Here is a 72,089-nt window from a genome sequence, read left to right as displayed (position 1 = left end):
AAAAACACACACAGGGATATGTGTGAGCTGTCAACCATGGGTATCGAAACCTGGTTTCCGCTGGTGTAAATCCATAAGCATACTGCTGTACCGTTGGAAGGCTGAGCAAACGAAAATCAGACATCGAAATGAAAAAAAATCAAATGTAGCACGAATCTTGTGGTTTTAATCACTCACCAAACTAAGATAATTGTACGTGTTTCTGACATTATTTGAAACATGGATTTAGCTATGAATTGATACTTACACTTAATGTCCTTATTTAAATATTTTGTGAATTACAAATTATTACTTAACGGCACCAAACCTAACTCATCGTAACGTTCGTCTTGGTGACGTTAGGCTTGGCTAATTGACAGTACTAAATTTAGACTTATGTATCATGGTATCATATCTAAAAAATAGGACTGAATGGCAGCAAACCTAGCTGCACGTGACGTTAGACTTGTGTGGAGTACTAAACATGGGTTTGTTTATATTAGTTCCTGATACTACATGTTAGAAGTTAAAACTGAATGGTAGAAGACCTAGCTGGACGTGATATTAGACTTGTGGGAAGTACTAAACATGGGTTTGTTTATATTAGTTCCTGATACTAGATGCTAGAAATTAGGATTGAATAGTAGCAAATGCAGTTCAACACGACTTCAAGCTATTGGAAAGTAGTAAACTTGGTTGTTTTTTTATTAGTTCGTGAGGTTACACATTAAAATTAAGACTGAAGAGCAGCAACCTAGTTCGTCATGACGTTAGGCTAGTGGAGAGTGCTAAATGTTGACATACTTGTATTAATTAGTGGATTAACCCGTTATAAATTAAAATTGAAGGAGAGAAAGCCTAACTCGAGTGATATTAGTTTAGTGTAGTATCACATTTCACGTTGAACGATCCAAGCTGGTCACTGGTATTAAATATATCTTCTTTACCGATTCCAGCATGACATAAGAAATGTCGTCTGGAAATCATTGATTTAAGATTCTCCGTTGTGTTTCTTTCAGAAGGGACAGAAGAAGTTACTTCAATTTCTTTCAGCCGAAAACGTCGAAGATATAGAAAACAAAATAAAACAAACCATTAAATGATTTTTTTCTTTGTTCTCAATGATCGATTTTCTCAAAGTAAACTTTACTGATACTTTATTTCTGTATGTTTAAATTACGAGCACCGCCATGTTACTTCGCGTGAGTTGCTCACTTGTTTCGTAATGAGGGTAATTTCAAACAACAAAGTAAGTTTTGTTATTCTTGAGAAAAATTCAAGAAATGGAGCATAGCAAGGAAGTAGATTTAACTCAACAACTAAAACAAAAATATTTAAAACTTGATCATTGATTATGTAATTAAGTACATCAAAGGCTAAAAAGTTTTCCCCCCATGGTTGTTTAACGATGCTAATATAAGTGTCTTTATGTGATATTATTTAAAAAACAAAAGAAACATCGAAGGTACAAATTAAAACACTACAGTAATATGTTCTGTGTTGGAAATGAAGAGCGAACCTCTGTGACTCGTTGTGAATCATCTAGTTTAACTCAACTTAGTGGATATATGTTTCAAAATATATTAGTGTGTTTAGGCAAAGGATTTGCATACATAATGTAACTCTGATTAAGAGGAATACCCTATATTATTTACCTGCATTATATTACTACTTTTTTTCTAATTCTTTGTTTCCTGTTTAAAATGTTTTCTTTTATACCATGCTATTGGGAATTCTATCAACCCCGGTTTAACAGGTTTCTATAGATTCTGTAATTTAAATAGAAGAAAGTTTATGTGTAATACTAAAAGCAAACTAATATCATTAACAAAAAAAGGGAAAAATAAACTTTTGCTTGATTTTAACTTGTTTTTTCTGTCGATATTAAAACACACAAAAAAAGTTCACAGTGTATTTAATTATGTGTTTAGCAACATAATCTTTGTGTTTGTAAACAGCAACAACAACAAAACACGTAGTTTAGAACTTCAGCATTTAACGCGTCAGAGAAAGCGCTTCTACGTTTTTCTATACTTTTACTAAAAAGAACATAAATAGACCGTGAAGACACATAAAGCAAAGATGTTGTGCCTCTTCTATAGTTTGATACTGAAAGCAAAAGTGGAACAGATCTGAAGAACGAATATTTGTCGTTACGGTTTTTGATATATCTTTATAAGGTATACTTCTTATTCACTGTTTAGATTTTCTTTGTCATATCAGTGACTTGTTGAACGTGTTAAAGTTTTGACTTTCCATGAAGTTCCCGCTTAAAATATACTCTTCAAAAAAATAAACGCAAAAGGCAAAATATGAGACAAATTGTTAACAAGTTTATTCCGGGTAGTTCTGTATGACATGTGTGAAACTTTGCACATTCACTGCTGAACATCCAAAGTCTGCAAAGGCGAAGTCCACGCTCACTAGGTGAAGTTTAACGTCACTCAACATCAGTAACGAGTATGACCCCCGTGAGCATCAATAACTGCTTGGCATCTCCTGCCCATGGAAGCGATGAGATGACGAATCACATCCTGTGGAATGGCTGTCCACTCAGCCTGCAAAGCTGCTGCAAGCTGAGTTAGAGTCTGCGGTTGAGGTTGTCGCCGTCGCAGAGGTCGGTCCAACTCGTCCCAAAGATGTTCGATGGGGTTTAAATCTGGCGATCTGGAGGGCCAGGGAAGAACGTTGATGTTGTGGTGTCTCAAGAAGACAGTGGTGAGTCGGGCTTTGTGAGGATGGGCGTTGTCATGTTGAAAAACGTCGTTGACGTTCACCATGATGGGTTGCACATGGGGCTTAAGAATCTCGTCGACGTATCGTTGAGCCGTAGGATTCCCTCGAATGTGCAAAAGGTCTGTTTTGGCATTGTAGGCGATGGCAGCCCACATCATGACGCTGTCACCACCATATCTGTCAACATCCTGCACACAGTTTGCTGCAAAACGTTCATCTCGGCGACGGTAAACACGGGTCCTTCCATCCTGCCTACGAAGCATAAAACGTGATTCATCGCTGAACCAAACATGCCTCCATCGTCGATGAGGCCATACCCGATGTACCCGAGTCCACTGAAACCGTGCTTGACGATGTTGCTGGGTGAGAATGACGCCTCTGACTGGACGTCGAGGTCGGATTCCTGCATCTCGTAGACGGTTGCGTACGGTCTGATCGGAAATCCTACGCAGCCCTGGTATGGTTGAGGCAGTAGACGTTGCAGTGGTGGTCCTATTCCGAAGGTGACGTAACCGGATGTTGCGATCTTGTGCGGGCGTGGTCACACGAGGTCTCCCAGATCGTGGACGGTCACGAGTTGATCCATGTTGTTGGTGACGATTCCATAGCCTTGTGATGGTGCTTGAGTGGACAATCACAGCTCTGGCAACATCTGATTGAGATTCGCCTGCTTCCAAGCGACCAATGGCGTTGTTGCGTTGTGCTTCAGTCAGTTTTGGCGTAACTGTATTGCGTGTTGGTGGCTTAACACTGAGCTATGGAAACCGAGAACCCGTCACTTTCATAGGGATTTTGCACATGTTGCACTTGCATAGCATGCAGATGTCTCAAACAAATTTATTGGACACGCATGCGTTTTGGCGAAATATCCGATGTTTTCCTCCGTTTTCAAAGTGCACAACTTTTATTGTCATTTTGGTCTGACAATCAGTGCCTTAACACGTGTAACATCACATGCTCTGAGCTTGTAACGTTATTACATATATTTCTTTTTAAACTAACAAAATTATTCCTTTTGCGTTTCTTGTTTTGAAGAGTATATGTTATCTTACGTTCTACCACTGTTACAGAAGGATAAATATATTAGTAGTATTGTTACATTACACTTTACAACTGCCCAAAAAAATAAATATATTGATATTATTGTTACCTTACACTTTACAACTGTCCAAGAAACATAAATATATTGGTATTATTGTTACCTTACACTTTACAACTGTCCAAGAAACATAAATATATTGGTATTGTTGTTACCTTACACTTTACAACTGTCCAAGAAACATAAATATATTGGTATTGTTGTTACATTACACTTTACAACTGTCCAAGAAACATAAATATATTGGCATTATTGTTACCTTACACTTTACAACTGTCCAAGAAACATAAATATATTGGCATTATTGTTACCTTACACTTTACAACTGTCCAAGAAACATAAATATATTGGTATTGTTGTTACATTACACTTTACAACTGTCCAAGAAACATAAATATATTGGCATTATTGTTACCTTACACTTTACAACTGTCCAAGAAACATAAATATATTGGCATTATTGTTACCTTACACTTTACAACTGTCCAAGAAACATAAATATATTGGCATTATTGTTACCTTACACTTTAAAACTGTCCAAGAAATATAAATATATTGGTATTATTATTTCATTACATTTTACAACTGTCAAAGAAACATAAATATATTGGTATTGTTGTTACATTACACTTTACAACTGTCCAAGAAACATAAATATATTGGCATTATTGTTACCTTACACTTTACAACTGTCCAAGAAACATAAATATATTGGCATTATTGTTACCTTACACTTTACAACTGTCCAAGAAACATAAATATATTGGCATTATTGTTACCTTACACTTTAAAACTGTCCAAGAAATATAAATATATTGGTATTATTATTTCATTACATTTTACAACTGTCAAAGAAACACAAATATATTAGTATTATTGTTATTTTACAGTTTACAGTTGTCCCAGAAACATAAAATATGACGGTATTATTGCTAACTTACGTTTTGCAACTATTCCAAAATACAAATATGTCACTAACAAATCCCGCATACTGTAAAATAATTGTACAGTAACTTGAAATAAACATTCTTATCCATGATTTGAAAACTTAATGTTGGTGTTAGTCTTATAATTTTTATTTCCAGATCTCACATTCATTTTCAAAATCTATAATATTTACAAAAGTAAGATAAATATCGTACTAATTTAAATACGAACGTAGAAATATAGAAACAGAAAACAACAAATGTAAATAGACTATAATATATCATTTGAAGACTTTTAAAGTTTATCTAAGTTTAAAAACACATCATATAGGTTAAAATAAACACCTTGAAACTCCTTATGGCTTTTTTATGTAAGGAAAATTATATAGTCCCATTAGCTAAAGCAATTAATACCGAATATTCTCGAGAGTCGATAAGAAGACGTTCCCTAAATGAATTAGAGATTTGATAAAACTAGTATATAATTATTATTAATATTTTTTGTTAATTTTCAAGAATCCAGATAATCCTTTTGGTGTTGCTGCACCCTAGAATAAATGCCAAGCTTGTTTGGCGTTACTTCAATGGTTGGTACTCAAGAAAGTGTTTAATCATAGGGGTGTTCTTATGTTTCCAACTTACCCCGCCCACTCCATTACGTAATTGCAGTCCTAACTAAAAACATTAACTGTTCCCTCAGTTTCCCATTAATCTTAACTTTGCTATTATGTGAATAATGGGGAGCATTTTATATCTTAGATAACAATAAAAGCAGGAAGGTACAGAATACAGCATAAGTAAATGTTCTCCGTCACATCGAGCTGAAGATTTTTATTCATTGAGGAACAAGAAATTAACATTAAGGTAATGTTTATGTGGTCGAAATTTTGGAAGCTCATACTGAAGAGAGTTTAAAAATATAAATGAATATGTGATATTAACTGTTCTTCTTTAGTTATTCTCTTCTCCAGTGGCTTATTTTGATAAATATAAATATATCTAATATATCGTACGTCATTCAGACATTCAATATGTAAGCAATTTTTGGTTTTATAAAGACATCGAGTTAAATAAATAAAGGTGGAATATAATTAAAATATGTTATGGAAAAATACGTCATAGATTTAAGATACTATGAACAATAAAATAATAACATTCCACAAAATGGTAGTTCAGTCAAAACGTTTAGTGCTCTTTCTATTGGATAGACTTATTCTCGAATTAGTTTTCCAAACTCATTCATGAAATTATTCAGAAAGACTCTTCTCTAGATATCTTTAATTAATGTAAGAAAAAAACTTTACTTGTCTTGGTCGTTTAGCTGATCAGCTGGATCCAGATCTCCTGTAGCTTTGCAGACTAACGTTTGTTAAAGTAGGCTTAACTCCCTGCGTTATTGTAATCGAATGAGAGCAAAAACTTTAGCATAATTTCTTGAAAGTTAATGATCCTGTGACTTCGCTGGCTGGCAATGATGAGTTTTGTAATGATTTATTGCTTTCAGATACCATCCCTTTTTGTTCTTGTGCCTAACGCTACAGACATGAATTCGCCACAAATATATCATCTCAAGCAGATACAGTCTGTTCCAAAATGTCCTTTTCCCTTAATCAACATAAGATATGTTGTGAACGTGGAGTATAAAGAAATGGCGCATTCCTAACCATCGCTGTTCATATTGCTATAGGACCGGCATGGCCATTTTAACCACTCGACTCGTAATCTGAATATCGTGGGTTCGAATCCCCGTCATACCAAACATGCTCGCCCTTTTAGTCTTGGGGCGTTATAAAGTGTCATTCAATTCCAATATTCGTTGGTAAAAGAGTAGCCCAAGAGTTGGCGGAGAGTGGTAATGACTAGCTGCCTTCCTACTAGTCTTACACTGGTAAATTAGGGACGGCTAGCGTATATAGCACTCGTGTAGCGTTGTGCTAAATCAAAACAAACCATATTGCTATACACATTTAACAGGAAGCTAACAAAATTTACTATTAGTTTATTTTAATCCACGTAAAGTTTAAAATAATTTTGTTATTCAACCTTCCAACAACAACAATAAAAAAACGTTCACAATTTTTAACATAAAAATATCATCCTTCATGTACAGTTTATTCTTTTAATATCCAAACCAAATTTACATCTTAACGGATTATTTGTTCTATGTGTTGTTTTTTCCCCTTATGTTGTTTACTATTCCGACAGTATTAGCAGTCCTATTTTTAGTAATATTTTACTTTTATAACTTCTACGTGTTTATTGGCCCTATGCATTTATTAACTATACACTTTTATTAGTCTTACAATTCCGTTAATCTTGCATTATCGTTAACACTTTTATTATCTTGCACTGCCATTATTACTTTTATTATTCTTATACTACCGTTAATCTTGCACTGTCGTTAACACATTTATTATCTTATACTACTGTTATTCTTGCACTGTCATTAACACTTTTATTATCTTATACTACTCTTGCACTGTCCTTAACCCTTTTATTAGTCTTATACTATCGTTAATCTTGCACTGTCGTTAACACTTTTATTACTCTTATACTACAGTTAATCTTGTACTGCCATTATCACTTTTATTATTCTTATACTACTGTTAATCTTGCACTGTCGTTAACACTTTTATTATCTTATACTACTCTTGCACTGTCCTTAACCCTTTTATTAGTCTTATACTATCGTTAATCTTGCACTGTCGTTAACACTTTTATTACTCTTATACTACAGTTAATCTTGTACTGCCATTAACACTTTTATTATTCTTATACTACTGTTACTCTTGCACTGTAGTTAACACTTTTATTAGTGTTATACTACCGTTAATCTTGCACTGTCGTTAACACTTTTATTAGTTTTATAATTCCATTAATCTTGCACTGTCTTTAACACTTTTATTAGTCTTATACTATCGTTAATCTTGCACTGTCGTTAACACTTTTATTTTTCTTATACTACCATTAATCTTGCAATGTTAACACTTTTATGAGTTTTATACTACCCTTAATATTATACTGTTACTCTTGCACTGTCATTAACATTTTTATCAGTTTTATATTACCGTTAATATTACACTGTTACTCTTACACTGTCATTAACACTTTTATTGTTCTTATACTACTGATCATCTTGCCTTGTCGTTAACACTTTCATTAGTCTTAAGCTAAAAATGATATATTTCAATCGATATTGTAGCCTCTTATTTTCGTTCCTTCCTGCTCTAAAAAGAAAAAAATTATGACGGTTCTTAAAGTGTGTCTGCATGTTTCATTAAACCCCTTTAAAATGATCCTACCCTTTCCATCATTGATTATTGACTGCAACATTTTATTTTGCATAATAGAACGATAAAAAAGGCATATTGAAAAGAACGTATAGAAAGATCGATAATATTTTAAAGTATTAAACGCTGCTGTTTCGAGGACATTCGTGTTTTTACTGAGTATCTGAAGGGCATATTGAACAGAATGACTGCAGAGTGTGAATGATAAAATAAGCTATTTTAGAGAGCTTTAGCATTTTAATTTTAATCTTATCTTCTGTACCTGACAGCTTAGGGAAAATAAAATGAACGATATTAAATTAAGTTCCCCAAAATATTTAGGGCTACATAAAGAACTGACAGATCTGAGCTATGCAGCTCCACCTTGTTACAGGACGGAAAAGAATGGTAACAATGTTTTAAAAAAACATGACGAATCTTTTAATTATGAAGTACCTTAACTCTGTTCAGTGAATATTTTTTGTCTATAACATACCTGAATGGAAATCTAAAGGCTATTTTTGAGACGTATATACCTTGGCACATTTCCAGTTTTTATCGGTTATAAATAATTTAATCGATGGCTCTTAATCTTGTCTCTACTGGATTTTGCTTTTCAGAAGAATAGGAAATAAAATACACCCAACGATGGACCAGATAGCGAGAAGATAAATTTCAATTGAATAAAGATTGAATTAATATATTTAGAAGAATAAAACTTTGTATAACTTTTTTATAAACTTTGGTTGAACACTATGTATTTGAATCACACATTAATTTAGTGACATATCTCATCAATATGCACTCTCAGGTAGCTTTTCCAAATAGAAACATGTCCTTTAAGAATTTTTATTGCCTAAAAATTACTGTATCGCATTGGGAATTTAAGGGTCCATGGTTCGAGACGTATTCTACCAAACGCTCTTCAAAGTGTTAACGATGGGCAAGTCATAAGTACGATTATTAATCCTGCTATTCAGTTAATGGTAGTCGCTTCATGGACGTGTGATTCAAACCAGTTGCCTTTATCGAGGCATAAAGCTGAAAGAAACCCTAACATGTAAAATAGAAACTTTTTGAAATGACAAAACTATAACATAAGAACTTTATACAATATTTTAACACTAGCGCAAGAATTATTTCATTCGAAACAAAATACTTCTGTATGAATACAAATGCTACTGCGTAACTTTCATAAAATGACTAGAAAACATCCTTTAAAATTACAGAAGTTCAAAAGTTAAATTGTACATTAAACTTACGATACTTCTCTTCTGAACAACACATTAATAAATAGATATCTGACGTATTGTAATACTTCTGTTTGGTAATTAATCAAGAAAACTACTATTTATTTCCAAACAGCATCTTATTGGTTTTCAAAAGTGCATGCCATTTTATACAATATGTCCCAGAGTGGTACAACGCTACAAACCGGATTTCGACACCCGTGGTGGACAGATAGTCCATTGTGTAGCTTTTTGCTTAATTACATATAAGCAAAATTTTATAAGTAAGTGTAGACACATTTATTAATTTGTATTGGTTGAATTTTAGAAAACATGTCGTTTTCTCATAGTTTTTGTATACTAAAACAAACATTATCATAGAACAGTAACACAGATGATCAAAACGTTACAGATTCGGAGTTAATGTGTACTAAGCTAGGTGTATCGCTAGGACAACGTTACTGTGAATTTTATATATAGCATGACTTATCACTACTGACTCTTGATTTCTCAGTTCGATTGGCAGCATTTTGATCACCAAAGTTTCTCCAGTGGATCACGATGTTTAGATAATTGTTGATCCCTACTGTATGATATTACACGTTTTGCATGTCAGCAGATCATAATAAAGTGTAGTTACTAAATATTAGTGTTGCATGCATTTTTATGTTTATGGCATTTCATAAGAAAATCCGTGGAACATTAACTGCATCCCTTGTTGAGTAAGTAATTTGTGTGTTTGTATGTGTGTTTTTCTTATAGCAAACCCACATTGGCTATCTGTTGAGCCCACAGAGGGAAATCGAACCCCTGATTTTAGCGTTGTAAATTCGTAGACTTACCACTGTACCAGCGGTGGGCTGTAAGTAATTTACAATATGTCTATTTCTAAAAGTTATTGATATCAAATGATTTGCCCAGAAATGCGTGCGCATTTCTGATTTTATAAACACGATAACACAATGTATGAGAGGGATTACTGGCCAGGTGGTGAGGACACTCAGCTCGTAATCTGGGTTCGAATCTCCGTCACACCAAACACGCTCATCCTCGCAGTCGTGAGGGCGTTGTAATTTACGATCAATCCCACTATTCTTTGGTAAAAAAGTAGCCCAAGAATTGGCGATGAATGGTGATGACTAGCTGACTTCCCTCTTGTCTTACACTGGTAAATTAGTGAAGTTTAATGCAAATAGCCCTTGTGTATGTTTGCAAGAAACAAAATAAACAAACCAACAATGTACGAGAGTGCTATTCCCATTTTTTCTTAGGTAAAACTAGTCTGAATCTTGTAATGTTAAAATAGAGATCTATGAAGTATTTGTTTGTTGTTGTTGCTATTACAAATCTGATTAGGTTAAACCTCGCACTACATACTACTGTAAAATATTTTCTTCAAAACTATGAAACAATAAGAAAAAAAAGAAAAAATAAACAATATTTTGTCAATGTCTATGTTAGCATAATGTGGTCCTATTGATTAAGCCTAAATTTTATGAAATTTTACAGTAAAAGTTTTGTATACGATTCTTTACACATAAAAATGTCGAGTTGTTGTTATAGAACAATAGTCTGCACAAAGTCACTTGAACTCAAAAAACACTAACTCAATACGAAAATAATAAAATCAGTGATTATTTATTGTATTATTACTGACAATTTGTTTGTTTGTTTCAAAGCAAAGTCACATTGGGCTGCGATGTTGTATTGATATCAAAGAAAATTAAGCATTTCCGAAAAAGGAAACGATTACAACAGTGAAGTAAGTAATAAGAGTAATTCAAGTGATGCGTCTACTTTTAGGCTCAAACTTTAAACAAAAAAGAAAATTAAATTTATTACCTTATTATATTTTTTTAGAATTTTTTCATCTACATTTCAAACTCATTTCTAGTGGCAGTTTCATCATAGGACGCCTTGTAAGTAGCTTTCACAAAAACATCTAGAAGTACTGTTGAAAAGATACACTATTCTAGCTGATTTTGAAAATTACATCTTTTCTTAAATAAACAATGTACCAATCAAATGTTAAATAAAAACGCTTGTAAAAAATTAAGTTGAAAGTTGTCAGTTAGTTTCACTTTTATTTCAAATTTTACGAGGGTCTGCTTGTGTTATTTTACAAGGCAGATTGATGTTTTCAGAGGATAAGGGCAGTTACTTGAAGTAAAACATATTTCCTGTAGAATTGCAGAAACGCTAAAACCAAGTATGTTTTTGTCTCAAACGAAAGAGATGCAGGTAGAGTCTTTTGCAACAGAATTAGTTTCTTTTGTTTTCATTATGCTACACTGACTTTTTTCCATTACCAGTTTGCATACCGGAGCAAACCGCTTCATTTTAACAAGCGGTTAAGATGCAAGAACAATAAGTAATTATGATGTGAAATAATAATGTAACTTATGATAATATACTTTAGGTTTAAAACAAAGAATAAACAATAAACTTTAAAAAGGTTTAAAAATGGGTCTCTAAACTAATAAAATGAACATAACAACACTTTATTCAGACTGGTTCTCATTTTCCAGGAATTCGGTGAACAGCATAAAAAATAAGAACACCGCATTAAAATTACCACAAGAAACGTTTCATCTAATTTTGTTCCAGTTTTACAGCGATTCTGAGAACCGTGGAAAAAAAAATAAAATATTACAATTAATGTAATAAAATTTCATCTACTTTTATTACCAGTTCCACTAATTATGTAAACCGTATAAAAGAGTGTAAAATATTAAAATTGACACATTGATGTGTCGACTAATTGAGTCACCATTTACAAACTATCACGTGAATCGTGGCTGTACCATTCATTTCTAAAATTTTAGACTCTGTATACGACATTTACCTGTTTAAGAAGAACTATTCAGTAGAACTTAGTTTGTAAAGATACAAATATCAGAACGCCTTACAACAAATATTTAATTCCCTTCCAAAATGTACGTATTTTATTTCCCTGTTATTATAGCATGTTAGCATGTCCCTGTTACTATATTGAACAGCACTGATTACATTCAGAGTATGAAGCAAGCTATTAGTTTTTAATATGTGAGAAAAAAACGTAAGAAGTCCTGTGTTACGATATTTATTCAACTCACAGAAAATTAAAATCAAACTTTTATGACGTCATGATATCAGACACGCGAGGTTTTATTTGATTTTATTTCGAACGAGAGGTAACAATAATGGCCATTGCTGTTACTGCTACTGTAAGAGTCATTACCATCCCATCTTAGAAGTGAACGTTAAAAACTTAATATTCAACAAAACGTGCTTTTTCAACGTGTCTAATATTAAGTGTAGGACACTTAAAGGCAAAGTGTCGTATCAGCTCGTAAGGCCTTTGTTTATGAGTGACTTCCTATTTTCTCCCAATAGCAGTACGATGAATGGAATACTCTGAATATTAAAATAATGTTAATGTTATTTCCCCTCTGGATATTAGAAATTATGATATAACTAGAAGAAATCTAAAGAGATTACAGCTCATAGATCAAAGCTGTAATAACACATCAATCGGGCCAGGGGTAAAGAATGTTATCGTGATGGTGCATGCAAGTTGCACAAAATCTTGATTATCCTGTAGGGGGCGTAGTCATAACTAAAATAGTGTGACAGAGACTTTATAAACAAGATGGATGGTTTAAAATTTCAGAGCATTTTCTTGTCCAGTTAGAATTATAAAGTGTTTCGTGCTGAACGCAATGTAGCGTGTAACTTGGGGTAATTCTTTACAAAACATTTTTCACTTGTCCGATGATGTTCTATGTTTTTTACTACATGTTTATAACTCTGTCCGAAAGGAAAGCTTACACATTAATATAATTCCAAGTGAAGGGTAACGACGTTCATGTATTCTGGTAAGCTACGCATTTAATTCATGTTGCAACTTAAAGTAGACCATGTGATCTTAAAATTGTTAACCATCTTACGAAAGAGTCTTTAGTGAAGTTAATAGTTTCTTGTCTAGTTATGCACTAATTAAAGATATTTTCATTTGTAGTTTGGGCAGGTGATAAGATTAGAAAATGTATGCTCGCTTGTGTCACGATAAACACATGGAAAAATATCAGTCAGTTTGAAACTGACAGACATGTTACTAAAGTTTATACTAGACACATAAGATACATTATACAATTTCATTACAAAGTTATGCTTATAGAAAGAAGAAAGAAACATAAACCTAAGCACAATAAGAGTCAGTTTCTTTCACGTTTTAGTGGTTGTCTGTTTAACTTGTACCAATCTCACAAATGCATATTATCTTGTTGAAAGACAGATAAAGACATCTTTTGAAATATAAATTATTGGTTGAAATTAACAAATATTATATTACCTAATATCAAAATATTTTCTCGTTTTTAAGTTCCTGTAACAAGCAGTATTAAAACAAAAACATCATTTTGTAACTTTAAAATAAAATGTTTAAAAACTCAAGTCATATTTTAATGAATAGTTTTGATAGCGGGCGTTTAAAACTTTTCTTTTGTATGGGATTGTACGATTGAACCGATGGATAACAAAATGTTTGAGTTCATGTGAGTTTCTTAAGTTCAGTAAAATTATTTTCACGACAATGGAATACTTAAAATATTCTGCGATTTAGCGACTTTTTCATTTAATAAGAAATATTGCTTTTTGTTTCAACAGAAAAAAACTCCTATGCGAATAATACATTAGTAACTTTCAGAACATTTATTTCAAAAGGAGTTTTTAAGCGAAAGAGAAGTGAAACATTTGTGTATATCAATATAAGAGTTGACTTTAGTTTATATAAGTTAAGTAGCTGTTGAAATGATGAAAGCTCTCATGTTGTTTCAATTTATTCGTATGTTCGATTTAGGTAAGATCTTAGAATAATTTTAACTCATACTACGTCAAGCATGTTTGGTGAAAAAGGGATTCGAACTTACGATCCTGAGAGTGCGAGTCGCGCACTCTAACCACCTGCTCATGCAACCATAATGTAGACTCTCTAACCGTAACATCTGTGTCATCATAAAGAAGGTTGTGAAATATATAGTTACTTAGTATAAGAATTTAAGGGTTTTTAGTTGATAGTTCATTCTGGTGGAATATTAGTCTGCTAACCCTCTACCTCAAAACTTGTGCAACAGATCTTACTGTTAAACTTTATTTCGATTGAAAATTCGAAATTATCTGTCAAAAAACTCGGGATTATAAACACTGATTTTTAAAACGGTTATCGTTAATTGCTATCCTACTTAAAGTATCTTAGGAGAAGCGTGAAAATGTTTGGTGATTCCCTAATGGCCTAATATCTAAATCTTCTGTTAAGTTGATACGTTGTCATTTTCAATACGTTTCATCAAGTATATTTGTAATTTAGTTTCTCTAGTTTTAATAGGATCCTGATTTGGTAGTATCACTGAAGATATATGCGTGAATGTGAATCGTAATTGCTAAACGAAGGAGAAAAATTGTCTATTTTCTCGAGTTCTAATATTACAAGATTCGCCAGTTCCTAGCGATATGAATTTCGTAAACTGCTGCAGAAATTGCTCAGAATTAAAAAAATAATATTCAGATTTCAGTGTTTGAGATAACATCGAATTTCAAAATGTTCAGTTCCGTTTTGCTTCATGTATAACATAAACAATTAGAAACTTGTACTTCTCAATACTTTCTTTGTGTTTTGTTCAAGTGACAGCCGTTCCTAATTTAAAAGTTACAGAACAGAAGGGAGGCAGTCAGTTAGTCAGATAACTTGTAGTTGAGCCAACGATAAATGGATTTGACCCCATGGCTGGAAGGAAGAGCGTTCTGACTAGCAGACCGTACCAACTGTGTTTTGGTTGAAAACGTCGAACTGTTAAATTATCTCAACTAAGATTAAAAGAATATTTCAACAGCTAAAATGAATTTATAACAATCGTTTGTTTGGAATTAAACACCAAGCTACATAATAGACTATTTGTGCTCTGTCCACCACGGGTATCGAAACCTGGTTTCTAGTGAGTTCGCAGACATACATACTGCTGTGCCACTAAGGGGCATTATAATGAGTGATAATGACCATCTCTGACTGTACAGACTTTATAGTATGTATACGTGGATCCGTAATTATTTTGCGTAAGAAAAGTGGATTGTTTTGCTTATCGTAGGTAGTAATCTTGACTAAAACAAGTAATTTGCAATAAGTAATATGATACAATATCTCCGTATGACGTCACTGAGATTAAGCATGAAACTTTTAAAAGATTTCCGTAAATTGGGCCCGACAAGGCCAACCGTGTTAAGGCGTGCGACTCGTAATCCGAGGGTCGCGGGTTCGCATGCCCGTCGCACCAAACATGCTCGCCCTTTCAGCCGTGGGGGCGTTATAATGTACGGTCAATCTCACTATTCGTTGGTAAAAGAGTAGCCCAAGAGTTGGCGGTGGGTGGTGATGACTAGTTGCCTTCCCTCTAGTCTTACACTGCTAAATTAGGGACGGCTAGCGCAGATAGCCCTCGAGTAGCTTTGCGCGAAATTCAAAAACAAACAAACAAACAAAAAACTTTCCGTAAATTCATCCAGTAAAATCTGGATACAGGCAGTTGCTAAAAAATCTTTTCTCTCACAATTTATAGTTTGAACTTTTATTTAAACAGTAATTTCACGGGGCAGGTACAGAGGCTCTTACAGAAACTAATTTTTCCAAATCATTCCGGGCCAGGTGATTAGGGCGCTCGACTCCAAGCTGATGGTCACGAGTTCGAATCTCACATCAAACATGCTTGCCCTTTCAGCCGCAAGGACATTATAAAATGACTGTCAATCTAATTATTTGGTGATAAAAGAGTAGCCCAAGAGTTGGCGGTGGGTGGTGATGATTAGCTGTCTTTTACTGCTAAATTAGAAACAGCTAGCGCAGATAGCCCTCGAGTAGCTTTGCGCGAAATTCACAAACAAACAAGTAATTCCGGATCGTTTTACCACTTTTACCAAAACCTGATTAGATAAAAAAGGCGATTTCTGTCCCCTTTGTTAAAACTGGATCCACGGCTGGCTGCAAAATATATATTGACATACTATCGATATTCAGTGAATTAGTGTACTGACCTTTTATTGAAAAATCAATTGTAATACAGAAAAAAAAGAAAATAGCTTGTAAATGTGTAAGTCCGGTACTTATGGGAAACGCCTTCGAAGCTAGTGTAAATGCAACAGTTTAAACCCAGTGGTCAAAATGGCACGAAAAGCAGGTGGGAAACATCCGCAGAGCAAAATAATAGCATAAAAAAGAAAGATTACGATATTACTTTGGAGAATCATTAAATGAAATGTCTGGTGATGTTTCTAAGGATCTCTTGGATTTTGTGACACAAAAGAAACGACGAATACTCCAATCACTCAAGTGTAAAAGCAAGGTGTTGTTGTAGTACTCCAACAGGGCGTGGGAACGATGTTTATTCAATTAGTCAGTTATTTGGTATCGAATCCACAGCGACATTAAACTGTTCAAATGAAAAGTTGAACGGAAGGCATCAAGTTTCAGTAAGAACAATTGATTGCTTGCGTTCTGTATGACTGTATCAAGGATTGTATGCACCGTGTTGCTCTCAAGAGATCCAGAATGGTCTCATGAACGTGACTTAAAACGGCATTAGTAAGAAATCTGATGATACAAAACTATTCTCATTTTACAACGATGTGCAATAAGTTATGTTAGAGAAATGTATTCAAAGAAAAGTTATACTTACACTGTCATGTTAGTTGATGACATCAAAAGAAGTGAAAGAGAGATTGTAAAGTGTAAAAGAAGCTTTTGAAACAGCTAGATAGCACTTTAGTCAACTGAAGCCTGGGTTTCAGCTCAAACCAACAGTATTATCTGTCCAGTGTCACTGTAAGCCAGCTGCACTGAAAGAAATAGAACCTGAAAACGCTAAAGAAAAAGTTTATGCTCATTCCAAAATGAGGTACAGGGTAATGAAATGTAGGTTCAGGTAGGCCACTCGCAATGAGAGGAATATTCCAGTGTTCATTGCCGTAAAGAGCAGGAAGTTACAATGGAGCACTGCTGTAATGAACAGAAAGACTAAGTAGGCGTAGGTAAGTAACATACACAATGAGCATTGACTTGAAGCAAACCATTAATCTAATGAAGAAAACGTTCAACACTCACCGTTGTGCTGCACAACTCTGATCATATTATCACAGAACAAAACACAACGTTCGCCATAACAACGGCTATGATAATGTATAATTTAGAAAGTTATAGACATTGTAACAACACCCAAACTGCTGGAAACCAGGATGGTACAAATACTTTTTGCATCAAAATAACTGCATTATAAAATGTCATAGTCACTACAAGCATTAACCATACTGTAAACTAGGACCCCATAATCACTACAACATCAACCATATTGTGAATTAGGACACAATAGCCACTACAACATCAACCATACTATAAACTAGGACTTCATAGACACTAAAACATCAACTATACTTTACATTAGAACACCATAGTCACTACAGCATCAACTACACTAAGTATTAGAGCACCATAGTCACTACACCAACAAATATATTATATACTAGAGAACCATAGACATAACAGCATCAACTATACTGTATACTAAGACCCCACAATCACTACAATATTAACCACTCTGTAAACTAGGACATTATAGACAGTACAACATCAAACATACTGTAAATTAGGACATCACAGCCACTACAACATCAACAATACTGTAAACTAGGACACCATAGACAGTATAACATCAATCATGCTGTATACTAACACATCATACTAACTACAGTATCAAATATACTGTATAATAAAACACCACAGTCACTACAACATTAATCATACTGTATACTAACACACCATACTAACTACAGTATCAAATATACTGTATAATAAAACACCATAGTCACTACAACATTAATCATACTGTATAATAAGACACCATACTAACTACAGTATCAAATATACTGTATAATAAAACACCACAGTCACTACAACATTAATCATACTGTATACTAAGACACCATACTAACTACAGTATTAAATATACTGTATAATAAAAGACCATAGTCACTACAACACTAATCATACTGTATACTAAAACACCATACTAACTACAGTATCAAATATACTGTATAATAAAAGACCATAGTCACTACAACACTAATCATACTGTATACTAAAACACCATACTAACTACAGTATTAAATATACTGTATAATAAAAGACCATAGTCACTACAACACTAATCATACTGTATACTAAAACACCATACTAACTACAGTATCAAATATACTGTATAATAAAAGACCATAGTCACTACAACATTAATCATACTGTATGCTTGGACATCATAGACACTACAGCATCAACTACACCGCAAACTAGAACACCATAGCTCCCCAAGCATAAACTTTACTGTATACTAGAACACCATAGTCATTACAGCTTCAACTATACAGTATACTAGAGCACTATAGTTACTACAGCATGAACTATACTGAATACTAGGGCACCATAGTCACTTCACTACATTTTCAATTATACTGTATATTAGTATATCATAGTCACTACAGCATCAACTACATTGCGTACTTGGACACTAAAGACACTGTAGTATCAACCACACTGTAAACAAAGACACTATAGCCACTAAAACATCAACCATACTCTATGCTAGGACATCATAGTCACTACAGTATCAACCATGCTGTAAACTAAGACACAATAGTTACTACAATAACAACCATACTGTAAACTAGGACACAATCTATTCTACAATAACAACCATACTGCAAACTAGGGCACCATAGGTACTAAAACTTCAACTATACTGTAAACTAGGACATTACAGGCACTACAACATCAACTATATTGTATACTAGGACACCATAATTACTATAATATTAACCATACTGTATACTAGGAGACCCTAGTTGCTACAGACCATCCACACTACATACGAAAACCACATAATTGTCATAGCATCAGTCATACTATTTACGAAAATTATATAGTTGATGAATTTATGATGTATTATTAAATACAGTATATGTACGTCTCAACTGTATAAACTAATTACTGAATTTCTGAAACGTTTCGATATGAGAGGAATAACTTTAGGTACTCTGTTTTACGAGATAAGTACTTTGCTTTATTACTATGTGACTGGAAGTATATATTAATGTATTGTGTTCTTGTGTTTACTTGATGTTCATAAGAACGGTATAGAATATTTGATAAATACGCGTATAATATTACAACAGTGTGTTGGAAACTTTGGTGGCTTCAAAATAAAAGAAATATTTCACTTTTTTATGCTCCATAAACTATTTTATACGTTAAGCCTAACTAGGGCCAGAGAAAACGCTCATGGAATGTGCGTGCTGCTTGTGGGAAGTGGCACACAGGTCTTCCAGTCTTAACGGTTAATGTCCCCACAGACTAAGGTACAGACTAATGTACAGTAAAAGGTAGTTGTTTCAAGGTCCACATGAGATAAAACGAAAAAAAAAAAAACAACAATGTTATTTGTTCTACAAGATCGATCCGTGTAAGAATATACAGTAAAGGTTTGTTTAAAAAACACCAAGGGAATTTTTGAACGGTGAAAACATGTAGGTTTTCTACTGTAGATGGTTATAACATTTCTGTTCGTCATGGGATTATCAACATTATTGTCTCGTGTAAACTAGTGTACTTATTATATTTTTAAGAGATACCCAGTTAATTATTGAAAACATACAAAGTTCTTGATAAAGCTTTCGTTGGGAATATGACATTTATTTTTTGAGTACAACGTTTCCCTACTAAACAGAAACGTATTCAAATATAATTTTTGAAGCACGATGCATTCAAATTACGTTTACATCCAAACGCACGTTTTGAGACATGGTTTGTCTTATAATATTCGAAGTACAAATATACATATTCAAATTAAATATACGTGCTCTTCCGTTGCCCAGCGGCAAGTCTACAGGCATGAAATGCAAATTGTTGGGTTTCGACACCTTACGTAGGCAGAACACAGACATCTCATTGTGTAACTTTGCCCTTACCAACAACGAAAAACATGTAGTAGTTTACGGTTTTTTGTTGGTTTTTTTTGTAGTTGAATATATTGATTCATTTGAACGTCTTCTAAAAGTTTTTGAATGACTTCGGAGATTCTTTTCGAAGGTCTAATATTCTTTTTGTTATAACTTTTACTTTCCTCTTTTCACAGGGTTTAACTTGTTGTTCTAAGTACTGATGACCACTCGGTGTTCTGAACAATTTTTATTATATTTGTTTTCATTTAGTGAAGAAAGCAAAGTGCATTTTAAAACCATAACTTTAATGATAATTTTAGATCCAAATCACGTCAGAATCGATCAACTTATCTTTCTTCTATCTGGTCTGTTATGCCCAGGAGAATATCTAGAGTATCACTGGAAAAGTATTAGTAGTTTAAGTATTCTAAGATATTCATTCAGTTGATGTTGCCTATCTGCACTTATAGTATGTGTCTTTCTGTGTAGGTTGGTGCACAGAAGAATACGGCAAGAAGAAGCTTCACTTTGTCGAATGTCTCACACTTACTCTTGTAGTTTCATGTTTTCCGGCTTAATGGCGCCAGAGGCTTTAGAGTTTCGCCAGTAATCAGTTTTAAGCGCATCATTCTACCATCTACAAGTGTTGCTCCAAATGCAGTCTCCATTACGGAATAGCTTCAGTTTACCGTAGAACATCGGATGCTAGAAGTCCTATATACACTGTACAAGAGAGCCTTCTTACACTCTGGCCAGTCGTCATTGGCTACCCTCTAGTAATCAATCTCAGAAAACATGGCTGTTGCAGTGGACACCTTCACGGAACATTAACTTGGCCATGTGCATTCCCGTCAAACCTGTTATTTTTTGTTTCTTTAGAAGACTTACAACAAACTTGGTTTTGAGAGGTTATAAAACACAAAAGAATAAGGGTTAGTGACTAAAGGAGAAAAATAAAATCTTTAGAAGATTTGTAGCATTCTATGACTTTTTACGTTTGACGAATAAAGTGTTCTTACGCTTGTTTAATGAGTTCTCGTACATAAAGGATGTTTGGCACAATCCCTGGTGTTTCAAAGTGTGGCAGATAGATAAATAAATAGATAAAAATCATTAATATTTACTACTGAATTACACGTGACTAGGTTATAGCAAGAAAAATTGGTTACTACAACGTAGCTGATACCTTTTTAATTTTAAAAACTATACTCTACTTCGTAAGTATACAGAACATTATTCAATATCAATAATAAAATAAAAACAATTTAGTTTCTCTTATCTTAAACCAAAGTTTGTTTTATTCCAATATTATAAAAGGAGAGAGCTCACAACCAACAAACTATAACAAACATTAAGATGCAAAAAAAAAAAACCACTAAAATTGAAATATATTGCATTTTATAGTTTTTAAGTATTCAAACAATTAAATTAATATGAAATATGGAAAGCATCATGAAATTTATTCACCGATACACGTTTTACGAAATTTTCAGTAAACTCACTAAAGTAACAATGAATTATCTCGATACTTTTCAATGAAAATAAAATTCACAATTTTGATCTTGAACTGAAGCACGAAATGATACTAGTGTTAGTTTGTTGTTAGTCTCGTATTGTCTCTACTGATTAACCCTGTTAACTCAGCGACAAGCTAGAATGTTTATAGTTAGTCGTTCATTCTCTCCATTGGACACCTCTGTTGGTTCAGCGACAATATAGAAAGGCTATAATTAGTAGACAGTCTTTTATTCTCTCTACCGACTACCACTGTTGGTGTAGCGACTATCTAGAAAGTTTATAGTTAGCCATTAGTCTTATATTCTCTCTACTGGTTACCCCTGTTGGTTCAGCGACAATATAGGAACTTTACAGTTAGTCGTTTGTCTTATATTGTCTCTACTAGTTACCCCTGTTGGTTCAGCGACAATATAGGAACTTTACAGTTAGTTGTTAGTCTTATATTGTTTCTACTGGTTACCCCTGTTGGTTCAGCGACAATATAGGAACTTTACAGTTAGTCGTTAGTCTTATATTGTTTCTACTGGTTACCCCTGTTGGTTCAGCGACAATATAGGAACTTTACAGTTAGTCGTTAGTCTTATATTGTCTCTACTGGTTACTCCTGTTGGTTCAGGAACAATCTAGGAAGTTTTTAGTCAGTCGTTTATTCTCTGTACCGGTTAACGCTGTTGGTTCAGCGACAATTTAGGAAGTTTTTAGGTAGTCGACTATTCTCTCTACTGGTTACCCCTGTTTGATGAGCGACAATCTAGAAAGTTTATTGTTAGTAGTTAGTCTTTTATTTTCTCTATCAGTTACCCCTGTTGGTTCAGCGACAATCTAGAAAGTTTATTGTTAGTTTTTTATTCTCTCTATCAGTTACTCCTGTTGGTTCAGCGATAATCTAGAAAGTTTATAGCTAGTTGTTAGTCATGTATTTTTTCTACTGATTAACCCTGCTGACTCACTATCAAGCTAGAAAGCAAAACGAAACAAGCAACGACACTTTATGTGAAGTTAAGAAGAAATGCTGTAACCAATGAAAAATAAAATCGTTTACGTTAACGTGGAAATGCGTTTCATAATTTTGCATTCCCTTTTTTCAGTAGTTTATTTTACTGTGGAACGAGGGAATTCTTTTATTTGTTTTCAAAGTCCGTCAGATATTTTGCCCATTTCGATCACTTTATTTATTATTTAACTTTCCTTTGTTATCATAGAATACAAGATGTTTATTTACAATTCTAGACTGGTTTCGTATAGTGTGGGTTATTAGTCAGTGTTTAAGATTTTAAATCGAAAAGTCCAAGCCTCGTGCTCACTACATACCGCTAAGCGAGGTCTTTATTTTCTGCTGTGGGCATGCTATAAAAATAACAGACAATATCTGTATTCGATGAAGAATATCCACGTTGGCGGTAAGTGCTGCTGATTAATTGTCCTCTTTATGATGAACATTTAAAATTAGAGGAGGCTGCGTCTGATTCCTGACACTGTTGTTTTTCCCACCTGATGCAAAAGATGCTATGTTAATATGATTCAAAATTGGAATATTAGACTCACAGATAATCGAAAATAATAAAGCCAGAACAACTCATTGCTTATGAAAGCTTCGCTCTTTAAACGTACAAGGTAAATGGTGTAAGATGATAGCCTACTTTTGAAGGAGTGAAGCCAATACCTTTGAGAACAGGTGGTTGGAAGAACATAATCAGAAAACTGATGCTCTTTAAAAGATGATTTAATGGAGTAAAGACAGATTAACTAACCTATTCTTATAAGGGGTCACAAAGACAGACTTAGAAAGTCAGATGTCTACTAAAGTGGAATTATCGTTATGGAATATCCAGACTAAAGATTTATGGCGGTTTTGAAATATGATATATTCATCAAAGAAACAGTATTCCTGATTCCTGGATCAGATAGTATAATAGGTGGGTTTCAAAAATAAGATATTCTCAGATTAATAAGCCCTCTTTACGAAACTTTGCAGGTGTGGGGCCATTCGAATTGTCAAAAGATATTAGTTTTTGCCAAACTAAAAACTAGGTTAATATTTATGATATAAATGGTAACATCTTCAGTGCTGAAGACAAAGAATCCAATATTGTTTTAATGTTTACTGTTATGACTCTTAACCCTAATATCTTTTGTAACCATGTGAAGTAAAATTCTTTCCTTTCTTTTTTCAAGACTGAATTCAAACTAAATATTCGACTCTAAAATTAATTATCACACACCCACGCATATATATAATCATCCCTCAAGTGAAAACCTTGACCGAATTATGAAGGAAATTACACATTTCTCGATTTTATATAAAACTAATTTTTCTTCTTTCGTTTATTCGAAATAAAAGTTTTTTCCATCTAGCATAGAAAATAAAACACGTACAACGTCATTAGATTTTTAATCTAAAGCACACATTTAGTAGCTTGTTGAAACAACACGCACATAGTTACTTTGAAGAAACTGCCCCACTCTCTGTAATCAGTGCGGTTATTCAATACTTAGGAAACTTCGAAGTTTAACAAAACTTTTGAATAAGTTTTCACGGACACGATCTTATTATGCTCTTATGAAATTATTTATTAAAGGGAAGCAAGTGTTATGATTTCACAATTTAAGTATCACCCCTAGTAGGTGTAACTTCAGAAATGTCAAAAGCATAATGTAAAATGGTAAAGGGATGGTAGTTAGGAAAAGGAGGCTGAAGAACTCTTCGACTGAAACAGTGTACTGAGATGAAGAATGTATAGTATAATACCACAACGTTGTAGTAAGCATAACGTTTAAAGATTTTTAAAGTATTTTCCATCAATACATACACTAAGAACAAGTATAAGTCAAAATAATGTTAATATAATATTTGATAACACGTTGGATTCCATCTTCAATAAAGTCGTAAAAATAAACTCGTATCATTTGTTAACTAATTAAAAACAATAAACAACGTCGCGAAGGGTTGTTTGTCGCCATGCGGCTATATACATAAAATCAACAACTAGCGTTAGCTGTTAAACATACTGAGTCGAACCCATCAGTTGTAAGAAACGAATAGATCAAGTGTATTTATGCAAGGACTGATTAGAACGTAGTTATTGATCATATAAAAATATTATCTTAGAAGCTGACTTTATTATAAATTAAATTTTGAAAAATAAAAATAAAAGCATCATAGTACACAATTATCGATGCTATGGTAACGGACAATAGCTTTCTTTTATTGTTAATTTACTAGGATAAAGAATGCATTTCACACAAGCACGCAAATACTTAGCAACATATACACTTTAATTTGGAAAAAAGTGATTATTCTGAAACAAATTTTATCTGTTTCGGTATAGAACTATGAAGGAAAACAGAATATTCTGGAAATATTTGTTTATTTAGTGAAGCTTAAGTGTAATACTCAGATATTCAAGTGATGCATTTACGTAATTGGAAAATACCCGGAGTGATACAGATATAGGAAATAAACAGTAACACATCAAAAATTGTAAGATCGTTTACATATTTGTTACCCATAGAATTCGGGCAAGAGAATTAGTTCGAAAAAATACATCCACCTGTGATAGACCTATTAACCAAGACTCTGAAAACTATTGGCTAGGTCAAGACAATTCAGTTATGAGTACTTAAACGGTTTTAACAAAGTCTCTTTTTTTTAATGGAATTCGCTGCTTAAGGCTAGTAGTATCTAGTGTAAATGATATTGTAGGGCGCCATCTGTTATACGTAATGAACACGTCCTCAGAAAAAAATTGATTTTGTTAAAAATAAATGTTAGTATTTTTTAAAGCATTTGAATAAATACATGTGATTTATAATATTATACAACTCCTGCTTTAATATACATAAACAACTGTTTCTAAAGCGGATAAAAAACTATTTCAGTTTCTTGTTGTTTCCGGTTAAGGAAGAGTGAAGTGTATTGCATGTAGAAACAGGCCGCTAATCAAAGACCGTTTTAAACTATGTTACTTATGCTTAAGACTCGTAACGTTTGGCTGTCTGTGGCTATGGACGTAGAACTCTATAACTACCTGTATCTATGGGCGTAGAACCTGCAATTATACATGGCTATGAACGTAGAACTCTATAACTACCTGTATCTATGGGCGTAGAACCTGCAATTGTACATGGCTATGAACGTAGAACTCTATAACTACCTGTATCTATTGGCGTAGAACCTACAATTATACGTGGCTATGGACGTAGAACTCTATAACTATGCGTGGTGAAATGAAAATCAAATTACATTTTCACTATTTAATAACTGTCATTATTACAGATCTTCTTAAGATAGTTTTTTTTTTAAATTCATAGTCAAATAAAAAGTATTAGATAAGTTAAAAGAAAAACGTGCTTTTCACTTTCGAGTTTTTACTTTTTCATATGATTTTGTGTACAATTTAATAACAGTCTTCAGATATAAATAGACGAAACAAAATTCACACACATAACTAAGAACGGGATATAACTTACTCAAAAACTTGTAAAGGATTAAAACTTCTAGAAAAAATATAAATTTATGTTATAATAAATATTTATTACAGCCATGTGTGTGTCTGTCACCCTCCGTATCTTCTGAATAGTTAAACTTGGAATAAAAATTATAAATCAGTATGTTTCTTTTCAGGAATACATTAAAGTAAAATTATTCCTTTTTCGCAATTATTATGATTTCTTATCGATTCATCGGTTTTCGTACGTGTTAGATAATTAATTTGAGAGAAAAAAAAACAAATAATTAGAAACAAAAATCGGGGTCCCTAGCCGAGACAGCGATTATTCTACGGATTTACAACTCTAAAATCAGGTGTTCAATTCCCCTCGATGGACATAGTTGATAGCCCAATGTGGTTTTGTTATAAGAAAAACCACACAAAATGTAGATTTTCTTCATCGACTGGTTAAAAGAAATATTTCGAAGATAGAACACGAAGGAAAAAAAAACATAAAAAGGAAGAACTTTTATTTTTTGTTTTTGTTAAATACTGATAATTTCAGAAGAAATATTTTCTTGCTCTTATAAAACTGATAAGGAATTGTGGCATTCAGCGAAAAATACCTGCGGGGCTGCAAAACGAAACTGAGCGCTCTATTGTGCTGATGGATTCACCCATTATATTGAAATCGAAACAATTATGCCAACAATGCATTGAAGTCAACATCCTGTGTTTAAAACCAAATGCAATGTAATTTTCGTTATTGAAATAACGCATGGAACGATAAAATACGTTATTACTAGCCCACTAGAAAATCATATTACATTTACTCTGCGATCCAGTTCAATTGTTTTAACGGGCACTTACTAGTGTTCATACAACACACACTTTGTGAGTCTAAATGAATATCTAAAATGCTTCATATGTAGCAATAAATGACTTTTTATTCGTTCTGTGAATACATGTCTTATATCTACTTGCAAAATCACAAATTTATGAATGATTTATAAAACATAAATTTATTAGACAGGTTATGTCTTTTTTGCTTTCAAAGCGGCAGGTTTACGTCACATTTTAGTTTCTCTGACAAGTCACGTTGAGGGTTACGAATTTCTCGAAACTTAGAAAGCTAAAATCCCTATCTCGATTCCTCGCGATGGATGGGGCTTAGATAGCTTATTGTGTAGGTTTGCCCTAAAATAACAACAACAGTATCGTCTGACGAAGACGAAAAACTAAGGTTGAAGGTTTATTAAGGAGAATGTAGTAGTACTGTAAACAACAAATTATAACAAATAATATCAAAATACCTAAGGTATTCACGTTTAATACCAGTTATTCGTAAAGAACAACTGCTTTTTATTTCGTGAGTTGTGGAAGTTGAGAATATTTCCTTTAGTAAAATCTTCTTCCAATCAACAATATACACGAAAGTAACAAAAATCAACTTAATCAACAGTCACTAGAAGCGGTTGTATTTACTTACGTCTAAGCCAGTGTATCGTTTCATAGCAATAACTATATTATACTGTTTTAACCAAAACAGTCGAGTTTATCTTGTTTTTTTCTCATTCCACTTGTTTATTTTAATATTAAGAACTTTTTCAATTCCTTTGGAACAAAACTGAGAAAAAAACTTTTTTGGCTATTTTTATATCTATTTTATATCTATTTTACGTCTGATTTTGAACTACAAATTTTTTTCAGAAACTGTTTCTACTCCAGAAATCTTTATTCAATCTAACCAACTAAATGACACATATGATAATGTACATACTAACAAACAATAAACAGAGTCACATTAGGTGTACTGTTGCTAGATGTACATATACATATGTGGAGACAGCACTATTAAACCAAAATGTTTCTAAGTAAACTACAGTTCGGTATATAATGTATACTAAAATTATATTATTTAGCGACGAAAATACACTCTTGAGATAGTAAATGTGTGTTGCATTACATGTAGAAAAGAATATTTTGAAATGAACAAAGCGCAAAAATAAAAAAAATATGTTTGGTATCACGAGGTTCAGGTTTTCGTTTGGATTTATCAAAGATTAATTGTGACACTTACTCACACACACTCGTTCCACCTCAGGAAGTAAATGAATAAGTTGTACGTGACACTTTTCCTGTATGAGACAAAAGTTTTGATGAGAATTACCCAGAAGTATTATTAAAATGTAGACCTGGCGAAACACATTGATCGTTTGCCCTCGGTTTCTACTTGTTAATATATATATATATATATATAAGATCTGCTTACACATTGCCACTGAAACAAAGCCGTCTGACAAATGTAACTTTCCCGTCACTGTAAATACGACTGTTTTGTAACAATTGTATTAAGCTTAAAAAATAGGCTTAAAAATCTGACTAATATTCTAAAATAACTTTTGAAAAACACACACAAGTATTCGGAACTAGTCGCAGTAGTATCCGGAAATAGACTGATAGATCCACTAATATTCGGTAATAGGCTTAAATATGATGCTAGTATCCAAAAGCATGTTTAAATGTCAAGTGGCATCCGGAAATAGACTGATGGGTCCTCTAATATTCTGAAATAGGCTTAAGTATGACACCCATACTCAAAACTACAGATAAATCTCAACAAACTCAATATTCTTAGGAATTCCTGTAGCATTTTGGAATTATTGGCACAGATGAAGCACCATAGTGGTATTGAAACTGTACTGGTTCTGCCAAGTTTTCAGATCCATTTCAGCATAAGGCTTTACTGAAAGTGTTCAGATCCATTTCAGCATAAGGCTTTACTGAAAGTGTTCTGCCAAGTTTTCAGATCCATTTCAGCATAAGGCTTTACTGAAAGTGTTGAAATTCGAGAATCGAAATAGTTTTTAGGAAAAATAACGTCTTTAAACTGTAGGTTCAATTACTTGTCAGCCAGGTATGTAGGGCGTTCGACTTGTATATCTGAGGGTCGCGTGTTTACATCCACGTCACACCAAACAAGTTTGTCCTTTCAGCCGTGAGGGCGTTAATACATACAGTCAATCCCTTTATTCATAGCTTCAGAGTTGGCAGTGGGTGGTAGTGAGTAGCTACCTTTTCTCGAGGGAAATTAGGGATGACTAGCGCAGATAACCCTCGTGTAGTTTTGCTCGAAATTCCAAAACAAACAATCAATTATCTATCTATATTTCAAGTTGAGTAAGTATGATATATTTTCATTTGTCTACGATGAACAGAAATGTGTGTCCTGCGTTATACTTATGTTTTCTTCTCTAAAATAATATTTTATTCATTTTGAAACCCGAATGGTAAAGACCCTAATTGCTCTATGAGAGCTATTTACATGTGTGAAACTCGCATAACACAGATGACACTCTTTAACACGGGCTCCTAGTGGCACAGCGATATATCTGCAGACTCACAGTGCTAGGAAACGGGTATCGATACCCGTGGTGGGCAGAGCACAGATAGCCCATCGTGTACTCTGTGCTTAATTTCATCAACAACTTTTGATGTGGTAAAAATAATATTGACCACATAATTATAACTAATAAAACTACATATTTTCTATAAAACAAAGAACTAAGGCATTTTTTTTCTAAAAGAATGATAAAACAAGCTTAGTATCCGGGTATATTTACACCTCTTCCTTCATTAGGAACTTTGAACTACTGTTAATCTCGTACGCAGAGCGTTCATAAATCGTTTCCAAGTATTTTCTGATTCTCTACACTTCGACCAAAGTTTCTCGTGCCAATCCGTTGACTACAAGTGCAATATATATGCTGGCCTATTAATTGCACCTGTTTAATTAAAGGTATATTCTCAATTACAGCGAAACAAATGATCCAGCCACATTAGACTCGAAGGAGAAATCTAATCTTGAAGATACAGAAAGTTGAAAGCTGTTTCGTATATCTCCTATGCTTAATAATATTTCTGTGCTGGTCAGGATATAATTACCAAAAATGCCCTTAAACAATCCAGCTATTACTTTAAGTACTGTTATACAAGCTGATGCAAATGAATCAGATAGGCAGATGAATGGATAGAATGATGAATTGATTGATGGATGAATTCCATAAATATATATATGCATCAATGGAAAGTTAAACAAATTGATAGAACAGATAACACCGCCAGATAACGTTAACCTGAAATTTCTTACTTTTACAGCTTTCTCCATTTTATCAAACAACTTAGAAAATTGTTTTACAATATCGTAAAGAAAGAAATGTTTTCACCTTTTAAAAAATTATAAATTCTTCCGGGATTAAAGCGAGAAAACAAAGAACTCAGTCTTTGTATGGTTACAAAATAACTAATATCAACATTAACATTTTAAAGAATAAATAAAGTTTTGCGAAACTATTTTGTGTTTATGCTATATTTATATAAGTTTCTTTGTTTTGAATTTCGCGCAAAGCTACACGAGGGCTATCTGCGCTAGCCGCATGTAATTTAGCAGTGTAAGACTGAGGGAAGGCGGCTTCTCATCACCACCCGCAGCCAACTCTTGGGCTACTCTTTTACCAACGAAGAGTGGGATTGACCGTCACATTATAACGCCCCCACGGCTCAAAGTGCGAGTATGTTTGGTGTTACGGGGACTCGAACCCACGACCCTCGAGTCGAGTGCCTTAACCACCTGACCATGCCGAGCTTTATTTATATAAGTAATTTACACAGTTTACTTATTACTTACAGACAAATTTAGAATGGCCATTTAAGTGCGAGAAATAAAAGTTTAATAGATTTTTTTCATTTAAAATCAATTTTTTTTCATTTAAAATCAGATGAAGTTTTTGCCCTTATGGATGAATATAGCCTCGAACTCCCGCATCGCCTGGGGATATCCCCCTTTAAACTCGTTAAGGTGCCATCCTTTGGTAAATGTGAATTTCTAATCTGGATGGATAATACGTTTTATAAATTTAAATTAACTTCTATCTTTAGATTTAATATAGTTTAACTGCTACTATTCACAGCTATTTTTAAATTTATTTGTGACAGCAGCTAAAGTTACTGTATGCATAACCGTAGACAAAGTCAACAAAATGTTCTTTATAAAAATTGTATAGAATGTACATAAAATCCATATAAAAGTACAAAACGCTTTAATAAGACGTAGAAATAAGGGGAAGTTTCGTAATTTTGACATAGTTACAGAAAGTACTATTTGCCCATAGCTGACTGTAATGTTGGGCTGATATATTAGAAGCAATGCAAATAGTCAACACCACCCACCGCCAGCTAACCGAATAACGGGATTTAACTGTCATTCTTTAGCGCAGTTACGATCCCAAACTGCGGAGTGCGTTTAGTGGCAACGAACCACAAACAGTTGATTTCGGTTTCACGCTAAATAATAGGTAATGCCCAATCAAAAGCAGACAGTAGTTGTGTTATGTTTCGTAAAGTAATTATTGTAATAGTATATATTAGTATGCAGTTTCATTTGGTCAATAATCAACCTTTGAAACCTGATCTTCTTTTATTTTATAGGAAGGACATATCAGTTAGGAAGATCTCTTTCCATAACATACACTTGCTTGAATATCGATGCTGTGAGTGAACAGTATTCTAGACGAATAAGCACAAAAATCCAGCTTTCATTTATCACATCCGATTAGCCTATTCTAGAACTGCCTACAAACTTGTTTTTCATGACGTCATCACTTTCGACCATAACCAGGAATCGATCCCCTTATAGTGGGCAGTGTAACGAGCCTGTTGCTTTTCTATACTATTCAGCAGTCTAAGAAAGGGATGTTATATTAATCGTTTCTACGCCAAAAAATTTATGTTCAAACTATGCCCTATTAAAAAAACAAAACAGTTTTAAATCAACTTAACGATGTCTGGACATACAACTAGCTTGCGTAAAATAACGTTATGACTTTTTAATCACTATTTTATTAATTTCTATATTACATGATGGTCCCTCATCAGAGACTCTTCAAGGGATCTAGATTTTGCCTCCTGATTTCACAGATCAGTCGTTTCCCCGCGCTATTGATGGAGTCTGTCTAATTAGAAGGAAAGCTTTGTTGTGAGTCCAAGTGTCCTTTGTGAAGAGAGTTTGTAACTGACGAGACTGTTGAACGAGGAATTCATACAAACTACGTAATAGGAAGACTAGACGGTCTGTAGTGCCTTGTTAAACCTAAAATCACCACAGCAAAAACTAAATTATTTTGATGAAATCTGAGAATTTTAGACTTAATAGTAAAATATAAGTGCGAAAATGTTTTTATTTAAAATTCCCTAACGATTTTACATTTAACTTTGTAAATAAACAACAACACTTGGAAGAAATGTTCACTTTTTTAGTGTCTGCTGAGGTTAGAACAACAAAATTAAATACAGTCAGTCTATCTATCTATCACAAAAGGATATATAAATATAACCTCTTTTGAAGAATAAAAACATTTTAAAAAAACTATAATTTTATATGACGTACCAGCAACTTATCTCAGGGGACAACTGAGGTATTTATAAAATGAAAATGCTTTTCAGATTTAAGAACATGGTATATAATTCAGAAGGATTTGAGTTTCCTTTTTATCATTTTGCTAAAACTCCCACTGAAGTAAAACATCTAAATAACTGCATGATGTACTTCGTTTAGGTCCGCTCCGCTAGCAAGCCTGCAGATTTATAAAGCTAAAATCACGGGTTCGATTCATCTCGGTGGGCTCAGCAGATAGTTCCATGTGGCTTTGTTATAAGAAACACACGGAAATATACCCTTAGTTCAGTCAAGGAGGGGATTTAAGGTTTAAGTGGCATGGAAACATACATTTGCTGAGAAAGTGACAAATCATGCAACTCGACGGCAGCGCGTTTATATTAACATAAATCTGAAACTATCAAATCGACTGTGAGTCAATCTTGGGTCATCGGTGTACTATTCCGGTAAAATCAACTAATATTTTCACTCATAAGAGAATACTTAACTAGTATTACCCTGATCACAAGAAACAATATAGTTAGAAAAAAAGAATTACTAGCTTGTGAAGGGTATTTTCTTCCAAAACGTGTACATAAACTTTTTGCCTATGAGCATTTTGAGACTGCACAACAGTATTAAATAAACGAAATGCCCGAACTTCAGAGAATCTTTCTAAGATATTTATTCACTCAATTTTTCAGGTTTTACGCCTTCAACTGGAACGTAGATTTTCTCTAATAAGCTCTATCACTCACATTAAAGCCATTGTATTTTCAAGAAATCAAGCACAAGACTACATCCCACAGTTCATTAATACTATTATTACAAAGCTTATTGAATATACATAAGCAATATTATATAAGAAAAGATGCCCTGCATGACTAAGCGGTTAGGATGTCTGGTTCGCTGTCTAAGTGTCGCGGGTTCGAATTCCCGTCTTCAAACATGCTCTCCTTTTCAGCCGTGGGAGAGTGATAATGTTACGGTTAATTCCATTATTCGTTTGTAAACGAGTAGTAAAATATTCGGCATGGGGTGGCTATTACTGTCTGCTTTCTTTTCTTTCCTTGCTAAATTAGGGACGGCTGTCGCAGATAGCTCTCGCGAAGCTTTGTGTGAACTACAAAACAAAGAAAATTTTGTATAGTTACTTCCAATGTGACTCAAAGTTTAGAGTTATTGATTTCATAATATTTTTCTTGTGAAGAGATGTTTATATTTATTTATTTTTAATAACAGTGGACTGTCTAGAGAAGGAAGTACTTTTGAGGTTTGGGGTAAATCTTACTAGAGTAGTTGTGTTAAACCCTATGGCTCTTCACTGAATTTTTTTTTTCAACTTCAAATTGTTTAAAATATGTTTTACGTTCAGACTACATGGTGAAGGAATCTGCTTTAGCAGTATGAATTTTGGAAACAGTTTTCCACATTTATCGTGAAAGTAATCACAAGGCAATTCTACTAAGAAATTCCAGTATAAAAATCTGGAATAATTTTCTAACTGTAATCAGACTTAGAAGTCACTTATTACATTCTGATCAAAATCATAACTGAAATCAGGATTAGTAGTCAAATGTTGTTTTGTTATCAAACTCTGAGTTACTCAGGTTTAGAAGCCAAACATTGTTCAATGATTAATCTCTGTTCAATTTTTCCAACTTGCAGTCAGGCTAATAATAATATACTGGTTTGTTATTAAGTTCTGAACACTTTTCCCAACTACTCAGGCTTAGAAGCCAAATATTGTATTTTGATTAATATCTGAACACCTTTCCCCACTCTAAGTAACCGTATATTGGTTTATTATTAAGCTCTGAACATTTTTTCCAGCTACTCAAGTTTAGAAGTCAAATACTGTTTTGTGATAACATTCTGGACACCTTTCCGAGATGTACTCAAGCTTAGAAGTCAGATATTGTTATCTGATTAAAAATCTAAACACTTTTCCAAATCGTAATCAGACTTAGTATTCAGATACACTTTTCTGATCAACATCTGAATACCTCTTCCAACTGTCGTCAGACTAAGTAGCCGGTTTAAAACTTTTCTATTGACCACGGTATTAGCCTAAATAATTAATAACTCTCACAAAAAACAGACGTATTTATTAACAGAATGACCTTTGAGAAAACGTCTTATTGAGAAATATTTAAGATAACCAGGTTTAAGTCTACATCGGGTAGAACTAAAACCCACAATTTGATTCTATCTCGGTTATTTGGTTAATTCTTCAACCGTTAGAAATCAGCAGACTAGAAAACTGGTTTTCAGGAGTTAATTAAGTAACCAGTTGCCAGGTGTTTATTGTTAACGGATAACATTCTATCAGTTCAATATACATTAAATAATCGAGTGTTATTTGGTTATATTTGAAACTTACGTCACTGCTAAAGTCATCATGTCCTCTTCAAAAGCTTCATTTTGTTAAGTAAAAAAATCTACTGAATCGTTTTCTTTAATTTATTATTTAAATTGGCCAAAGTAGAGCTCGGTTGAACGTTCGCTAAGGGCGGAAAATATTGGATTCATTCTCGAAAGTAGAAATCACCTTCTGTTTCAATATATTGTGTTCTTGTAGCTCATTAAAAATCTATTTGTTAATTAACCCAAGGAAGGACTGGATAATTAGAGAAACCGCTAACTTACATATATAATCTCAAGATCAATATCATATAACTGATCAATTGATTTTAGTTAATCTTGTTCTAATCTTATTAGTGTTAAAATTAGAGGTACTTGCAGTTTGACAAAGTTTTTTGTTCGTCACCGTATTCATTTATGACCTCATGAAATTAGTTTCGATGATTGGTTACATTCGAACTGGTGACATTAAGCCGTACGATAAGTACCAAAGGACAAGAGCTTGTTACCAAAGGAATATATATTTATTATTGATTTAGGCTTTAGGTGAAATAATGCTAAGGTTAAAATAACGCAAAAAAATTCAAAATGCAGTTAAAAGCTATTTTACTTTTTTCTTTACTTGAAGCATATTATAGGATATTAAAATATCATCCTTGTAAAAACATTCCTTTCTTCAATCATTTTTATTCCGTCTCATTTGAAACAAACAACTTAAATATGTCATAATATAAGAATATTTTGTGAAAATCAATAGACAAAGTGTTTTATGTAGAATAGTTTATGAGTGTAATAGTACTTATCGATATTACTGTTTTCCACTTAACCGTCTGATCAGTGTTCATGCAAGCAGAAGAGAGAATTTCGATAGGTTGTACAAGTAACGATCGTCAGCTTAAGTAAATAAAAGCATATAAAAAAGAACTACTAACAACATTTCTATTAGCTCAAGTCCTAGCTTTTTGATAGAAATTAAGAGTGTTGTTGAGTCAGAGAAAACGAGGTTAGGGTGGACACAGGGTCCCGCCTGGTTCTTGTTCTATCGTAATGACATATTCGACCTAATGTTTTCTTCCTTTACTCTCGTTCACATGGATAGTAGATATAGATCTTCTGTTTACTAAACATTTCTCGCGTGTAATTGTTTCTAAGTCTTATTAGAAACTGGTTATGTAATTAACTTAAATTTTGACATATTTTGTAAGATTTTGGCGACTAATAAATAATCTTTATTTTAATAAATCGAAATAGCTTGAGAAATACTATACTTTGGACTATTATAAGTATAATTCCGTTCTGTATAGATGGATCTCCGAATATCTTATACAATTCATCATTATGATGTCACCACCAGAGGGCCGCTTAGATTCAACATCAGAGAGGAGGGGCGGACGTTGAAGTATTATATTGCAGTCTTGATTAATAAACATAAAGGATACGTATATATATACATATCGTTCAAAAAATATCTTAATTATTACAAGGACGTGTGTGATACTGCACTGAGTAGGAGGTTATATACAGTGATGACTTATTAGCTGCACGAAGTTGATTAGGAGAATATATTCCGAGATGTAATTTTCTGGTTATGTTTTGGGACTCAATTATTTAAAAAGTGGTCTAATTTCATTCTTTATTTCCATAAAAATTCGTTCTACCAGCTACAGATTAATATGATTCTCTCGTAAGAAAACGAATAATAAACACACTTGAAACAGCAGGAATAAGCTTAACTAAGTCGAAAGATATGAAAAAGTGTACAGATGTCTTTGTGAAACTACTACTGCTGTATAAAGCAACAATCCATCCATTCTACGACAAATACGATCAGTATTTTATTTACATGCATGACTAGATAGATATCTCTGTTGCATTTTAAAAACACCAAGATCAAAAGAAACCAGTACCCTGTTAACCTATATTAAAAGGATCTCCGATTCCAAAATAAAAACAAATACAGACGGGTTTGCATTTTTCTATTACAACTAAAACAAGAAAAAAAAAAAAAATTAGAGATACAAGGTAAAAGTAACTGATGGAAGGAATTTAAGAATAAATACGCATTTTGAAGAAAGAAACAGACGATGTAAACTGTGCTCGAGAGAAAACTTACTTTTAAAAAACTCCCTTTCATTATGTGTGTTTTAAACAGTTTTGTTATTTCATATTTTACACTTTAAATGATCTCTTATCGGAATTGAAAACACAATTCTTCCCTGAGTTTTACATTTCAAAAGGTTATGTTAGCATAAATAAAAAACAAACCACGCGAGTTAATGAACCTTTTCTTAATTAATATAACTTTTTTCCTGAAAAATGATTAAAAATTTATCACTCATGACATAGAAATGGTTTTAAAAAATCTTTGTTTCACGATAACCAACTGTTGAGAAGATCCTTCCTAGTAGCATAGAACCTGTTGAAAAATATTTTCTTCTTGGTAGGAACGTACTGAAAATAATGATTCTCAACGGTATAGAACTAATTATACATTGCTGCACCGTGATAAAACACTGTTGAGAAAAAAATAATTCTTGACTGCACAAAACTTGTTACAAATAATTATTGTATCATAAGAAACTTCAAGAGAACCATACCTAACTGTATAAAACTAGTTGCAAATCATATTCTCATGATGAGAACCTGTTAAATAGAAACCAATAATTTTTAACGGTTTGAAACTGGTTAAAAAGCACTTAATTCATTACCAAAAGGTTAAACAAATTCTCTTTGGTATACAGTATGTAAATTAAGACGAGTTTTTATACAAAAATAATTATACCACGTGACAACCACATTTAATATAAATTGGCAATGTAATATGAGTGTATAAGAATTACATTTTTATATTGTTTCTCGATACGTAGCGGTGTGTTAACACATGCAATTTATCACTTTTATTTAGGATATGTAACAGACCTTTCTGACCTAAGATATTTAAGCATTTATATCATAAGACTATGTTCAGATCGAGGATTTAGAACTTTAAGACAGGAATATACTTTATACTTAATGTTATTAGAAAACAAAGAAATATGGATCAATCTGAGGTGTGAGAACTATCTACAAAAGAGCTGTAACAAGTCGTACCCCACCTGTGATAAATAAACCGCAGCGTCTTGAAAGAAGTGAGACGAACAAATAGGTCAGCGGCAAGAACCGTTATCATGTCCGAGGCAAAAGTATGTAACATAATAAAAAAGATATCTATCTGGAAATGAGGCCAACACGTTATTAATTCACTAAGATAAGACTTCCAGTCATATCCGCCGTAAAACCGTCACATTTCTCAAGTAACCGTAGAATGAAACGGGCATTAATACAAAGATATTTTGGTCAAATCGCTAAATGCAGCGCTTTTGGATTTCTGTGTTATAGGACTATCGAAATGGATATTAGAAAACCATCATTCACAAAATTGAATGTGGAAAGTATGCATGGATGAGTGGTTTACTTGAGAAATGATAGCCTTATGACAATACAATTTAAACACGCTGCAGGACTATTATCAAATTGCACGGTTGTGATCATAACCGTACTTGACAGTACGAGTTTGAAAAACGGATGAGGCTCCAAAATATATAAATATAACATAATGGAAGTTCTGTACAGATGGTTAAAAAATATTTATCCGTGATAATAAACTGCTTTAAAAAATTACAATTTGTGCTATAGAAACACTCTGAATTGAGATTACACATGGAGGAAGGACTTTTAAGGAGGGTCTTTGCGAGTTGTTTTTGTTTTGAATTTCGCGCAAAGTTACACAAGGGCTATCTGCGCTAGCTATCGCTAATTTACAGTGACTAGAGGGAAGGCAGCTAGACATCACTAGCCACCAACTCTTGAACCACTCTTTTACCAACAAATAGTGGACTGACCGAAACATTATGACTCCCCTACGGCTGAAAGAGCGAGCATGTTTGGTGCGACGGGGATTCGAACCCGGGATCCTCAGATTACGAGTGAGTCGAGTGCCTTAACCACCTGGCCATGCCGGGCCATTCTTTGCGAGCAGTAAATAAATCACAATTATGTAAAATGCCATTGTAAATTATAATTAGTATTTCTTGTTTAAATACAATCTCCTTTTATGAAATGGTATAGTCTATTGTTAACATTCCTGTTTATGTTATATATTGTATGTATCTCAGTACGAACTTATGAAATAGTTTAATCTCCATTTTCGATAGTGTGCTCACCTCTTAATACAATACATTTTATGAACAGTAAACAGAAAATAATATTAAAAACTTGTATCAGCACAATAAGTAGATTTAATATATTCGATTTCAAAACTTGTTACACTGCATAAAATAAAAGCAATTATTTGAAGTTAAACGTTGTAGCAATTTATAACTTAATCTTATCTTCAAAGAAAACTATTACCTATCCCTAGTAATTGTTGTTTCACGACATTATTATAAATCATATAATAAAATTTACTATAAACCTGCTCAAAATGATAAATAATTCTTAAAGATGTTAAATTTAAGACCACCCATCTACCCCCCTAAAATTGGAAAGAAATGTATAGACAGAGAAACATACAAAGGTACTGTCATGTATATATTTTAGGATAGTTAGCGTCAAGAACAACTCTTTTCTAAGCCTGGTAATGAAGTACCTACACAAAACAGAGAAACATCTGGTGATAAAGTTACTAACAAACACTAAAATAACACAGATAACATTAGCAATCAAGTAATAGTTAAAACATTTTAATGTATTTCACATAATTATTATTACACAAGCATGCTTGGGTAGTAAGGGCGCTCGACTCGTAATCTGCGAAACGCGGGTTCGAATCCTCGTTACACCTAACATGCTCCTTTAGCCGTGAGAGCGTTATAATGTGACGGTCAATCCATTATTCGTTGTTAATAGAGTGGCCCAAGATTTGGCGGTGGGTGGTGATGACTGGCTTCCTTTCCTCTAGTATTACACTGCTAAATTAGCTTTACGCAAAATTAAAAAAACAAAATCAACTTTTATAAGTATTAATGAAGTATTTTAAAACAGTCCAGTTAATCCGTATTTTAAAGTAACAATTGAAATAATTAAACAAGATCCAGATAATTCGTATTATAGAATCATTTGATACACAAGTACAATTTTGAAAACTCTGATCAAGAGGTTCGCTAAAGTTTGTTTTATAGACTATTGGCTTTAGCAGTACTGATTTAAAACTGTGAGTAAGAACGTCCTTTACAAGAAATGTAAATAATGGAAACATGTTTGATTTTTATGTTGTTTGTGACTCTTCGTTTGACTATACTGGGCATGATGGATGTGTTTGTTTGTTTTGGATTTTCGCGTAAATCTACACTTAGGCTATCTGCGTTAGCCGTTCTTAATTTAGCAGAGTAAGTCTAGGGGGAAGGCAGATGATCATCATTACCCACTGCCAACTCTTGGACTACACTTTTACCAACAAATAGTGGGATTGACTGTAACATTATAACACCCCACGGCTTAATAAGTGAGCATATTTGGTGTGACGGGGATTCGAACCCGCGACCCTCAGATTAGTACTCGAGCTACTTATCCAAGCGGCCATGTCGGGCCCGATAGATGTGACTTAATTATGCTTTTTATGTGTTCCTTTTTAGTGACTGACTAAAATACATTTCTCGTTCACAGTAAAAAACGTATAATACAAAACTGAAAATGTGTATAGATTTCTCCATAGACACAGCTAAGCTCTATACCCATCCAAAAGAGACGACGTAATGGTAGAAATTGCAAAAAAGCCCATAAAACCTGCAAAACGTAAAATACAAAAACGAAAGTTTGTGTGTACCCTCGCGCGAACCTAATAAACCTCCAGAATTGTACGTCTCTACCAGATCTGATGAAAGTCCATTTTACAGTTGGAGAAGAAGTGGTAAATAACGCCCCATAAAGCGTAAAATACAATACTGAAATTTTGTATGTAATCCAGCATGGACCAAATGAAGTTTATACCAATTCTGGTGAACGTTCTTATACACCCTAAGAAGTAGTTACATGGACATACAACCGACAGTACAATTATATTTATACAGATTCAATTCGTTTATGGCAGTCATTTCACTGGATGTCTCTTTCATTACATTGTTTATTTAAACAGCTAAAAGTAAGAACACTCAATAAAGTATATCCAGTAATAGATCATGTAAGAGGAATTAAAACAGAAGTAAATGTTCTCTGTCATATAACATTTTAATAACCATTTAGCTATACAGTTCATCACTGTTGAAGCTGTAAACGTCTGAAGAAGAAAACATTTCTAAATATGTTAATATACGATCCAACATAAGTGCAACACTGGCATATGCAACTGAAGTTTATGCTTTGGAAAGTAAGTTTCCTTGTGAAATATGCAACGTATTGAGTCAAATGAAATGAGAACGGACATACTAATATATCTATATTGTAAATTTGTTATTAGTTATCTAAACAATAGTAAATTAGATTGCAAAAATTATCCCAGAATTCGCCTCGGTTTCGAGATCATTAAAACTTAATAATTAACATTCACGTTTCCAGCTTCGTGTGCAACATTTCGTTATATCATTTCAGATTGAGAAGTTGATGCTTGAGAAAGCTAGAAATTAAATTCGTGTTGTTTCCGTGGTCTAGTTGAGAAGAACGAGCGCCACTCCTGAAGAAAATCACACAATCATATCACTTGCTAAAAATTTTAAACTTATTAACGTATTTTACTAATAACTTGGCTCGGGATGGCCAGGTGGTTAAGGCGCTCGACTCGTAGTCTGAGGGTCACGAGTTCACATCCTCGTCGCACCAAACATGCTCGCTCTTTCAGCCGTGGGAGCGTTATATTCTGACGGTCAATCCCACTATTAGTTGGTAAAAGAGTAGCCCAAGAGTTGGTGGTGGGTGGTGATGACTAGCTGCCTTTTATCTAGTCTTATACTGTTAAATTAGGGACGGATAGCGCAGATAGCCCTGGTGTAACTTTGCGCGAAATTCAAAAACAAACTAATAACTTGTCTTAACTTTTGAGATAGTTCTAGTAACTCCGCTAATAAAAATGCTTTATCAGTTGCATTCTGAACTTAACGCCGCAAAACTAGAAATCATAATCTTTGTTGACCTAAGAAGACCGAAGAGTTTTTTGTACTTTATTTTTAATTGAATTTCTAATACCCATACCATCCATCTTTAGAATCAGGCTTAAGGTATATGATAAATACTATTGTTCATTTGAATTAATTTGGCTCCTTCGCATTCAGTGGTAAAGTTTGTTTCTTTGTTTTTTAGAAGTAAATATTTGTTGCTGTTGTTCATACAACACTGTTGCTATCAGCCACTGTTGATCGCTAAAACTGTGTAATTGGATGTAGCCTCAACCAAGCCCTTAGACCAAAAGGCCAGATGAACAAATTCGTGTTGGTCTGCTTGCTCATCGATCAGCTGACTTTAAGCGCATGCGTATTGGTCGCTTTACAGCAACGTGCCAAAGAGGCAGTAGAAACGTCGAGATGGGAGGGTACTCCTGCTGCACGAGGACCCCTGTTAGTGGAGGAATGGCTCTATATAAAGGGGTCCTTCATTCTCCCACCCTCCACATTAAACAGCCGGACACTGCTGAAAGTCCAACAGCCGGCCGATTCACTGAAACGGGTGATATGCCAGGATGCAGGAATGTTCGCTCGCACTAACTTCTAGTCTTGAGTGTTGGTATGCACACCACACTGAACTTGATGTTTGAAGATCTGAAGGCCGTCCTGCTAGACATTTTTCTCGGCTCTCTGATCAATCCCTGGCGTTGACTTGTAACGTGTGTATGAACTACTGCCCTTCAAATCCTGCCGCATTTCACCACAAACATGCCACGCTCTTTTTTGGTCAAAAAGGGAAAACAGACTGCTGACCACTGTAACCGATGGCCCTACCGCCAGCCGTCCAGTCCTACCGAGGCGACCACTGCCCCCAGTCCCCCTCCGGGTATTCCAACCTTGACCATCAGCTGTAGTGACGGTGAGTTAACTGAGCACTTTTACTTAAACATTTTTGACCATGAGCTGTAACGATATTAGACTTAGTTAATTAGTTTTACTTTAAAATCCTTATCAACCAGCCGAAGTGAATGAAGTTTATACTTTAGTCGTGGGGGCTTTATAATGTGACGGCCATTCCCACTATTCGTTGGTAAAAGAGTAGTCCAAGAGTTGGCGGTGGGTGGTGATGACTAATTTCCTTCTCTCTAGTCTTACACTGCTAAATTAGGAACGGCTAGCGCAGAAAACCCTCGCGAAATTTTAAACAAACAAACTCACTAGAAAAAGATGATGAAATATTTTTATTTAAAACTTTCAAGAATTTAAAATTGCACTTTTTATTTAATAACTGTACCGTTAACATTCAAAATAATAGCTGATTTATGCTTTGGGAATTAAGAATATAATTACCTGCTGATTTTTACATACAGTTGTAAGTTACTTGCGTCTATTTCAAACACACGACCTATCTTAACATTTCTGACGCCCCAGTACTCGAGCTTTTTTGTTGAACAGTGTTAGTTTGAGGGCAAACTCGCAACAATGTTTGCTTGTTTTTTGAATTTCGCACAAAGATACTCGAGGGCTATTTGTGCTAGCTGTCCCTAATTTAGTAGTGTAAGACTAGAGGGAAGGCAGCTAGTCATCACCACCCACCGCCAACTCTTGGGCTACTCTTTTACCAACGAATATGGGATTGACCGTCACATTATAACGCCCTCACGGCTGAAAGGGCGAGCATCTTTGGCACGACGGGGATGCGAACCCGCGACCCTCAAATTACGAGTCGCACGCCTTAACACGCTTGGCCATGCCTGGCCGTCACAACAAGGTACAAACGTTTTCTACGACTAAACGCTATTAACATTGGATTGTATATGATTCAGAATATTTGGTGACTTAAGGATTATACTTCGCACTCTACTAATTCTCCATTGCAAATAAAATAAACGCCCCCAGTGGCTCACCGGTATGTCTGTAGACTTACAACGCTAAAAACCGGGTTTCGATACCCGTGGTGGGCAGAGCACAGATAGCCTATTGTATAGTTTTGTGCTTAATTCAAAACAACAACAATAAAATAAACCTATTGTTTGATAAACAATTAAACAGACTTCTGTGCAATGCTTTTACTAACATTTATTGCTGTTTGCTATCTTAAATAAGATGAACTCGAACTTTGTTGTATTTGATTCTAAGATAATTATTTCACATATGAACTTTCCCAGTATTGTTAGACAATATCTACTAATTCTAACTTGTACCTTAATGTTAAAGCAACAACCTCTTGTATGCAAAATATCATCTACAAGTTAACTGTTGTCCATCAGTAATGTTACATGGTTAACTGTTTGTTATAGAAAGATGCTATAATCAGTTGTTTATTATGCACAAGTCTCAGTCCTTTACTTGTTCTTCTCTGACCGTGTTCCACATAGCAAAAGAACTACCATAGTTAACAACATATAGGCCTTAGTTTCTTTTTTATCATGTCTTCAACAGTCCCAGCGTAAAATTTGATTCTGTGTCTCATCTCTCTTTTAAGTTTCAACGACTCTCAAATTACGAGTCAAACGTATTAACGCATCTGGTCATGCCGGGCCTTTTCTTGTCAGACTATTATCACTTGATGTTAAAGCAGAAAAAAAATATCTTGCATGATTGGATAATATATTAAAGTTATATATGCAACAAATTCTGTTGTATATTCTGTTGTAAAACTATATACCTGTGTGTATGATGTGACCTATTGCTATAACTCGCTAAAATAATTAAGAATTGGAAATTAAAAGAGTAGAATTTATGTATTTTCTTCTTCTTTGGATGTAATGTCTCCCTCGGTCAACGGTAAGTTTACAGTTTTATAGCACAAAAAGCCAGTGTTTAATATCCCCCAGTGGACAGAGCGCAGATGGCTTATTATGTAACTTAGCTCTATAACACAACAACAGTAAAAAAATACAGCATAACACATCATACTAATAAGATGTTGCTTGTATTAAATCATGTAAAGATAAATGACTAGTTCTTTAAACCACTATAAAATGAAAATTTAACAATACTTTAAAGGATGTAAATTAGTAAATAGTTTAAAATACGTCGTACCTTTGTCTATTGACTTATGATGACTATTTGCCTTCTAGCATACAATATATTTAAATGACACTAATTCACTTACACTGTGTAACACAAATTTTGTTCCTGGGCATTATGTGTTATTTCTTAATTGCTTATGTCGTAAAAGTACAGAAAATGACCATTATTCCCTTCAAACTTTGCTTTTGTGACCGGGATAATGAAATTTAAAAATTAACCTATTTTCTATATAAAAAAGGGCAAATTTGCATATTTTCATTTACATAAGGTCTGAATACAACAACATGTGAATCAAAATGTACATGCATTTATACCAAAGTTATACAAAAATGAACAAAAATGTTTAGAAGCGAGTAGTTTTTCGAGATTTGAGACTGTAATGTAAATCACTTTCACGTATCAGCCCCCAAATATAGTCTCCCATCATGTTTTCGTTATACGCTCCTTGGTAGCGGCGTTCAAAGTCCAGTATCTTGACGAGTGAAAAAGTCTGAAAATTGTCGGTGACGCTTCCTCTGACTTGCAACTTGCACACTTCATCTAACAAATCCCACTCCTTGAGCCTAGATGTCAAAAGCTTAGCATTTGACTTTGTTAGACCAAGATCTCTGATGAAATCTTTGAGGTCTCTTTGGTTGGGGTAGTATGGGTTTCTCTCACCAGCTACATCTCTGAAATTGTAATCTGGATCTTCAACGTCTACCTTATCTTCTGATTTGCTGCTCTCTTCTGAAGATGACTGTCTTCTCTCTGGCGGAGTGGGTACAGGGAGTTCAGGGCAGTGTGGCACTAGGGCGATGGATGATGGAAGGTCTGGATAAATGACAACAGATGCATTCTTGCTAGCCCGACGTTTGGAAGGATCCACCATGTATAAATAGCAACTGCTTGAGTGGTCAGTGGGTTCACGCCAAATTCTTGGAATTGCGAACTTCATGGCTCTCTTTTCCCCTCTGTACCATCCTACAAAAGAGCAAAATAAAATTATTATGAAGAATAAATTTATTTCATCCACAACTAATGTGTAAGAGGTTCATGCAAAATATTTTATGTGATATATTTTCTATACTATTGGAAATTTTAAACAAATTGAAAGGTATTTAAATTTTAAAAGATCTAAAATTTGTACAATATAAAATCTTACTATTCAAGCAAGCAAAAATTGTCCGTCTTACCTTCTAGAGTTGCTCGCAGGTAAAATGAGGTGCCCAGGGTTTGTCTTGATCCCTGACAGGTATGCCGAAATATGTCTTGTAGGCTTCACACATTTTAGCTGATGCTATCATGGAGTACTTTTCGCTATTGTCTTGATAAATTGGCTTCATGCATAGCACAATGCGTCTGGAGAATGCTTGCAGCTGCTTGATGCCATCTCTGATAAAATCAGATAGGTCTATATATTCATTTAGGCAGCTAGAAGTAAACTGAAGTGGTGAGCCCCTGTATATACATTATTATGGAAAGTTCTAGAAAATTCTAAAAGGCTTTTGAAAATTCTACAACATTCTAGAAAATTCTTGTAAGTTCGAGAAAATTCTCTACCAGCTACTCAGCACTGAAGCTACCTGGAATGTTCTGGAAAATGGGTAAATTTGAAAATTTTATTACCCAGGTCACAAAAGTAAAGTTTGAAGAAAAAATAGTTATTTTTCATTTACTTTAGGCATAAGCAATTGAGAAATAACACTTTCTGCCCAGGAACAAGAAAAAGTTAAAATTTTGTTACATAGTGTTCAGTTTTATCTCAGTGCAGGGAGATGTTGTATTGGTATCATGATTAGTGAAATAAACTGATCTTCGCTTTATGAGTACAACGCGAAATATACATTTTGAAATATATGTATATTAGCATGTCCCTCTAGAGAGTATATTTTACACATTTCCTATGTGTGTTTTTTAAAACAAATAATCTGTGTGAACTCTTTAGTAACACCTCATGTGTTTCACACGTTTGTTTCTTAGCAACTAGTGCTTGTGAACTCACCAATCTTATCTTATACACTTCAGATCTCTGTCACTTAGCATCTAGTGCTAGCGAACTCCCTAATCAAATTTTATATGTTTCGTGTATCTGTTCCTTAACAACCACTGCTTGTGAACTACTTAATCACACCATATGAATTTGACATGTGTTTCTTGACTTGTGAACTACTTAATCACACCATATGAATTTGACATGTGTTTCTTGACTTGTGAACTACTTAATCACACCATATGAATTTGACATGTGTTTCTTGACTTGTGAACTACTTAATCACACCATATGAATTTGACATGTGTTTCTTGACTTGTGAACTACTTAATCACACCATATGAATTTGACATGTGTTTCTTGACTTGTGAACTACTTAATCACACCATATGAATTTGACATGTGTTTCTTGACTTGTGAACTACTTAATCACACCATATGAATTTGACATGTGTTTCTTGACTTGTGAACTACTTAATCACACCATATGAATTTAACATGTGTTTCTTGACTTGTGAACTACTTAATCACACCATATGAATTTGACATGTGTTTCTTGACTTGTGAACTACTTAATCACACCATATGAATTTGACATGTGTTTCTTGACTTGTGAACTACTTAATCACACCATATGAATTTGACATGTGTTTCTTGACTTGTGAATTACTTAATCACATCATATGAATTTGACATGTGTTTCTTGACAACTACTATTTGTAAACTCCCTAATCACAACTTATACTTTTTTACATATCTGTTTCTTAGCAGATAGTGCTTACAAATTCAATAATTACATTTCCTATATCAGTTTCTTAGCAACTATTACTTTTGATCTCTCAAACAACAACTAACTTATATGCATTACACACCAATGTTTTTTATCAACTAGGTTCGTGAGTTCCCTCATAACTCCTCATAAGTTTTGCATGTCTATTTCTCACTATTTAATACTTCTAAACTCCCTAATCGCACCTTGTGCACATATGTTTCCTTGCAACTAGTGTTTGGGAACTTCTTAATAACACTTTAGGCCCTTTGCACACTTGCTTTTTAGCAGCTAGTGTTTGTAAACTCCTTAATAACACCGTATTCATTTTCATATCTATTTATTTGCGACCAGTGTTTGCGAAGTCTATAATCACTCTTTATGCAGAACTTATGAAACGCACAAGATTAGTTAATTTCTTGTTTACTGCACAGTCTATATGTATATGACAGAATTTATGAGCTATCTGTTTTAACTGGAATTGCTGTTTAGATAAAAATCCTGCTGTTAGCATCTTTACAGTAGATACTATATCTCATTATAGATGCTTATATTTAGACAAAGATATTACTCATTTGAAAAGTTCAAATATATAATTGTTAGGATAGTATTAAACATATGAATAATTGTTGAAGTCCACATATAAAATCGTTTTACTGGAGTTATGAAAGAGTGTCACGTTACTCAAAAGTGTAATTTTAACCTACTTATTTAAAAACATTATACTCCGTGTATATTGAATATTCTATACATAAGATGTGTTGTCAAAAATACTACTCACTCCATACATGTTGAAATGTTTTTACACATTACACTTCAAAAGTCTACAGATATGTAACTTTATAAATTTGTTACAAATCATATAAATAGAAAAATATTAAGAGATTTCACTACACATCAGGATTGTGCAATGTTTGTGCAACATTATGTACATAAAAGGTTTGTTCAAAATTCTACATATACAAATTTTGTTGAATATTCTACACGTAACAGGTTTGCTAAATATTCTATACACACCAGATCTAATGAACATTCTATATATATAAACCAGGTTTTTTTATATATATGTATCAGGATCGTTGAATATTCTTTATATTCCAATTTTGTTGAAAATATTATGTATCTACAAGGGTTGTTGAATGTTCTATACATGCCAAAGTTTTGAAAATTCTACGCACAACACATGAGCTGATAATTTCATAACTGCAAGATGTATTGGAAGTTTATGCCAAATTTATTGAACTTTACTATAATATACTAGATTTGTTAAACTTTACTATACATACTACATGTGTTGAAATTTAGAAACCAGATTTATTGAACTTTACTATACATACTACATGTGTTGAAATTTAGAAACCAGATTTATTGAACTTTACTATACATACTACATGTGTTGAAATTTAGAAACCAGATTTATTGAACTTTACTAAACGTACCATATTTGTTGAACTTTACTGAACGTACCATATTTGTTGAACTTTACAAACCAGATTTGTTGACTTTTACTATACATACCACATTTCTTAAACTTTATTATACATTCTAGTTTTATTGAACTTTACTGTACAAGCCAGATTTGTTGAACTTTAGAATAATATACCAGAGTTGTTGAACTTTAGAGTAATATACCAGATTTGTTGAACTTTAGAGTAATATACCAGATTTGTTGAACTTTAGAGTAATATACTAGATTTGTTGAGCTTTAGAATAATATACCAGATTTGTTGAACTTTAGAGTAATATACCAGATTTGTTGAACTTTAGAATAATATACCAGATTTGTTGAACTTTAGAGTAATATACCAGATTTGTTGAACTTTACTATAATACTAGATTTATTGAATTTTACTATATATACTGGATCTGTTGGACTTTACAAACCAGATTTGTTGAATTGTATTATTATATATCAGATATTTGAACGTTACTATACACAACAAATTTGTTGAATCTTACAATACACACCAGATTTGTTGCCCTTTACTGTACCTACAAGGTTTGTTGAACTTTATTATACATACTAGATTTATTAAACTTTAGTATTCATACCAGATCTGTTGAACTTTATTATACATACTAGATTTGTTAAACTTTAGTATTCATACCAGATCTGTTGAACTTTATAAATCAGACTTTTTGAACTTTACACTAACATAATAGATTTATTGAACTGTACAAACCATATTCGTTAAACTTTACTGTAACATACCAGATTTATTGAACTTTTTTATACATACACGATTTTTTAAACTTTACTATACATACCAGATCTGTTAAACGTTATAAACCAGATTTTTTGAACTTTACTATACATATTAGATATGTTGACCTTTACTATATATACCAGATTTGTTGAATTTTACCAAGCGTTCTAGGTTTATTAAACTTTATTATACATACTAGATTTATTGAACTTTACTATACATACCAAATCTCTTGAACTTTACAAACCATATTTGTTTAATTTTCCTATACATACCAGATTTGATGAACTTCAGTATAAAATACCAGATTTGTTGAACTTTACTATACATTCTACATTTATTGAACTTTATTATACATACTAGATTTGTTGAACTTACCAAGCGTTCCAGGTTTATTGAACTTTATTATAATACTAGATTTGTTGAACTTTATTGTACATACCAGATCTGTTAAACTTTACTATACATACTACATTTGTTGAAGTTTACTATCCATTCTAGGTTTATTGAATTTTACTATACATTCTAGATTTGTTGAACTATAGTATGCATACTAGATTTTTAACTTTATTATAAATACCAGATTTGTTGAAGCTTACAATACATACCAGATTAACTGAAAGTTATTCATAACAGGTTTGCTAATAATTTTATACATATAGTATTTGAAAATTCTAAGCATACCATATTTTGTTAAAAAGTATGTTCATAAGCGTGTTTATATTTCCATATATATATACGTGTGTGTGTGTTGAATATTCTGAACGTACTAAAGCTCTTGAGTATTTAATGCATAGAGTATTTAAAAGTTTTTGAAATATTTATTCTCACCACATCTGTTTAAACCACACCTTATATACCTCACATGTCTGTTTTAGCAACTACTGCTTGTTATCTCATTAACCACAACTTATGCACTTTTCATATTAGTGTTTGTGAACTCACTAATTCACACCTTATGCGCTTCATATGTCTGTTCTTTATCAAAGAACTTGCTACTTACACGTTCTAACATATCTACTTTTAGTAAATATCGCTTGTGAACTCTGTAACCACACCTTATGCGCTTTACATGTCTGGTTGTTTGTGAGTCCGTGCTTGTGAACCCTTTAAAAACTTTCTAATTACACCTTATGCAATTCACATATTTGTTTCTTAGCAATCTACGCTTGTAAACTCCTGAAATGCTTCTTATTCGATTCATATATTGGTCTCATAGCAACGGGTGCTGTTGAACTCCTTGTTTCCTTCTTATGCGCTTCACATGTCCTATTAATAACAACTAGTGCTTGTGAATATTTCTTAGATATTCTATATATACATATACTAAAGTTTTTGAAAATTTTATGAATACTAGATGAGTAGAAAATTTTGCAAGATGTATTAAAATGACTCATACCAGAGTTCTGAAATACCTCCCTACATACTAGATGAGTAGAAATTTTTGCAAGATGTATTAAAATGACTCATACCAGAGTTCTGAAATACCTCCCTACATACTAGATGAGTAGAAATTTTTATAAAAATGGTTGTGTTAAAATATTTTGCATACCACATTTCTTAAAAAACTTAAACATTTATATATACACATCTATATATATAGCCGTTTTATTGGATATTCTAAACACACTAAATTTATTGGACATTTCATACATTACACATTAAAATATCTACGAACACTATATTTTTCTTGAAAATCCTTCTCATATTGTATTGTTCCCCAGTAGCATAGATTTATGTCTGGTTTTCCTGCTCGTGATGGGCAGATCACAGATATCCAATTGTGCAGTTTCGTGTTTAAGTACAAACAAACATATCATGTCTGTTTAAAACTCTATGCATATTGGACGTATTAAAAAGATTTTCAAAGTTCAGTGTTTACAGTATACTGCCTGTAATACCATACATATGAAATGTGTTGAAAGTTCTTCTCATATTAGGTAAATATGTTAAAATTTTTAAAGCCCTCTAATACTTACGAAAGATAAGGTTATGTTTGTTCACATAAAAACGTCGTTTTTGCAATTTAAAAATAAGTTTTGGTTCATTCATATCTTTCTAGTGCACACTTATTATTTTACTACTTTACAAAGAAACCTACTGATGAAGAACTACCACTTACATTGACAAAATCAATATATACGATTTATTTAAAGATTCGACATACATCGTACGTGTATCGAAAATTCCATACTTAACATATTTAAAAATTTTGAACATACCAGATTTATTGAAAGCTCCATCACACCACATAGCCCCTCAGTAACATAGCGATATGTCTGCAGACTTACAAAATCGGAAACCGAGTTTCGATATGCGTGTTGGGAGATCAGAGATAGCCCATTGTGTAGTTTTATGTTTAATAGTAAAAACAACAAATCCCATTAGTTGATGACTCTATGCACACCAGATTAATTAATAATTCTGTATATACTAGATAAATTGTTCATTTCGGTACACATATATTTATTTATTGAAAGTTTTGTGCACAGCTTTAAAAATAAACAACAACACATATTCAATTTTTTACTTTAAAATACTCCCAATATTAGCAGCTTATGTCAGAGAATAGAATGGTCAAATATTTCGCATAGAAGGCTTCTTTCTGTTCCAAAGCCACATCTTGCCTGTTGCCGTTTAATTATGCACACATGACGAAGCCTTAGCTGTACATACGAATCATCAGGCGATATTCAACACATATTAAGTAAGTCTTCATTTCAGAGGGGATTTTACGGTCTAGTTTCTAATTCTCAAACTTTACCATCTATGTTACTCAACTGGAACGACTTTATTGAAATGTAGATTAGCTTAGAAAGTTATTGAATTCATTCAATTTTGATATATCATTGTTTCTATGATTTTTATGCAAAATTGAAAAATAAAATATCTGACAGTTAACCACACGTCACTGTTGCTATGACAACAGTCTGGCTTATTATAAGCGACTTGTTCAACTCTGATGACGTATTATGACCTGTACATATCTTAGCAGAGATTTTGTACTAATCTATTGTTCTATGTGCAATGGTGATGTTTATAAGGAAACAGAAGGCTGTCTATAGATATTTATTTAAAGTTATTCTTTGTCATTTAATAATCATGTTACTGTGTATTGTCGTTATAAATAGTTTGTTTTAATTTAATGTTTAACGATATGGAGCCCATGGAATAATTTTACGTTTGCTGTAACTGCGTATAATCAATTCTTTTAGAAATGATTATAGAAAAGTTAGTTGTATTAATTGAAAATACGCGAAGTAGGAAAATATGCAAAATTTTAAATATTATCAAATCATTTCTTTAAAAAACGAAAACTAAATGTAATGTAAAGATGTATACGACTGACTAGTGAGAATGTACACTAACACATTTCGAAAGCTAGTTTTACAAGTACATTTTCCAATAGATTTGTAACACATTTTTCATGTTACAGCCACCACAAATTGGACTTAGAAGGTAGAAGTCCGCTACGTGAAAAGCGGCTTAGTTTCTTACGTTCTTTCTACTTGATCTTTCGTTTATTAGCCACCAGCCGGTGGTCTCATAGACGCCAAATTAGAGGGCTGAAAACCTGCCAGTGAGCAGATGCAACTGCTACGAATAATAATCCCCTTAATAACTCTAGAAGGAGAGAGGTCTAACTCTTGATACGTGGGCACCCAAGAGTGCACGAAAATGAATGGAAACAAATGCTTTGTGGTGAAATTGATATAAAGTATCAGATTATGTTATAATACATGTGTGCTGGTTATGTTTTGCTTTTTAGTTAAATACCTTGTTTAGAATGTCTTATTAATAGCATGAGAGAGTTTACATATCTTTTTATTTGTTATCCGTGTAACTATCGATATATCTATTTATCATCCGGCGGTCTGTTTACCCAAGCGTCTATCTTTTTGTTATGTGTACGTCTCGGCTTACTTCTAGATGCACTCCCCCAGTGGCGTAGCGGTACATTTACAGCGCTAGAATCCGGGTTTCAATACCCGTAGTGGACAGAGCACAGATATCCAATCGTGTAGCTTTGTGCCTAGTTACAAACAAACTAAAGAAAATACTACAATGTATATTCAAAGTGGTTAAATCTGGCCACGAAATTTTATTTTTTATTATTTTTTCTAAAAATTTGTGATCTTAATTGTTTCATGTCGAAAAGGGTCACTAGTTAGCGTGTTCATTAACATTATCATTCAGTCTAATTACAGAACGGTCCGGTAAGTGATAGGAAATAAAATAAATAAAGATTAAAAAATTAAAATAATGTATCTGAATGTCTCGATCCTGATACAGTTATTGTTACACCTGAACTGTTGAATATTCTATACGTACCACATTTATTGAAAATTAGATTTGAAATTCTCTTCGTATTTAAGCTTGAAATGATTATCTGTATCCTTGTAATTAGAAAATCAATGGAGCTTCAGATACCCTTTCATCCAAGATTGAAACAATGAATTTATGAAATTACATCATTTCAGACCTTATAATGATTCTCATTAAGAATTCGTTAGGTATTTTACTTTTATTGTGGGATTTCTAATTTGCAAATACACTAATCGGCCTATATTATGTGGGAACTTGGTATTACCATAATTCCAAGAGCGTGTGCTCTTTAACCGTTATCTCCCAAGCAGAACAGAAGGAATCAAAAGAGATGCACAACATCCATCATCATGTAATCATACCCAAGAATCTCAGAAACATTCACTAGTGTTAATGAGGTAAAATTAGCTACAGTGAGTACATGTAATCAGGATTAGAAAAATGAGAAAGGAAAATAAACAAACTTAATAGATATGAAACAAATCCTACGTGAAATTCCAACTATATGGTGAACGAATTCAACCAAAAAGAACAATTAAACCAATTCTACAATTAATTTGTCATAGTTGTTGATCATTCGGCCGTATAACTCGAACAGTATATATTGTTGTTTTTTTCAAAGCTCTGGCAGAATTTTCCAATACCCATTTTAAAAAAAATATATGGGTTTTTAATATGATTTATATCTTCTAGTTGTTAATAATTTTTAGTTTTATTAATTTTTAAACGAATTCTCTTTTACAAAGTTTTAAAGCACTTTGCTTCTGTAATATAAATCTCAATCCATAAAACAGATTAAATGAAACCGCTCTACTTTTATGTGTTTGTGTGTGTTATTCTTATAGCAAAGCCACATCGGGCTATCTGCTGAGCCCACCGAGGGGTATCGAACCTCTGATTTTAGCGTTGTATATCTGTAGACTTAACAATATAATAGCGGGGGGCCACTGTACTTAAAATGATTTTGAGCCGACAGAAAATTTATATATTTATATATGGGTGGACATATCTGCAAACAGATGACGAAATTAATTACTTGATTGTCATATAAATATGAATAAATAAGTAACAAAACAAATGAACAGATAAATCAACCAACTCAGAAATACAGAAAGCTTATCGGCAAGATATAAAGACTAGCTTATAAAAAATGCACAGAGTCTATTGAAGGTTCTAGACACCTTTCCCCCTGAGAGATAGTTTGTCCTAAACATTGCTAATCTGATACAAATACGTTATGATCAATCATCCTTTAGTGTACGGCTTTATACGTTCATAAAACATAACAATAAATAAATCAAAACTATCTGAGAGTACTATCGATAAAATCTGGATGCCGTGAATGTAGCTTTAAGGGGCTGTACGTTTACAAATGTAAGGTGCACTTACTTAGTTTGTATCGATCTTTTTTTATTTTTTTGGTGGCGTATAACATTACAAGTTCTCTACTTCTACGCATTATACCCTCTAAGATTAGTCTCTGTTTTAGGATGAAGGCACGACAATTATAAAAACAACAAGTACACTTATTTAAAATAATTTAATATTTTACTGGAAGTTTTAAAATTTGTTTTTTCTCACGCTGTAGGTTAATAATTAAAGATAATTTAAAGCTTGAAATACAGTTTCTTTTTTCAGACACAAAAATAACATTTTGGTCTTTTCGTGTTTTTTTTTCTTTCTTAAGCTAATTGCGAACGAGTTTTTTTTTCGGTAAGGGTTGAGACAGCATGCAGTTTAGCTTGTTAGATTGCTTACTGACAGGTCCAAAGTGTGAGATGTGATGTCATTAAAGACACTCAACGTTTTCAGATGCTCGACTCACAATCCCCATTTGACCAAACCTGCTCTCCTTTTCTCGGCCATGGGGCGCTATGTGACAGTTAATTCAAATTTATTCAGATAAAACTTTTATACGTGGGAGAACGGATAGTACTGACTTGGTGATATTTCTACGATTAATAATTTAAAGTAGTAGGGACCTTTAATCTGGCTGTTTGATCAACACGTCATTAATGATTGAAAACCCCAACTACGTCATCTCTGGAAGATTCATAATTACTCCTGGCGATCAGTTGTCAAATCATCACCTATAAAAGGATGAGGGGTATTTTTTATCACAATCAGTTTCTGTTTATTTTTTCATTCGTTAGGAGAGATTAACGAAGTAGTTCTAAAATATGAGAAAATTGATCATAACAAATATTATAAAGAAAAAACAGAAAACAATAACAGAGGTAAATAAATAACCCTATGATAAAACATATGAAGTACCGTGTTATATCTTTAGTCTAGCTGCTCTAGCACATATACTATTTAGTAAACATGTATGGTTTTCAAACAGAAAAATTATCTTTAAATGATTTCTTCATTTGATTAAATGTGAAATTCTGTAGTTCCATAAAACCCAATTTCTTTATATATTTATACTTTTAAAAACCGTAAAGTTTTAGCAGGTTATTAACTACGACAATTATTCCTGAGGCTACAATAAATAGTTGTTGATTTTGTGTTTAATAACACGTGTTAATTTTCTTATACGTTTAATGGAGAAATATAAATATTACTATTGATCGTATTGGACTTAACATGACTAGGATTCCGCCACCAAGTGAGAAAAAAAAATACCAGATCGCAGCGAAATGTTTACTGGCATAAACCGTGTTCGTTGAGTGGGCGTTTACAACCTTGTGGTTACCACTTTGACGTTTGTAATACAAAGAAACAACCGTTTTGATTCTGAAAAAATAACCTCATTCACCAATAAATACCTTGGCAAAATAAACAGAGGGACTAAATGAGACAGTTGTCCTTCGATTAAACCCACTCTGGCAGCAATTCTGTAAAATCTCTCTCTTTATGTAAAACAGCCAGATTCTAAAATTTAAGAAATAAAACAGATGGATTGGTACTAGTTCTTTATAATCCTTGGATATTTTTTTTTCAAAAACAGATGTAAAAGTTTTGGAACCTCGTAACTCTTAGAAATGTTTCATGTTGTTCTATCTATTAATATCTTGTAATGCAATACCACAAATGTATTACATTTTACGAAGGGAACCCTTAATAGAAGCGGAACTTGAAATATTTTTACGCAAGGCTAGAGTGAATTAATCTATGAGATCTTTTTGTTTTTATTAGCCACATTTTGTGCGCCACCAATACCAAGTGTTGGGTGCGCATATCCAATTCGATTTGATTGCTCATCAGGATTCCCAACGACCTTATATTCAAATTGAAATTCTTTTAGACAGGATTAGATTAAATTAATGTATGAGATATTGAACGTGTTTAGATATACCAATTGAAAGGGTTTAGACTCCTGAATTTAAAACTGTAATTAGATCTCAAACTGGTCAAGAGATGATGCAGCTACGAACTAAAAATTTATATTTATAATACTCAAAACCATTCTATGAGCCACTATGCCGCAGCTAAAAATCAGTTTTAAATCACTTTCTGACATACAAATACTACCCAAGAAAAAGATCGTACGTAATAATGTCTAGTCATTATACACAACACTTCAGAATGTAGCAAATATGAAAGTGTACTGTGATAATGAATGAGATTAATTCAGAACATACTGTACATGAAAGCATACTGTGACTAATTCAGAACGTATCATATATCTAAATATACGTGTTGTTAACATAGACGAACTCAGAATAAACCATAAATCATATCTTATATGAACATATTTTATATATAGCGTAGTGACTGTCGAGTGACTCTAATTCAACTTGCATTATACATATAAACTCACTGAAATTGTCAACTGACTAGTGTTCAGACTATATCTAGTGTGTGAGTGAAGTGCCATTACCAAGTGAGACTGAGAGTACATCATATACTTAAATACACTCTACCTGCCAAGTAGAAGTAACTCAGGTCTATAACACATATATAAGTGTATTCTAATTATAAAATTGCACTAACTAAGACTACATAATATATCAAAGTGTATAGGTATTGCCAATTGAAAGTAATTCGAGCAATGGCATTCGGATAGGTGTGGTATGATTGTACAGACAGACTAACTTATGTAACATAACATAATGTTTAGGGACAATAAAGAACCGATTGCTCCATCTCGGCTCACCCATTCTTTGAAGTAAACTAAAGCTATCACAGATATTGTTGTTATGTACGTGTTTGTATTCAATGTGAGTAATGCCTAAACATTGTGTAGGTGAAATGAAGAAAAAGTCTCATCGGCCAGTTCTTCACATTATATAGCCTCACAATAGCAGATATAGTACATGAACTTAGTTTTCTGAAAATTGTTTAATTTCGAAGTCTAAGTTCAAGGGAGATCCAGTTCATTCTACACTTCTATCAACATGCGTTACTGAGTTATATTAGTTTCGGAGAATTCCACTCATCGTAAGTAACCCTGAACACAAGTTAATGAAAGAGAGATAAACTGAAGCTACACCATAACGAAAAGCATCAAACATATGGTTGGTATGAACTTGCTTTGTATTCACTGTGAGGAAAACCTATACACTGGATGGGTGATATGAAAAAAATATTATTGGTACACAATTAAAAAACTTAATTAAATCCCCTCTATCTCTTCTTTTTCTAGAGAAAATAATTTCAGATGTCTTAGTCTCTACTTGTATGACAACCCCCCTATTCCAAACATCATTTAAGTAGCCATTCCTCTGAAGAGGAGCATCATTAACCAACTTCCAATCCTCTGATACCTGCACACTATTCAAAAGACTTACAAAACATAGTAGCAAGTGGCTCAACATCCAATTCTTAACCTTCTTTAAAACCCGTGGGGAAATATTATTTTGTCAAGAAACCTATTCGTTTTAAACTTCCCATTGTTTTTTTCTTAACAATCTCAAAATTAATGTGATCATTTTGTTCGAGCTCGTTTCCAGCCACCAACTTTTCAAGATGATGAATGCTGTTTAAATTGTCATCAGTAGAAACTAAGGAAAAAGCAGAATTTAATAACTCAGACGTGTAATAATTGTGAGACACAAGCCTTTCTTTATCATTCTTCAGAGATCTTAACCACATTCTAGTATATACTACATCATGCACATATGTGTACTGTGACTGCCAAATGAAACCAGTTCGATGTATGGCATCCATGTAAAAGCACTATGACTACTAACTAAGACTAACTTACACTACGTCACATACGTAATAGGTGTGTCTTTGCAAAACTATACTAAACAATATTGCATTATATACGTAAGTACACAACGATTGGCAGGTGAGATTAAACTAGGCTATATCATATAGATAAGTGTAGTGTGATTGCCAAGTGAGACTTTTTGAAGTATGTGATACACTTTTTTACCTTCCCAAATGAAGCTAGCTTCTACCATATGATATATGTAAATGTAGCGTGATTGTCAACAGAGACTAATTCAGATTACATGCTACAGGTAGTGTTGACTAAATCAGGTCACGTCGTAAGATGTAAGTGTTGTGTGATTAATAATGGGACTAATTTATACTGTATCATGGATCTAAGTGTATTGTTATTGCGAAGTTTACTAATTCATACTATAGCTCATATATAAATGCAGTGGGATTACCATGTGAAAGTTTCTCATACTGCATGATGCATATAAGTACACTATGATTATAATGTAAGACCAATGTAGAGTACATCATAGATACCTTGATATCTGCAAGGAAGAATATTTCAAACTATGTAATACATGTAAATATAGTGTGATTACCAAGAGAGATTAACTCAGACTATTTCATTTCAAGTAAGCATACTTTGATTGCAAAAATTGTGTAACGCATGCTATATCATAAATGAAGATATAGTGTAATTGTCAAGAGATGATATCAGGTTATATCTTTTTTATGTAAATGTACTGTGATTCACAGATGAGAGTAGATCAGACTGTTTCGCACGTGCAAATACACTGTATTTACAATGTGAGGTTGAATGGGAGTGTATCATAAATGTAAGTACACTGTTATTACCAAATAAAGTCAATTTATATTCCATCATATATGTAAGTTTAGTTTGATTGTGAAGAGAGAATGTGTTCAGACAAATCATAAATGTAAACAAAACTAAATCTGATTACATTATATATTTAACACCAAGAAATAATAACTAAGACTGTCTAGTACGTGTAAGTGAAGTTAATTCAGGATATATCGTATATGTAGCTGTAGTGTGACGACTAAGCAAGGTAAACTGAAACTATCTCATGCATACAAGTGATGTGTATTTGCCGAATAAGACTAAATCTGAGTGCATCATATGATTAAGTACACTTACTTTTCAGACTATATCACACTTATAAATGTAGTGCAACTGTAGACTGAGACTAAATGAGATTGAATTACATACGTAATTGTACTGTAGTTGCAAAGTGAGACAAATTCAGACTATATAATACATGTCGGTCAATACACAATGGCTGCCAAATTAGGTTGAAACAGACTGTCATGTATTTAAGCGTATTCTGACTGTGTATTGGTTCTATAATATTTCATACCCTTAAGTGGACCATCTTCAACATTAGCATATTAAGAACACTTAAAACATGAGTAAAATAAATTTTAGAACAGTTTTCAGGCACAATGTATTTATATATGTATAATGTCCATACTCACTTGAAAACAGAGATATTACCAGTTACAAACATTCATGACAAAAATGTTTTAGTAACCAAAATCTGTATGCAAAGGAAACCAACTTGCAAACCTAAATATTACAGGGTTGAACTCATATGACAATCCTTGACTGAAGTATCGCAAAAAATACATTCTATGATACTTCTGGAATGAGATATAACAAAATATTGTCGATGTTATTTCCAAATTGAATTTCCTAGGAACATTCACTGTAATATTTCAGAAGTGGGGTATAATAAGAAATACTTTCCTTGACATTTTCAAACTCAGGTATTACAGAAACTGTTTCTAATAACTTTCCAGAATTGAAGTGTGCAGAAACTACTGTCTTTTTCAAACTGATATATTGTAAGAAATATTTACAGAGGCAACTCTGCACTGAGGTATTAGAAGAAAGATTATCTATAATATTTCAGAAATTACGTATAGCAGGAAATAGTTCCAGTGTCGTTTAGAAACAAAAGTTTGAAGAAAATAATTCCTCCCACTGGTTTAGCGGTAAGTCCTAGGAGTTATAATAGTAAAAATCAGGTTTCGATACACAAAAGTACTTACAGTGTAATTTACAAACGGAGATATTAGAGGAAATACTTCCTTTTATATTTCAAAACTGTGGAATAACAGGAAGTATTTCCAGCGTTATTTACAAATTGAGATATTACAGGAAGTACTGAGGGTGCTATTTCCAAAATGGGATATCAAAGGAATTTTTTTCGGTGAAACATTGCCGAATCTCGAATAAAAAATATGTTTCTAGAAAAAATGTCCATGAATAACTATTATAGAAGATATTTATTCAGAAGTTATTGTAGTAAACGCTTATGATGAACTATTTCCGAACCTAAGTATTGCAAGAAGTACTTTATTTTATTTAGGCGATGTAAAAGAAAATACAACCTATATTTTCAACCCAAGAAAAACAAGCAACAACTTTCGATGGAACATATAATAACTGAAATATTAGAAAGAGCACTTTCCGCTAGCGTACCGTCTAGTGAATATTTTGCAACAAATACCTCTAGCAAAGTCATTTTTTTCTCTTAGGGCTGTTCTAATAAAAAACTAATAGTTTATCAAATTCGAGAAACTAAGTAAAGCATATCCGTTGTAAGCAGATTTCGAGTTTCCTTAATACACACGAAAACTGTTGGACTAAGTTAACGAAACAAAAATACACCAATAGATTAAAGAAGATTTTAGATCACATACGTTACTTTCAATAATTTTGAAACGACAAAATAAGCGCTATTGTTTTATCTGTGTTTATATAACTTCGTGTTTGTTTTATCTTTTAACTATTTATCCTCGATCTGTTGGTAATAAATAAAACAACAAAGATGGTTGCGGTGTTTGATCTTTCACCTAACATGTTACCATGATGTCAGATACACTTTCCATTAGTATAGCTTGGTTTCTATCGAATAACATCACGCAAAAGCCCAATTCCGAACTATAAACTTTAGCCTAAAGTACGAAGCAGAAAACAAAACATATGTTAGCCCAACGATGATTTTCTTTCTCCAGTACATTAGAGATTATGATGTGAATGTTTTAATCCACTACCTGTTGGAAATTTTCGTGAGTTAACTACAAAATTTTTGTCAGATTAAGTTAGTTTGATTATAGTCTAAGCATATCTATTATTAACAATAAATATTTTTAAGAAGTATTTGTTCATAAAGTAAACATTGCTTGTGAATGTCTTCTGTTAAAACAAACAATGACATATTTTAACACTCTTAGCCACACTGAATCTTTTTTTTTTTTTTGCTATGTCACGTTTTATAGTCACGTTAAGTAACATTTTTTATCTTGCAGGTGTATATAATAATTTCATTTCTGACACCATGTCAAGAGGAGTTTTGTTTGGAGACAAGTCTTCAGCTTTTCTGGGCTATAATTCACCGAAACGAGAGCTAGATTTATCTACACGGACATCTGTCATCAAAGCAACTCACTTGCTGACCAGTGGTCATTATCCTTCGCCGTTGTCGCCAAGCGTCTCAGATGACAGCTATGAGAGACCACATGAAATAGAGCTCCACACTTTGCAGGAAAACCCACAACAAGGGGTTTTTAGTAACAAAGAGGGTTCTGAGTTTTATAAAAAGAGCGTGACGGTAAATTATACATATGACACTTTCTTTGTCAGCGACGGTCGGTCTCGTCGAAGGAATTCCATTGGACTCCCGGAGAAAGAACGACCTCGTTACACCTGCTCCGAATGTGGGAAGCACTACGCCACATCGTCCAATCTGTCTCGTCATAAACAGACCCATCGCAGTCCAGACTCTGATCTTGCAAAGAAATGTCCGACCTGTGACAAAATCTATGTCAGTATGCCGGCTTTATCCATGCACGTGCTAACGCACAGTCTCAACCATAAGTGTTCGGTATGCGGAAAAGCATTTTCTCGACCTTGGCTATTGCAAGGTCATCTGCGCTCCCATACAGGAGAAAAACCGTATGGCTGTGCCCATTGCGGCAAGGCCTTCGCTGACCGCTCCAACTTGAGGGCCCACATGCAGACGCACTCCAGTTTCAAACACTTCCGCTGCCAGCGTTGCAACAAGACCTTTGCTCTCAAGTCCTACCTGAACAAACACTATGAGTCCTCCTGTGTGAAAGACTCTCCGCCCGGAACCCCGGAATCCCTAGCTTGAAGTCGAAATCCCCACTCAAAAAAGGAGAATTTATGATGTAGGAGTTCTCTTGAAAGACCTGGCAAATATTACTTTCTTCACCAAGAACATAGCAATAAAGTAATAAATTTCGCCTTCAGAAGCTCATCAACTGGGAGGCAATAAGCAACTAGCACGAGTGGCTCGTTCCAAAACAGCCCCCTGGCAATGATCTTCACGAGCCTTGCATCAGGAATGGAACATTCAGTTCGTTCGCTAAGTAAGATAAAAGCACAGCAGAGATATTTTACTTGGTTGTTTCAACAATATCGTTAGGGGTAGGAATACAAACGAGAAGTTGAAGACAAATGTATTGTTTCCACTACTTTCCAAGTATATGAGAATCAGTTTATTTTATTTTCTGTATATTGGATTCTTTGAAAGATGCGTTCCCTATCTTACAGCGAGAAAGACTTTGAATCAGTCAGCTGTAATATGGACATAAACGCGATTAAAGGAAATGGAAACTTTCAGGTCGTAAAATAGAACTATACATTTGAGTGTGATTCAGGAGATAAAGAACAACCTAACATGTATAGATCCTATTTTATTATAAGACACATAAACCTTTTGGCAAACTTCTTTATAGATACATAGACTTTATGAAAAACGAAGCTATTCTGGTGCTTAAAAATGCATGCAACACCCAAGTCAGAGATTGTGTCATTCTTCCTTTTTTTTCTTAGTAGGATTTATACAAAGTCAGATGAAATCTGTTGTTACTGTTGTAAATATAAGTGACGTGTGTGGGGATAATGTTATGAAATCTGTTGTTATTGTTGTAAATATAAGTCACGTTTAGGGAGGATTAAGGTGTTGTCGTAATTCTTGAAGCATACAACTGTTCAGAAGCTAGTAACGCATTAACATAAAATCAAAGAAAGTGCTTTAGTACTAGATACTATTTAGAAATGAAATATCCGTGTTTACAAACAGTGGCACTTTCGAGTCTGTTAATTATTGTTATAATTATAAATCCTGTGGTGATCGTAGTTTGTAAATAACGTATAAAAACACATACACACAAAGCAGAGTCGAAAATATTCAGCTTTTAATCTCAGAAATTATTAAAAAATGAACTGGACCCATAAAGTCTAATAAAAGTATTACTTTAATGAAATAGCTAACTACTAATGATGGAAACCTAAAAAACCTAGTATTTTGATAACTTGGTGGCATTAATTCATATAGAGCTACCATGTTAAACTGTAACAATGAGAAATATGCATCAACTGAGTCAGTAGATGTTTCAGATAGTAGGATGATATTAACTGACATAGGGTTACCATGTTAAAATATGACACTTAGTAACACGGTGTTTGTGATAACATGGTGACATTAATTGGCATAGGGTTACCATGTTAAAATGTGACAGTGCGAAAAAGAGTAACGCGATTTTTATGATAGCATGACGATATTTAATGGTACGTTAACGTGCTCGTGCATTAATCTGCTTGTATACACGTATTTATAGCTATGGGTTACTTAAATATAATAACTAGAAACCCATGGTCTTAACTCAAGGTGCTGATAATGTAAACAAACAGCTTTGTTTAATAACTAGGAAAATATCACTTTCATAAGGAAATACAGCTTTATCAACAGTAATGTTATTACATATGCAATAACTGGATACAAGCAAAATATCGAAACAAAACAGTTTTGAAACAAACCTTAAATAAAGGAGTTCTGTAGGTCTGAAATTAGGGTTTCCAGGAATTGGTCGTCCTCCGACTATTGGGAAATAAAGATAACACATTCCGTATATATTTAAGGCAAGGATCCCCGAAACACACAAACACAAAGTGAAATGTGAAACGATGTAAAATACGAAATCTCAGGCTTAGCTATGACTGTATGCAATATACTTTATGAAATATTATATAAATTTCATACTTTTAAATATTATTTATCAAGTGATTTCTTTTTTACTTTGTAAGTTTGTGATAAAATATCCGGCAAAAACAACTGTATGCAATTTAGAGCGATTAGGTTTAGTAGTACTTGCTACAGGTTTTATCTGATGGTCTTGAAAAAAACGTTCATCAATAATTTTTTTTACTTTTTTAGTCTTATTTAAAAATATCTATTTAATGGTTTACTTTTTACCTTACAATCAACAAACCATTTTCATTTCGATTTAACAGAAATTAAGTTTCTTTACTAATGTGGTGTAGGATAATTTTAGTTTAAATTAGGCTTAAGAACAACTAAGGCTACTTCTTATTGCAGTTTTGCAATCCACTAGTGTATACATATGAAATCTTTCTACTGCACCTAAAACATAATTATGTTAAATCCCCGTTACATCAAACATGCTCGCCCTTCCAGCGGTAGTGTTGTTATTATGCGACAGCCAATCTCACTATTCGTTGGTAAAAGAGCAATCCTAAATTAGGGACGGCTACACGAAATTAAAATAAATAAACTATTTTATCTGAAAAGTAATGCCATAAAAGTGCTATTTATGTTCGTTAATTATTTGAATAAGTTTGATTAGTTTAATATATTACAGTTTTAGCATAGAATTAAAGCATTCTGGTTATTGCAACCCCCATCATTTACATACACACATAAGCACAAACACTTACAACAGTTATTACTTTCGAGGGATTTTGAAATATAACCAAGATGAGTTTTTATTAAAGTTGTTTTAAAGGAGATCTCACTTATAGTTTTAGTTTCTACGATTGGAAAATGATAAAGACACGGTTGGTCGTCAGTTTGTCTTGCACTAGAGAACAAACAGGAACTGGTGTCAGAATGGAAGTGATAGTGTATGTTTTCCATTTTATATTTTATTATGCGATAATATGCAACAACTAACGCAGAGTCTGGGAAACCTTCTATTTGATTTATGACTGAGAGACAGATCGACACATTACTAGTTTAAATAAATCTACAAGTAGTGAGAGCGTCTAGTATTGTATGGTGTTGGAATTCTGTAAACTCCAAAACTGAAACCTAATTAAATTTTATAAGTACCAGGATAGCATTAATGTATATGACATTAATTGTCCTATAAGGACCTTTAGATGAATTTTCTCTATTAAACTACTGTGTATATAAAAGATCCTCTTAAGCTATGCAGTTTAGCTAGAACTAATTCTCTAGAACAGTTGGATTTTATTGTATTAGAGTAGTAACAAAGGACGTGTTTGACGCCCCGATGTCCACGTCCACATTCATAAAGCAATAAACGTGTACAGAAGCATAACTTAGTAGAACTAGCGGTTCAGTTTGCTCTTTGACTATAGATGCCAAAGAACCATCTTCTCTTTTCTAGGAAAGGTAAAAGCTGTAAGGTATAGCACCTAACTATTTCTCTGATACATCTATAGGGTTTATGAGGTAAACCTAACGTACCTAAAAGGTTAAAACTTTCTAACTTCCCATCTTTTCTATATTTTAAATAAAACAGATTTAAATAAAGCCGAAATGTCGTGCGAAAATTAATTTTAAAACAAAGGTTTCGGATACAACGACCCATAGTGTATAACATTTCAATGGTTAACTTGAAAACACTATTTATCTATCTAATATATTATTTTAGATTAGAGTAAGCTTTAAATCAGTTTAGCTTTAAACTAATTAAAAGTTTAAACATTGCATTGTTATGAGACATGTCTACCTTCTTCAGAAAGTTTATCTATAATGCGAAGAAAGATACCATCGCAAACAATATTAAAAAAAATTAAGAAATTGGTCCAATAAAACAAAATAAAAATATAATGTATTTATATATCTCTCTCCCATTTCCGAAATATACGAAGTAAAGATCAATTAGCTTTTTAAGAAGGAAAGTCACTTTTAGTATGAGAGGTATGTAATTATGTAATCAAAAAATCACTAGAGTAATATTAAATTTCAGTAATCTCGCACGTTCTTCATTCTAAACTGAGTAATCTCCGTCCATAAATTCCATCAGTTACTAAATATTTACTAGAAGAGTTAAGGGACATCGGTACTACTTTCACTGGGTTATTTCTCTACAGTATGAACTCAAAACCTTGTGCTGTACCTTACAGTTTTGTTTTTTACATAGAACTAGCAACATTAGGTGGTAATAATATATATATATATAAGTAGAAGTAAAATTTAGGAATTCCTTATATTAATGCCCTATATGCTTTTTAAGACTTAGGCTTACAGATTTCAGATACATGTACAAATATTAGCAATAAATCCATAGGTTTTTAGGAGTGAGTTAGGAAGATCTGCGAAATATTTTTATACTTTGGCGCAACGTTGGCGCCACTTTATACTGACATGTCTGAAGGCATGAAGTTTAACTAGCTTCATATATCTTCCGATTTGAATTTATATCAGGTCAAAAAAAAAAAAAAGAGAGACTGATTTAGAGCCAGTAAAACGGTACAAATAATTCTCGTGCGCTTTTCGAATAAACAGTTCGAGTTGGCGGGTTTCAACGCATGCGCGTTGCAATGGTTCATTCTTTCCAAACTGGGACTTCTTTAATTCACAACTCAATTTCAATGTAGAAGTTTCATGTCCTCTTATGCACAGTTTCGTATGGCCTTTAAATATTCATATTGTAAATTTATTTTTACTTTAATGTTGCAAATATTTCGCTATCGCTTGAGTTGGTAAATCTCAATAGTTGATAAACAGTAAAGGTTTGCCTGATTTTATTTTTCATGCACAAGTCTCACGAGTAAGCAATAACATATAAAATAGAGTCAAGATGTCTTTTCTAAAATCAACAGTATAGGAAGCTGCTTACTGTATTTTCTAAATTCATTAACAGTATTCACCTTCCAGTTGCGAGACGTAATGCATTACAAATCGTGAACTGTGTATTATCGTATCTTATAGAGAAACAAATGAACAAATATTAAGCAAAAAGAAAAATAATAAAAATTTGAGGTAATATTAGTATACGAGTATCAATGAATATTAATGAATTATTAATAGCTGGGCAGCAACAAGCGTGTCTACGGCCTTAATTTCAAGCAATACAAGTTGTTTACATGGTTTGTATTTTTACCTATTTGATCCATAATAAAGTAGCAACTAAAATAAAAATAAAACAAGTTCGTTTTAAATTTTCATTAAACATTACCCTACATGACCTAATGCAACTAATAATTATTATTGTATGTATATTATACAAAATATTATTCACGTAATTTAAATTATTGTTTTTATTTTTAGTAAAAATGAGCAGTAATTTATTTAAGGGTTATCATCTCTTTGGTAGGAAGCGATGAAAAGTCACTTTCTTCACCTTACTAAAAAGTTAAACCTAAAAAGATACAAGTAAATGATTATTCAATAATAACTACAGACTACATTTTTATAAGACCCCAGTACGTAGGAAGTTTATTATTGATAAATGTTAGAATGAATTTGCGCATTGCTCTAGAACATACACACAATCTACGGTACATATTGGGAATAAATAAAATAGCTAAGTCATTCAATATTTATTACCACAGTGATTATCGGATAATAGCTGTCTCTAGTTAGTCTTAGCGACGTGGGACTTGGGTATATAAATAAAATATCACCTTGTGCTAACGTTAGCTAATCTCGGAATATTCTGGGGGGAACGTCACGTGACTTTGTAAAATATATCTTTGCGTCTAAAATAATTTTCAAATATAAATAATTAGAATTTAATTTTTTTTCTCTTTTAACTTCCTTGAAACTCAGCGGTGCATATTTGTTTATCCTTGTTTTGGAAAACAATTTAAATTATCTTCAGTAATTGTAATTATAATGTTAGTTTCCTTTGTAAATATTTAGATTGCTAGTAATAATTCTTTGTATTTTACAATAGAAATATATATATATATATGTTTGTCAACATAAGTCATTGTTATTTTAAGCAATAATTAAATTGTATAGGTTTGCTATCGGTATGGAAATCTCATGAACGCGTCGAACTCTTGGATAAGAGCTACGTTACAGAAATGTCGTCCAAAAGAAATGTTTACAGGGCGTTTACTCCTAAATATTTTAGAGTACCTATATTTCAAAGTTGGTACCAATTGAGCTAGATATAATTTTGCAAAATTAGATATTTCAAAATTTCAAGTAACTGATTTTTATGGAGATTTTATCTATATACATTTATATACATAAAATGTTTTGTTTTGACGTGTGCTTTTTTTATTTAGCGATTGTGCAATGTTTGTTACTTTCAGTATTGAGAATAAAGCACTTACTTAAAATTGTGTATCCAAGGCTCTTTCTCTTCCTGTCGTGAGTTTGCATCCCTGTCACATTAAACATGTCCGTCCTTTCAGCCATGAGGGCATTATAAAGTTCCGATCAACCACAGTATTAGTTAGTAAAAGAGTAGCCCAAGAGTTGGTAGTGGGAGGTGATGACTAGCTCACTTCCTTTTAGTATTACACTGATAAAATATAGACAGATAGTCCCCCACTGGTACAGAGGTAGGTTTACGGATTTACAAAGCTAAAATCAGGGATTCGATTCCCCTCGATAAGCTCAGCAGATAGCCTGATGTGGCTTTGCTATAAGAAAAACACATACACATACACGCACACACAGAGACGGATAGTGCAGATAGCCTTTGTGTAGCTTTGCGTGAAATTCAAACAAACAAACTTTCTCTTCTGTTGTCACTAATAGATAATCTACAACAAAGAATCAATTTTATGTTACCACATATCAAGCCACAAAATCAATGTTTCAGCTGACTTGTTAGAAATGAACATTGACAATAAGCCTTGAAAATGTACTTGAGAGATATTTCAACTATGATTTATTACTCCACTCACCCACAGTTTACTTATGGTATAGACAAAACGTAAAACATTGGATTTAACCAAAACTTCCAAATTTAATAAGCTGCAATACACAGAAATTCAAGATTCAGGCAGAACACTGTTCACAATTCTTTCTCTAAACTTAAGTCAGAAAAATATTCATATGTATAATTTTTAATATTCAACCAAGAAACAACTTACCAATTTAATCTCTAAGACTGAACATAACACCACTCATAATCTATTCTCTAAGATTAAAATATAACACCACTCACAATCTGTTCTCTCGATTCTATCAGAATGATAATTGCAATATATTTTCTAAGATTGAATCAGGAAATAATTCAAAATCTATTTTATTAGGTTCATCTCGAACATTATCACAATCTATTCCCTAAGGTTGAACAAGAATGTTATTAACAATTAATTATTTTACGATTCAACCAGATTTAAGCAAAACACCATTCAAAATCTGTTTCATATATTTAGTTACAATACTACTCCCAACCTTAGAATCAACCAGAATATTATTCGTAATGTATTCTCTAACATTTTACAAGAACATTATTTACTGAGATTTAATCACAAAAACATTCACAATCTATTCTCTGTTACTCAGTCAGTCAAATACCCACAATACATTCCCTATGATTCAAGAAAAATCATTCAAAACACTACTGGTAATATATTCTGTAAGATTTAACCAGAATATTTCTCACAATGTGTTCTCTCAGGTTCAATCAGAATATTATTCACAGATATTCAACCATAATTCTACAATGTATTTTCTAATATTGAACCAGAACACTGTACTTACAGTAAATGCTATAAAGTTAAACTAGGACACTAATTTCAATCTATTATCTCAGATTAAGTGACAATAATATTAACAACTTATTCTCTAAAATTAAACCAGAACACAGCTAAGAATCTATTTTGTGTGATTAAACCAGAACAAAGCTAAGAATCTATTTGTGTGATTAAACCAGAAAAATAATCATAGCTTATTTTCTAGAATTCAAACAAAACATTATTTACAATCTAGTTTCTAAATTCAAGGATAAAACTAATCACAGTCTAAGAATCAATTAGAAAATTCCTCCCAGTGTATTCTCTAAGATGCAAACAAAACACTAATCACAGTATTTTCTTTAAGATTCAACTAAACATTGTTTGCAATGTATTCTTTAAGATTTAACTAAACATTGTTTGCAATGTATTCTTTAAGATTTAACTAAACATTGTTTGCAATGTATTCTTTAAAATTTAACTAAACATTGTTTGCAATGTATTCTTTAAAATTTAACTAAACATTGTTTGCAATGTATTCTTTAAAATTTAACTAAACATTGTTTGCAATGTATTCTTTAAGATTTAACTTACTTTTATTAACAATCAATTGTCAAAGCTTCTACAAAAACACAATTCAGAATCTATTCATAAAGCTTCAATAAGAGCACTACTCAAAATCTAAATAAAATTAAATAAGAACAATAATTACCCTATATTCTGTGTTTCATTCAGAAGTTGTTCACAATAGTTTTATGTAAGATTCGTTGAGAGCGCTCACCACAATATATTTTATAAGATTCTACCAAAACATTACTCATTTCTCTCCCTATATATATAATAGAAGACACAACC

The 72,089-nt window shown here is 33.0% G+C and overlaps 1 protein-coding gene across 1 annotated transcript; it reads left to right on the top strand.

The window, feature by feature from the left end:
• Window positions 1–42,496: 42,496 nt before the first annotated feature.
• On the top strand, window positions 42,497–69,808 carry LOC143238680 (uncharacterized). Its single transcript, XM_076479113.1, has 2 exons — window positions 42,497–42,982; window positions 62,825–69,808. Exons 1-2 carry the CDS (start codon window positions 42,832–42,834, stop codon window positions 63,667–63,669), a joined length of 996 nt encoding a protein of 331 aa, XP_076335228.1. The 5' UTR covers window positions 42,497–42,831; the 3' UTR covers window positions 63,670–69,808.
• Window positions 69,809–72,089: the final 2,281 nt, after the last annotated feature.

Source organism: Tachypleus tridentatus, chromosome 13 (genome assembly GCF_004210375.1).
Source record: "Tachypleus tridentatus isolate NWPU-2018 chromosome 13, ASM421037v1, whole genome shotgun sequence".
Lineage (NCBI taxonomy): Eukaryota > Metazoa > Arthropoda > Merostomata > Xiphosura > Limulidae > Tachypleus > Tachypleus tridentatus.
This window is presented reverse-complemented; position numbering and strand designations above follow the sequence as displayed.

Coding starts and splice junctions, on each gene's coding strand:
- LOC143238680 (XM_076479113.1), top strand. CDS start 42,832: ATGCCACGCTCTTTTTTGGTCAAAAAGGGAAAACAGACTGCTGACCAC. Junction 42,983..62,824: donor GACCATCAGCTGTAGTGACG/GTGAGTTAACTG, acceptor TTTATCTTGCAG/GTGTATATAATAATTTCATT.